Below are 63,506 nucleotides of genomic sequence, written 5' to 3'. Positions count from 1 at the left end.
GGTCTTGATTTTGAGACAGACCCATGGTTGCCATGGTAGCTGTCAAATTCTGGTTTGGGCTGATAACACCTAAAATGGCCCAGGACTGGATTGTGTGAAAGCCAGCTTCTACCCCTCTGAACTAGCCCAGTCTCTGAGATCCTCTTAAGACCCTCCTCTGGGACTTTTTTTGGAGGAGCGGTGTGACAGTACACCTCTTTGAGATGTGCACATACAATGCTATGCATGTGGCAACCCTACATACATGTGACTGTGTACAGGGCTCCTGTGATGAACTATCCCTCTTTCAAATCCACTTTTAACCTTTGATGAGCATAGAACTCCAAGTTCCATTGAGGAAATTTCTGGAGATCTGAGGAGCAGCCCGCAAGGAGAATGAAGTTTGGGGAGGGTAGGGACCTCAGCTAGCTATAATGCCATAGAGTCCATCCTCCAAAGCAGCCATTTTCTCCAGGGGGACTGTCATCTGGGGATCAGTTGTAATTCTGGAAGATCTCCAGGCTCCCCCTGGAAGTTGGCAACTCCAGTAGAGGGCTCACAGCTAAGGGCCTCAAGGTTCCATGGAGCCCAGCAAGCAGAACCTTCCTCAGTCAGGTGCCATGTCGGGTGTCCTGCTGACTCTCTGGCATTCAGAGTGGGGTTGGCAACAGTCAGTCCTCAGGGCTCCTTCTTGCCCTCCACAGGTGCAGCCAGCCCCCTCACAGTTGGGCAAGAAAAGCCCTGGGAAATGGCCTCAACCGCAACCTTTGGAATATGCTGCTGCCGCAAAAACAGTAAGGTCACTGGGAGGGGGGAACAATCCTGCATATCACGGGCAGTTGTCATGGCAACGCTTCACATTTGTTTCTGAAATCTGCTTCTCCCTCTTTTTAAAGATCATGACGGCAGATTTCTCACAAAAGAAGCTGCATCTTCCCTTAACCCTTTGGGGGTGGCGGTGGGGAGGGTTCAGCAGGGGAGGCCTCAATTGTTCCTGGTGCTGAACAGGTCCCTAGAGAAAGCTCCAGTCTCTGGGCTTGGTTTTCCTCCCAGACTTGGGGGTGGAGGGGTGGGAAGAGTTCGTGTCTGAGTCTGGCATGAATTCATGAGCGTGTTTTGTGCCATTTGGGTTTTAAAAGGGGGGGTGGAACCCCACGGAAAAACGCAGCACATACAGTGACGTGCATGAGTCGTGTCTTTGTGAGCAACATCCCGCCTGGGTATATTATTTGGTTTATTTTTACATTCATAGTAATGTGTGGCCATTCATATAAGCAAAGAAGAGAGGTCTTTGCTGTTGGAAAAGACAGTGTCTGGTGTACAAAGAAGAGAAGAAGACCCTGCAGGGGGCAGCAAAAAAAGTGTCATCTCTTGTCTGTCTCCAGATTGCTACTCTCAGGACAATATCTTGCTTCTTCTCCAAAGTTCCACACTTAAGTCTTGCTCTCTCTCTCTCAACGAGAAATGCAGTTAGGAACCTATCTCTTTTTCTCCTCTTTCCTATCAAGTATATTAGTTCCTAAATAAACCTTTATCTGCTCTTGAATCAGATTGTGCATCATTGCTGTATTAATCACACTGCTAACATTTGCCTCATCTGTAGTTCAAATTATGATAGTGACCCAAACCCTAAGGGAGAGGGCACAAAGAAAGGCCACCAGAGAGGGACATGGGGGTGGGGTTTGCGGTGGGATAGTTAGGGAACTTCAGCCACAAAAGCTCCATAAGCATCGACACCATATTCACCAGAAAGGTAGCTTTGGGGACTTGAGGAAGAGGGCATGCCCAGGCCTCAGAGCGTTTAAGGACACGAGCAGACATTCCTTCCTTCTCTTTGTAGCCCCTCTGGATCCCAGCACAGAGGAATTTTTGAGCTCTCCCTCCTGCCTTTGCAGCCTACTGGCTCTCACTTGGCCATCCTCTCTTGTGATGCTCTGTGAGGCTTAGAGTTGCCAGCCTCCAGGTGGGGCCTGGAGATCTCCCCCTTTTACAACTGATTTCCAGCTGGCAGAAAATGGCTGCTTTGGAAGGGTGGACTCTATGGCATTGTACCATGCTGAGGCTGCTCCCTCCCCAAACCTCACCCTCTCTCAGCTTTACCCCTGAAGTCTCCAGGTATTTTCTGACACAGACCTGGCAACCCTAGTGAGGTTTCTCCCTCCTTGTCTGCCTCCCTGAATCCTTTTTCCTCCACACATGTAACAGAATTCTTGGCTATGAATCCCCTGCTGCTGAAGAAGAGCACGTTTCCCACTTGTGTTCAGAAACGTGCAGGCCAACATCTACAGACTGCAGCAACACGCTGCACCCTGCAGACCAGAGCCGTACTTGCCCCCTCCCCCCCATTATGGTCTCCCGGCACTGTCTCATCCCCCAGTTCACCCCCACACTTGTACCTGAGCCAATGTACCAAACAGGGAGGATGGAAAACAGGAGATCTTTACATTGCGCCCACCCCAAGAAAGTCTAAATTGCAATCAAGGAAATAACCTCATCATATCTTTCCAATGCTGGATCATTGTCCTGGAATGAGTGCATTGATAATGATACAAGTCTCTGAGTATATGCAGGAAACACCCCTCTGCATTCCCACCCCCCACCCCCTGACTGTTAACTGCTGCCACGTCTGGGATTAAGGGTAAGAGCACAGTAAGAAAAAAAATCATGGCCAGAGAAAGCTAAGGATCTTGTTGGGGCTTTTTCCTACCCCTTGATAGCTTCTTGGACAAAAGGTGTGAGAGGGCTAGAAATTAGTCTTGTTTTTGAAGGGTACCTTCACATGCAGGATGTGACCTTGGGGATACATCTAGAAGGGCGGAGACTGCTGCATATGTTTCTCTCCAGTGCTGTGACTTATGAGCATCCCTTGTGCAGAGACAGAAGGTCCAGTGCGATCCCTGGAGGGTGCCAGGCTGGGACTTGCCCAGTGCCACGAGGCATTGTGCCTGAGCACTCTCCTTTCGGCCTTGGCTTGGGTTGACGGGCACAAGCAGGCAAGCAAAGATCTCCACCTGGAGCTGTCGGCAGTGACTGGCGTTCGTCTCAGCCAGTCAGCCCAAGAGCCAAGCCGGTGGCCCCTCCCTCCTCCAAGCTAGGAGGGGCACATAGTGATACAAGAGGAGGCGGAGAAGCAAATGCACAAGGCAGAGCAGGTGGAGGAACAAACCAAGCAGCAGCAACAGAAGCAGCCGCAACAGCAGCAGTAGCAGGAGGCCTCTCCTCTGGTGGATGGCTTAGGCATTCCTCCTCCTGCAGCTCAACCTTTGCACCTGGGGCTGGTACCCCCTGGGGTCAGGCAGACCCTCCAAGGTAAGCAACACCCCAATGACCCCAGCCCCCAGAGGTTTGGGAGGAGCACCAGGGTGACGGGATGCTATTTGGAGGGAAAGCAAAGCCTCAGACCCATCCTGTTTTATCTCCACCAGGGCTGCAATTAAATGGCATCTGGTTGGCACAATTCTGCCCTTGCTAAGGAGTGGTGGTGCTTTCTTCTAGGTGGCTGGAAGTCACACGGTGTTCTCCTCCCCAGAATTCAGTAGCAAAAGTTGTCCTTCCTAAAGGGACAGGAATTCTGGGCTTTATAAAAAGGTTCCACTCAGTCAGACCTCAAATGCCAGTGACTCATGTCCTGTTGAAAGCTCTGGGATTGGGACAGGATGGAGTTTTATAGCTAGGAGGGAAACAGCCATCAGCACATGCTCAGAGGTACACTTCCTTCACATGCTGTTGGGCTCAGCTATGTAATTCAAAACAGGTTCAAAGCCCTGGCTCAAAGGAAACCAACTCTGGTTCTAGCCCAGCTAGGGAGGCGTGAAATGCTTCCTTTCCACTCTCTCACACACATGCACGCACACACCAATACGCACTCTCTCTCTTTCTCATACCATGCCTGTTAGCCTCAGCTCACAATTTTTTGCTCTTCCCCTACAGCGTTTTCCTCCAGATCCTTTCTCATCTCAATCCCCTTCCGAAAAAGAAAACAGACTTTGAGAATTTGGTGTCTGATTTTATAAAATCTCCCAGTGGCTGGCAGGGGAGGCGGAAGAGAAGGTTTCTGCCTTTAGGAACTAGCAGATGGACAGAGGGAGGGAGCAAGAGAAGGAGGTGGGGTATGATGTGGCCTCCTCTTGGCATGGTGTGTGTATGGGGGTGGGGTGGGGTGGGGGGAGAACTGGCAGTCTCACTGCTCTCCAAAGACCTGAAAGAGTGGGGATATTTGTGTTTGTTTTATGTGGATTCCTAACATTTCACAGACAAAAAGGGGGATCCTCTGGTAACACCCTCCTTCCCACTTCCTGAACAGAAGCCCCTACACTGCCCCCCTCATCACCAAAGGCTCTTCTGGGACTTCGGTAGAGAGCCTGGCCATCAAGTCAAAGTTTATATCTCCCCCATGCAGAGATTTCATTTCTGAAGAGCCAAGATGCTGGTTTCAGTGCCCTTGTGTGCAACCACCCAGCATGACATTTCCAGTGAGACAAAACACGGGCAATTACTAAGGACAGGAAACAGATGAGAAAGCACCGTTAAATAGGAACTGCTGGATTGGTCAAGTCTTGGGTTAGGGTTGCCAGCTCTGGGTTGGGAAATACCTGGAGATTTTGGGGGTGGAGGCTGAGAAGGGTGGGGTTTGGTGAAGGGAGGGACTTCACTGGGGTATACTGCCATAGAGTTTACCTTCCAAACAGGCCATTTTCTCCAGAGGAACAAATCTCTGTTGCCTGGATATCTCCAGCCACCACCTGGAGTTTGGCATCCATGACAAAAGGCTTGGATTGGTGGATGTATCGAGTGTGTGAGAGAGAAACAGAGAGACAGAGAATGCTGCTTTGCTAGACAGACTGAATTTACAGAGATCTTTGTGCCGCAAAATGTATGTCCAAACATGCCTTTATGATTCCCTTCTTTTCCCCACTAAAAATATGTTGTCTGTCTGCCTTGCAAAGAATCCTTCAAAAGTTACCTCCCTCCTCTCTCTTTTTTTTAATTAACAAGCACACTGGCCAATCAGAGTTAAACAGCCATTTAGGTTGCCAGCTGCCTGGAGGGAAAAATGCAATCTGCTCAATAGAGGTTGAATGGGATATTATTTATCTCTATACCATGAATAGCTTCACTTGTCCATTTTCACACAATAGGTCTGTCTTCAAGGCACAGAACATATTATCTAGGCTTTGTGGCAACCCTATAAGCACTTAGTGGCACACTGATGGCTTTAAAAGGACCAAAGAACAGGTATTGTACAGGTATCATTTAAACAGGTGGCCAGGTGAGTTGCTCTTTGGGAAGCCCATTGTGTTTTCCTCATAGAGCTAAGAAAGGGTTCTCATTTATTGCTTCTTTTTAATTTTTTTTTTAAAAATTAACAGTTTAATCCCACACCTTCTTTTGGGGGGGGGGGGAAACCTTTCAAGATAAGAGCCCTGTGGTGCAGAGTGGTAAAGCTGCAGTATTGCAGTCGGAGCCCTCTGCACATGACCTGAGTTCGATCCCAGCGAAAGCTGGTTCAGGTAGCTGGCTCCAGGTTGACTCAGCCTTCCATCCTTCCAAGGTCGGTAAAATGAGTACCCAGCTTGCTGGGGGGGGGGGAAGTGTAGATGACTGGGGAAGGCAATGGCAAACCACCCCATTGTGAAAGCAACGTCACCTGAGTCGAAAATGACTGGTGCTTGCACAGGGGACTACCTTCACCTTTTTACCTTTCAAGATGGTTTACAAAAGTTCAGAATATGCAATAAGGATTTTTCTAGTAAGAGCCACAGCCTTCTCTAAATGTCTTAAAAACCGGGGCAGTAAAGTAGGGTTTCCAACCTCCAGGTGGGGCCTAGAGATCTGAAATGACAACTGATCTCCAGGCTACACAGATCAGTTTCCCTGGAGAAAATAGCTTTTTTTGAAGGGTGTAGTCTACAATATTATACCATACTGAAGTCCTTCCTCTCCTGGGGAGGATGGATGAAACCCCATCCTCCCCAGGCTCTATCACCAAATCTCCAGGAATTTCTTAACCTAGAGATGGCAACGTTACAATAAAGCTACTATCAACACTAGAATCCAAAACAGCATGCATACCTAGAAGGAATGAACAGAGCAGGTTCTACTCCCATTGCAGCTCAAGCCCCACAATAACAGTCCACAGATGCCTGGGGAAGCACCAAGATCTTTGGTGGGCACCTACAGGTCAATCAGCACAGTGTCAGGCTTCTATGGGACTGGCACCCCATGGTACCGATGTGCTCCCACCCCACCATGGCGAGCTAGGAAAACTATGACATGCATAGATGCGGGTATTGTAAAGAATATACCTCAGCAGAGAGAGGCCAGAGCTCAGTCCTGTGAGCACTTGAAGAAGTCCTGGTTCCTCTGATCGTGGGCCATCATTGGCAAGAAGTATGGGCAAGGGACATTCCTGGGGAACTGTGGCCCAAATTAACCCTATGTGGATTTTCCAGGTCCAACTTGGGCTGGGTCTGCTTTAGGGTCTGCTTCAGCCCTGCTGTTTTTTTCCTCCATCATTATTAGATCGTGGGCTGACAAACTTGCCCACTGATCCTCAGCATGTTTACTCAAAAGTAGCTGCCCTGACCTCAATGGGTCAGGTTAGCCCAATCTCATCAGAATCTAAGCAGCGTCAGCCCTTGTTAAGACTTGGATGCGAGACCATCAATACTCCCCCTAAGCTGTGGAGTCTTGTGAGCAAAAATTCTACTCCATGAGCTACTGGCATTAAAGTTGGGAGCTACTGCATTAGTTTGTTCTGGAGCCATTTTTCCTAAGCTAAGACAAAAATGTGCGAGCCAGAGGCTAAAAAACTTTGAGCAACCTCACACGACAGCCAGTTTGGTGTAGTGATTAAGTGTGTGGGCTCTTATCTGGGAGAACCGGGTTTGAAACCCCACTCCTCCACTTGCAGCTGCAGGAATGACCTTGGGTTAGCCATAGCCCTCGTAGGAGTTGTTCTTGAAAGGGCAGCTGCTGTGAGAGCCCTCTCAGCCCCACCCACCTCACAGAGTGTCTGTTGTGTGGGGAGAAGATACAGCAGATTGTAAGCCACTCTGAGTCTCTGATCCAGAGAGAAGGGCAGGGTATAAATCTGCAGTCTTCTTTTTCTTCTAATGCAGCTTAGAGGGAAAACTGGAGACCACTGAGGCATACTAGAATCCCCATGCAGAGGCAGGCAATGGCAAACCACTTCTGCTTAATCACTTGCCTTGGAAACTGTATGGAGTTGCCATAAGTCCATTGCAACTTGGTGACACTTTCCACCACCAACAACTGCCTTTGGTTTCAGTGGGAGTTCTGGATATGATTGCTTAAGTCTGCTGACTACTTTCATACCCCGCCCCCCCTCTGGAGTGTGAGAGCTTTTCTGCTAGCCAGGGAGCAAATGACAACTTGTGATTTCAACGCCAATTCCAGAATTTTTTGAAAATCGACTTACTTCCATCACCGTAAATCTGAAAAGAAAGCAGACAGGAACAAGAGGTTTTTGCTTTAGAAGCTCAGATGGGGAGGAGGAAGTCTGAAAATAGACCAATGAGGGGAGAAAGAGAATAATCAAAGTGAGGGAAGCACATGGTGGACAGAGTTCTTTGGAGGGTTCAAAGCACTTCATGCATCTTATCTTGCAGTCCTTGCAGCAGTCTCAAACAGATTACGGTCCAAACATTGCTGATGAGGGTTTAGAGCAGCTGTCAAAGGCTCTTGAGCGCCAAGCAGAGGCAAGTTTTGAGCCAGACAAGGGCCTCCTGATGATCCATGCAGATAGCGCAAGGCCGTGTCTCCAGCTCCTGCCCTGTCTTCTAGGGAGTTGGCTGCTGCCTCTGCATTTGAAGCAGCAAGCCTGGTTTGCGCAGGCAGATCTGAGCGAGTGAAGCAGGTTTGTAGTCCACAGTCCAGGGTTTTTTCCATCCCAGATAAGCAATATACAAATGACCATCTGCCGTTTCAAGGTGTGCTATCCTTCTGTGTGTGACTTTGGCTGTTATGAAGTTTATTAAGGGCACTGGTGTTAAAAAGAATTACTACTATTGCTTTAACATTTTCTCTTTTCCTATGCCTTCATTCTCTGGGTATCTGACTCCAGATATTTGTGAATACAGTTTTCTCTACTGGGGCACAGCACTCTGACTAGAGAGGGAATACAACCTAACTCACATTCTTGAGAAGTCACATACAAGGTCTGGTGACTTTTACCAAGTGTTTGTTTTGGTTTTGCAAACTACAGTCCCTCATGGTTGCAGAGAAAGCATTGAATAGGTGAAGGATTCGAATGCAGGGCAGGAGTGAGCCAAGACATGCAGTGCGTGAAACCTCAGAAATCTCTTGTCTTCCCCCAGGTGCTCCCTGGTCTATTGTCCTGTCCTGTCCCCTAACCATCCCATGCTTCTCCTCCACCATCATACCAATCCCAGAAATGCCCATGCCACAGATGGGATATGTACCTGTTTATACAAAAATTGTTATTGGAGGGGGGGGGGCGTTCAAATTCTTTTCCTTCTAGAAGGGGTACAATTAACCCTCAATGAACCAAGGGGTTAAAGGCATCACGAACAAGCATCTTCAGCTGCCAAATTTGTGCACCTCATGGGAGGGTCATGCAAATAGGGAGCCATTACATCAGGTTTACTGTTCCCTTATGCAAAACCATGTATGCTTTGCCCCAGGCTGTTGGTCTGGCCCAAAGGGAGAGGATGATTATTTGATTTCAAAGGGAGGCTGACTAAGGCAAAAATGTCTCCTTGAAACTGGGCAAACAGCATGTGGAAGTCCCATATATGAGTGCTTTTTGCCTCTTCACCATCACATTTCTGCAAGCCTCATTTCAGCTTGTCCTGGATGGCCCAGGATGACCCGATCTCAGAAACTAAGCAGGGTCAGTCCTGGTTAGTGCTTGGATGTAAGTCCAAAGACCAAGGAAATTCAGGGTTGCTCCACAGAAGCCAGCAATGGCAAACCACCTCTGTTCACCTCGCGCCTTGAAAACCCTATAGCCAAAATTCAGCTACAAGTTGACAGCACTTCCACCACCCATTCCTGCAACTTGCCCACTGGACAGAGACTCTGGATACTCTTAAAGCTAAGCACAAATCAGCATCCACAGCTCGGTAGTATTTCTGCCTCTGATGAAGAGCAGTGGACCCTGTTCATTCATTCCCAGGAAATAGACGCATTTGAGTGCCACAAAGCAAAGTAGGAGCTGGGGGAGGGCAGGAGTTGAAAGGAAGCAGCATAATGGGTACTGTACAGCAACAGGATCTAGTGAGGGAAAAAGCCAGGGGGCATTTAGTTGGCCCAAATGAGGGACAGCACAACAGCTGCTCCACAGCTTCCAGTCTCTCCAGCCTAATGGAGTGTGTCACAGCTGGCCACCATGGTCCATGTGGCTAGTTCTCTTTATGGTCACAAGTGTTATGAGCACAAATGGGAAGAAAGGAGCTGGGGTGATGAAGAACAGAGAAGCCCCCTGTCCTGGTGTGCAGTTTCCTCCTGCCTGTTTTGAGGAGAAAGCACCCCACCGCAAAATTAAGCCTTACAAACATGATATCTCCCCTTTATGCTTGTTCTCCCCGGTTTCTCCTTCATTCTGATTCTATTCAATGTTATCAGCATTTATTATAAGCTGTCCATGAGCTGAGTTTATTAAATCAATGCAAAACACTTTGTGAGACAGCATGGGACTTTTGCAAGGCAGATCCCACCTGGATCTGACCATCAGACTCAAACTGATTTCCCACTAGCCTTATCTTGCTCTCCTCTTCTCAGAGAGGCTTCCATTGAATTTCCCACAAGCTGCCCCGAGGCTGCAGCAAACTCTGTCCCTTTCACGCAGCAAACAAGATCCTCTAAAAATCAGTTTCTGTTTGCCGTGCAAAAAAGGCGATAGTGTGAAATCCAACGGGAGCCCCGGGGAGAAGAAGAGCGTGAGACCAGCATAAGACTAGTGGGAAATTAGTCTCAATCTAGCCCAGCATCATGATTCCAACGGAGACCAGCAGATGCCACTGGGAAGCTCCTGACCCCAAATACAGCAGCCTCCCTCTTCTCATCATGAAGTTTCAGATGTATACAGCTTCTGATTATAGAGGCTCTATTTAGCAATTAATGTTAATAACCAAGTCCCTCCCCTGTCCTGCGGCAGAGATTTCCATAAGGGGGAGTGTGAATAAATAATTTATTTCATCTCTCCTGACCTGGATGGCCCAGGATATCTCAGTCTCATCAGATCTTGGAAGCTAGCAGGGCTGGTTCTAATTAGTACTTGGGTATAGATTGCCAGAAGAGCCCCATGGCGCAGAGTGTTAAAGCTGCAGTACTGCAGTCCTAAGCTCTGCTCATGACCTGAGTTCGATCCCCGGTGGAAGCTGGGTTTTCAGGTAGTCTGCTCGAGCTTGACTCATCCTTCCGAGATCAGTAAAATGAGTACCCAGCTTGCTGGGGGGAAAGCGTAGATTACTGGGGAAGACAATGGCAAATCACCCCGTAAAAAAAAAAGTCTGCCGTGAAAACGTTGTGAGAGCAACGTCACCCCAGAGTCAGAAACGACTGACGCTTGCACAGGGGACCTTTCCTTTCCTTTCATAGATTGCCAGCATCCAGGTGGTGGCTGGAGATCTCTTGGGATTATAACTGGTCTCCAGGTGACAGAAATCAGTTCACCTGGAGAAAATGACTGCTTTGAAAGGTGAACTCTGTGGCTTTATACCCCACTGAAGTCCCTCCCCTGCCCTCCTCAGGCGCCACCCCCAAAATCTCCAGGTATTTCCCAACCCAGAGCTGGCAACTCTTCTTGGATGGGAGACCACAAAGGACTTCCAGAGTTGCTACACAGAGGCAGGCAACAGCAAATCATGCCTGTTTGTCTGTTGCCTTGAAAACCCTGCAAGGTCTCCATAAATAAGCGGTGCCTTCAGGATCACCATGTTGACTGTGACCTGCTGGCAATTTCCACAACCATTCTGATCCTACTGGCAGTCCATTTCATTTGAGAACCTTCAATTCTAGTCTTACAGCAGATGGAGAAAAAAAATTCTTTCACTGCAGCAGTCGTGATTTGATAACGCAGCCCTTTTGTCATTTGTTTTTGTACAGAAGCTTCCGTGCTCTAGCCTTTCACAATGGGGTAGGTGTACAAACCCCTTGAAAATTTGCATTGCCCTTTTTGTTTCTACTAATTACTTAATCTAAGGCTTTAAACATGACATTAGCTTATTTGCAAGTTAATGTGAACTTTACTAAACACAAGAAGCTGCCTTACATTGGGATTCTGTTTAGCCCACTCCTGGCAGCCCAACATCTCTAGCGGAGATCTTTTTCAGCTCCACTACCTGAGATTTGGGGTTGCCAGCCTCCAGGTGGCAGCTGGAGATCTCCTGCTATACAACTGAAATCAGTTCACCTGGAGAAAATAGTTGCTTCGGAAGGGAGACTGTATGACATTATACCCCCATTGAAATCCCTCCTCAAATCCTGCCCTATTCAATCTCCATCCCCGAAGTCTCCAGGTATTTCCCCAACTGGAGGAGGCAATCCTATTCTAACTGCAGGAATGGGGGAGGGGGCTTATGCTTGCAAAGTGTATATGCTACTTCTGAAGAGAAACCCTTTGTAAACCTGAGTTGACTCAAAGGACCAAACCGGATTTTGCAAGCCAACTATTCAAAATGTGAGCTGCTTTTTTCAACAAACATTGTTAAAAATACTAGAAAGCCAGCCAACGTTACTGTTTTGGAAGTAGTGCATAGCTCATGTGCAGCAAAAAGAGGAAACATCTATCAGAATGCTTAATAAGTAGAATCATGAAAATAAATATGAACAGCACTTTGTTTTCCATACATGTGTGAATATCTCTGGAATGGAAGAATATGCCTTAATTTGGGGGCACTTAAGGAAGGTGATAGAGTGCCTAAATCTCCCTATTCCGGATGCTCAAAAGTTGGTAGGTGTGGAGGAGGAGTAAATAAGGGCTTCTGATTGATTTAGTTTAGCTATTTATGCATTCCTTTCTCTCCCCAGTAAAACCCAAAGTGGCTTACATAATTTCCCCCCTTTTCTATTTGATCCTTAAAACAGCACTGTGAGGAAGGATAGGCTTAATTAATCAACCAATTATCATATGGAATTATGTGTAGAATAGCCAGGAGAGCCTAAGATTGTGTGGCAGACACAAATTCTAGCTTAGTGTTATACCACTAGGTAGTGAGCTAGACTTGTTTTTAGGGCTGAGAGAGCTCTGCAAAAACTGTGACTGACTTACCCAAGGACACCCAGCTGGCTTCATGTGGAGGAGTGGGAAATCAAACTTGGTTCTCCAGATTAGAGTTCTCTGCTCTTAACCACTACACTACATTGGCTCTCTAAGGTTAGGCTAAGAACATGTGACTGGCCCAAAGTCACCCAGCGAGTTTACATGACAGAGTGGGGATCTGAACCTGAATCTCTCAGATCCTAATCTGACACTCTAACTGCCATGCTGGTTCTTGTTTAATGCACTGGCTTCTTGTTGATCTTATACCAAGACCATCACAGTCTTTCGCAGTAGGCCTTTCCTCTCCCATTGATTCAGCATCACCACCACCAAAATTAGGGAAGGCAAGGAGGTTGGGAGAGGGGCAGAGCCTCCAGCCTGCCCATGTAAGCACCACAAACTATTTCCTCTCGAGGTCACTTGGTTCTGAAATTAGAGGGAACAAGTGTAGCTCAAAGTACTTAACAGAGAGACTAATATAACCCATTGCTTAAAGGGGAAGAAATCTGGATGCTTGTTGTTGGTTTCTGTTCTGAGTTCTTCCTCCCAGAAGGTAAAATGATTTACCCTTGTGTCAGGAATGATGTCTTTTTTTTAATGGCCGGAGCAATAAAAGATCCCTGAAAGTAGGAAACAAGGGGGATGCTAGAGATACACAAGGATGAAAGAGTTGGCGGGTAGCATAGGGATGCTGGCTGCTGCCGCGGAGAACAATTTTGCTACAGTGCAACTGTTGCCATAGCAACCTCAGTACCAGTTGCTATATGTAATAGGATAATGAGATGATTGCCCCTCCTTTCCCCGCTCCCAAATCTCATCCTGAAAATAAACACCCCAGTAAAAATCTGAAGGGGGCAGGGGGATAGACAACATGAAAGGTCCAAAAAACACTGTGTGGAAGGAGAGGAGATCCCCTGATATAATTTTTATGCTATCTTGAAAAATCAGTTACTACTTTGGTGTATCAGAACAAAAATTTATAGGAACAATAAAGTAATAACCTTGATTAGGATTGATCAAGATTCACAATGCTGGGTGTAATTTTCTGTTTTACTGTAATTTTAAACTTGTAAATTTTATGGGTGTATGGCTTATGAGCTTTTAAGCCTAATAAATGATTGATTGATTGACTGAATGCTGGGTGTAACCTTCAGACCTACACAGAGCTCTTCCTCCTGCTGTATGTTCTAAAAACGTAAAAGGGGAGAGGAAATATAAACATTAAAAAGTACAGGAAATTCTACAAATACCGTTTTCCTTCATTTAGATTTGTTTCAGTTGTACATCCAGGCTGAGAAAGATCTCTGTGTAACTTATAATCTTGCACATCACTTTACCTACAGATCCCATCATTCTTTTCAAAAGAGAAAGTCCTGAGCATACACATCCCATTTTATTTTCATAGTCACAATCCTGTGAGTGGTTCAAGACCCACACCACCTGTTGGGGTGGGGGGGATACGGGATTAAAACCTAGACTTTCTCCCTCCAAACCTGATATTCTCTCACTGCACCATTCAGGACTTAGTTTGAGCCTGTTTCACAAAGGTTTGAACTTATTATCTAAACAATAAAACAAGAACTCAGTGCCCTTGAGCATGCACAAACTGCATTTCATTTGCCACTGCCTAATGCAGAATCAAAAGACTGCTCCATCTAGTAGGCTGTTGCCTGCTCTGGGGGCAGAAGTCTTTGCCAGCCAAGGTGATGCTGGAAAAATCAAACCTGGGAACTTTTTTTATGCAAAGCAAGGGAATCATCCCCTTCTTTGTTTGTGCAGGGCTGCTTCACACACAAAGGTAGCAGAATATTCCAATAAAAACATAAAAACTGCCACCATAAAATTACCAGTTTTAAAAAACAAAGCATAAAAATAAGGCAAGGACATAAAATGGCATAAAACAACACCAAGCAGGTTAAAAGATATGCATAAACTAATTTTTCTGCTAGAAACAGGCTTTAGAAGATGAAATCACTCAGCTAAAAGCCTGGGTAAAAATAAAGGTCTTGTCCTGGTGCCTAAAGGTAGGTAATTAGGGGTGGGGTGTTCTGAAGGTGAGGTGCCACCACTGGAAAAAGCCTGATCTCTGGTTGCCACCTTCCTCACTTCTGCAAATGGGGCCCAAAGAGCAGGGCTTGTGAGGAGGATCTTGGCTGATAGGCTGGATATTAGGAAATGAAAGCAAAGGCCCCCTGTGCAAGCACCAGTCATTTCCGACTCTGGGGTGACATTGCTTTCACAGCATTTTCATGGCAGACTTTTTACGGGGTGGTTTGCCATTGCCTTCCCCAGTCATCTACACTTTCCCCCCAGCAAGCTGGGTACTCATTTTACCGACCTCGGAAGGATGGAAGGCTGAGTCAACCTCGAGCCGGCTACCTGAAAACCCAGCTTCCACCAGGGATCAAACTCAGGTCGTGAGCAGAGCTTAGGACTGCAGTACTGTAGCTTTAACACTCTGCGCCATGGGGATATTGGGGGGGGTGGTCTAAAGCAAGAAGGCAAAAGTCTCAGAAGCAAAAACTTTTTGCAGAACTGATTATATGCCACTCCACAGCACTGGATGTAGCCTGCATCCAGGTGGCGATGTTACATGCCGCCTATTTGCTACTTATGCATGAGTTGTCACTATTGGTTGGACATTTTGCCATTCTTCTCTAGCAGGGATGCCCTTAGCTCTTGCAGCACAAGCTACTAAGATACCCAGTTGAGAAGAAGGACAGCCAGACTCCTGGAGCAGGATGAGGGAATTTTGGCATGAGAAAAACTGCAACTGATGAAGTTCCCACTCCTGCACAGCTGTTAACATTATAGGGGCTCTGCTGTCCTCTTATGCATCTGATCACTAGCAAGCTTCACCACCCTATTGTGGTGTCACACACAGTGAACTGTGGATGAGGGCCAGGGCTGGATGGAACTGTGAGTGAGGACATTCCTTCCCCACCTGGACATCTGAGGCATATTACAGCAAAAGTATGCTTCTTTGAAGCTCACTTTATTGTTGGTGTTCCCTCTCAATGAACGACAGAAAGTTAGTTCCATAAGTGATCATTTAGTTTGTTACTTAGAGGTCTGTGCATGCAAATGTTCTAACTGGATGGCCAGTCCTTTTGTTAAAGCGCTAGTTCTGCTTTATTGAACATCACCTTTCAATAAAGCAGGGACAGCTACTGCAAATAATACTGGAGATTTTTTTTTAAAAAAAATGCCAGTCTAGTTGCCATGTGGTTAGCTCAGGTTAGCCCAAAGTTGTCTGATCTTGGAAGCTAAGTAGAATTGGCCCTGGTTAGAATTTGGATGGAGGACCACCAACTAACGCAGTCCAGGGCTGCTAGCAAGAGGCAGGCAAAGTACCTCTTTTCGTCTCTCATCTTGAAAACTCTGTGGGGTCACAGTAAGTCAGCTGCAACTTGATGACACTTTCTACCCCACTTCCCTCAGAAGCAAGTCCTGTGGTGCTCTAGTCCTAGTCATGTGCTCAAGAAGCTTCTTTGTTGCTGTGAGGACACAAACAGCTGTCCAAAGTCTCAGGTTTCTAGAAAGAGATTCGGCCTGTAAATAAAAGAATGTTGAAAGAGGGTCACCCTAATATCTTCTGGTATGCACTCTCTGGCTCAGTTTTCACCAGCAAGGAATTGCCAAGGCTGTTCTTGCAGACCATGCTGACTGACACCAGAGAGCTCCTCTCTTGCCCGGGCCAGTGTCCACCCCATTCACTGTATGGGACAGGGGATTCCTGCCTTGTTTGCTCATCCAGCAGTGACTCTCCATGTGTGTGGCCTGTGTTGTGCAGGAGGACAGCAAGGGGATGGCGAGGGGCAATCTGTGGTTTTCCCCAGCAAGTGTTTACCACAAATTTCCTGAAGAACATTAACGTCTGCAGGGAAGATGCGGATTACACCTGTAATCACAAGGGGACATGCAATGACTATTGCAGAGAGCATACATCCACCAGACATGCATCTCCCCTTCTAATGTGGTGGTATTCCACAGAGGATGAAGAAGAGCTGGTTTTCTCTACCCTAAGGAATCTCAAAGTGGCTTACAATCGCCTTCCTTCCTCTCCCCACAACAGGCAACTTGTGAGGTAGGTGGGGAAGACAGAGCTCTGAGAGAACTGTGGTTGTCCAAAGGTCACCCAACAGGCTTCATGGGGAGGAAGAGCAGGGCATCAAATGCAGCTCTCCAGATTACAGTCTGGTGCGCTTAACCACTACACCATGCTAGATGCATTGTGAGTCTTTGGCAAACTCAATGCATGTACAAAGGAAAGGAGAAATAAATGGGGTTAGAGGAGGAAACTCCTCTATGAGGCTGATACAGGGGAATGTGTGCTCTGGAAATGAAGAGGAGGGTGACACAAGAACTGTGTATAGACACAAGGAGCATGATGAAAGTGAGCAGAAAGTAAAGTAGATGTGAACACATCCCAGCATTGTTGGTGCAAAGTGCCATCAAGCTGCAACCAGCTTATGGTGACCCCCGTGTTTTTAAAACAAGAGATGTTCAGGAGTGGTTTGCCATTGCCTGGCATCAATAGTTCTCAAATAAACGGATTAATTTTTGAAACAAAGTGATGCGTTTCTTTTGAAGTTCCCAGTTCTGACAGCATCCCTGGTATTTCTTGGTCTCCTATCCGAATACTAGCCAGGACCAACCCTGCTTAGCTTCTAAGACCAAACTAGCCTGAGCCACCCAGGTCAGGGCTTATCCGACTGCTAAGCCTTTGCCAAAACAGTCCTGTGCTCTTGTGACAAGGCAGGCCTAATTCACAAAAAGCATGTGCTGAATATAATAAAACCTAGTCAGCCTTTAAGGTACCACAACGCTCCTGTTTGTTTTTTTAATTTTCTCTGGGGGCTGCCTGTGATTACTTGGGAGGGAAAAGGACTTTGCACATGCTTGGAGCCATTATCTTTGCAATCATCTCATGGTCCACCTTTTTGCGCCCCATTGGCAGGGCCTTGAACGGGATCTTATGCCCCAGTGGCCTGTTTTTTGATGTTGACTGCTGCTACTCTGAGCAGTCAGTTGCTCAGGGAACCGAAGTCATTTTGAGTTCAGCTTTTGTGAGGAAAGGAAAAGTTGTCATTTTGACCAAGACCAGCACCAGGAAGGAGGGAGACCAGGGCAAGTAGGCATATTTATTTTTTGCGAATTTATACCCCATCTTTCTCCTCAATAAAGACCCCAGCAGTGAGGTAGATTAGGCCGAGAATGTGTGACTGGCCTCAGATCACCCAGCAAACTTCCATGGCCCAGCCTGAGTTCAAACCTGGGTCTACCAGATCCTAGTCCAACACTTTAAGCACTACACCACACTGGCTCGCTAGGTCTCTGCAAGACCTCCTCCTCTCCTCCATTTTATCCTCACAACAGCTCTGCAAGGTAGGTTAAGCTGAATGGAAGAGAAGGTTGGGGAGAAGGAAAACTGAGGCAAAAGGGGCTGCTCGACTGATAAGACTAGCACAACGGGCAGCCCCCAAGTTCCTCAGCCTCGCCCTGGTGCGGACTGATATGAGGGGGGAAGATATCCCTTCTTCCTTTAAGGAGCGATGTGCATGCAGACGAATGCACCTGGCCAGAGCGCCTACCTGAGTAAGGCACTCTGCACATAGTCGGGTCTCCGCCGCTTTCCTGCTACTTCTTGGCCTGCCAAAACCGTTTCTAGCTTTGGTTGCGATTGGCTTCTTCAGTAACGGCACTGGCGTCTGCCTGCTGCCCTTCACAAGCTGGGGAAGAGGCAGCCAAAGGTCTGCCAAAGCGGCTGCGGGGTAAGAGGAGCGGCGCGCCCGCCCCGCCACTGCCGCCTTTCGATGCCTCGGGGGTTGCGAGGCAGACTTGGCGGGGAAGGGCCTAAAGCAAAACCCCTTTTCTGGAGGCGGCCTTGGCTCTGCGCATGTGGGCCGGACGCCGGCAAGGGCAGGACTCGGCCGCCCGACTTTGGCAGGAAGGCATGCGTCGCCGCTTTGCGCGGGTCTCAGCCCGGGGTGCGCGGAGAGGAGTGCTTTGACCCGGTCGACGCCTCCGGGGAATTTGGGGACTGCGGCGTCTCCGTTCCTGCCCTCGTTAGCCCCTTTTTGCGTGGCCGGTCAAGATGCCCCTTTAATGGAGTCCAGGAGAAACTGCGGGACTGCCTAAGGGCCGTCGTGCAGAGCGTCCAGCAGAGGCTGGCTGCTAGAGCAGTTAGCGTTCAGACGTTCATTGTACTGCAGGCTGTCGGCTTTTAGGCTGGCTGGGGGCAGCGCAGCTTCTCCTTTGCCCCGCCCCGTTCGTTTCTTCCTCCCTCGACCCTCTTTGCAGCACTTAGTCGACGCGGACGCGACTGGAATGAAAAGCTGGCGCGCAAAGAGGAAGAGCCTCCTTTACAGCCACAGCGCTGAATGGAGCCGGCAGCGCTTCACCTCCCGACTTCAGGTGGTTGAAGGCACGGGAGGAGGCCTGGCCTCTTTCTGGGCCCTTGGCAATGCCCATCTCCCTCTCCTCTTGCCACATGTGTCGAATGGAACAGCTGCTAGCAGTGAATATTCACATCAAACCCTGTAGCCCACCAACCCTTTCTCTCCTTCCCCCTCTCCCTACTGAGGCTGAATTCTCCCCTCCCATGGGGCCCACAGAGAGGCTTTCTGGAAGCTCTGCCTCTTCCCTTGTGGGGCTGTTGAAACCTGTAGTGTAGTTGGGGAGTGCTATAACCACTGCCCTGGCTTCCTTTTAGTGGGACTAGCTCTCTGATGGACTGGGGAGGCACAAGGATCCTGAGAGCTGCCAGAGGAAAGAAAGCCAGAATTCTGTATAGCTGTGCTGTGTCAACTAGCCACTGTCAACCATATACTGTTGTAACAACATTTTATCTCTGTCATGAAAAGCTTCACCTGCTGTGTTCTGTACATACTGCCAGGGGTCATTTTGTAGAAAAATAGGTGGTGGAGCTCACTAGCATAACTCATTAGTATATGCCGATGCCCCCCCAGCCAACCCCCCCCCCCCCGATGCAAGAAAGGAGAGCCCCGGGCAAGCAAGGCCTGCTTGGGCTGGCCAGAGATCTAGCCAACCCAAGCAGGCCTTGCTCACCTGGGGCTCCTCTGGGCCGCCCCCCTCCCACAGTCAAAAGGCCAGTAAGACTGTTTTTGCACACAGCTAACCTCACAGTCACAATCCTGTTCCCTCCGCAGCACCCGGTCGGATTTTGCACCATCTGCGCCAGAGTTACAGGAAGTGCCATGGCTTTTGCGTAGCAAACGTAAACCGCTAAAACCCAGTTCACGTTTGCTAGGCAAAAGCCGCGACACTTCCTGTAACTCCGGCACAGATGGTGGGAAATCTGACTGGACGCTGCGGAGGGAACAGGATTGTGACTGCGAGGTAAGCTGTGTGCGAAAACGGTACTTGTCACCTGCCGCCCAAAATCACATAAGACGTGAAGAAAGGGTGCTGCGGGCTTCTCCAGGGGTTAATTAGGGCTGCTGGGGGTATGGGAAAGCCCCTGGTGGCTGGCTGGCTGGCTGCCCGCTCTCCTAATCCAGGGATTGTTATGCAGCTGCACCTCCTCTTCAATGGACAAGGTAGGTGGGGAGGAAGAGGGGGAGCCCTCAGAAAGGTTCAGGAGCTGTGCTCCTGTGAGCTCCTGCTGACTTTGAGGCCTGCATACTGCGACTCTTGGAAGCACATGAGCAGCCAGGTCATATCTTCTGGTTAGTTAGCAATCCTGCTGCAGTGCCAGGCATAGCCATCCTTGTTTTTGTTCTTATTTATTTACCTACCTCACCTTTCTCCCCAATGTGGACCCAAAGTGGCTTTCATCCTCCTTCATTTTATCCTCACCACAAGCCTGTGAGGCAGGTTGGGCTGAGAGTGTGTGACTGGCCCAAGGTCACCCAGGAAATTTCAGGCAGAGTAGGGATTTGAACCTGGGTCTTCCAGATTCGAGTTTGACATTCCAACTGCTACACTCTGCTGGTCGTTTAGCAGCCAATGGGTACCCGGTGCAGTGCAGGGGGCCTTGAGGGAAGAGAATCTCAGTGCTTTGGCACTGCTGACACATTGCTTCTTTCAGAACTGACAATGGGCAAACACAACAGTAAGCTGGCCCCCGAGATGTTGGATGACCTGGTGAGGAACACAGAATTTAACGAGCAAGAGCTGAAGCAGTGGTACAAAGGCTTCCTGAAAGACTGTCCCACGGGCATCCTCAATCTGGAGGAATTCCAGCAACTCTATATCAAGGTATGGGGAGGGAAAGAAGGGGGCCAGTGGGCTGTGCTATAATGCAGGGCTGGGAGTGAGTGGCCCTGGAGATCCTGGGGGGCCCAGCTGTTGTGTGATTTCCTTAAGCCAGGCTCTCTAAAATGGAGTCCATAGGCTCTATGGCACATTCCATCACCTTTCCTGGCATCCACCAAGTGTCTTTGGAAAGCGGGAGCTGCCAGATAGGGCTTTTGCCCAGCAGGGCTTCTGATTGGCTATGCAGATTTAAAAAAAATATTGCTCCGACAGCAGCTGCCACTGCAGCAAAAGGATCTTCCCTGTGTGACAGAAGGTAAGCTGTTTGTATGTAAGAAAATACTGTAAAACAATAGGATCATTTTTAAAGGCATCCTGTTAAATGGAGCTTCTGTCTGAAATGTCCATTATTGGTTATTAGAGTCTGAAATGTCCATTAGTTATTAGAGCGATGCATAACCTCACTCCCTTAATTAAAAGAACTGAATTGCTGTAGACAGTTCCAGCACTAGGTGAATGCTCTGATTCCCCCTGATACAGCTTGCACAGCAAAATGCGGAGACTTTATAGTACAATAATTAATCAGTCAACTACCACCTGGCATTTGTTTCTTTTTTGGTCTGAAGCCCATTTTCTTCATCTTTAACTTCATTCCCTCATATTTTGTGGCTGGTTCTCCCTCCTGTGGCAAGCATTTTGTGAATCTCGCCACCACCCTGTATCAGAATTCCAAAGGTGCCCACAGATCTCAAAAGGCTGGAAACCCTGCTTTAAGCTATTTCTGTTGTCCTGGAGACCTGTTTATTTTATCCTGCCCTTCTCCATGTTGCTTACTGCAGTATACATAATTTGTCTTCTCTCCATTTTATACTCACAACAACCTTGCAAGGTAGGTTAGGTTGAGAAGGAATAACTGGTCCACTCACCCAGTGAATTTCATGGTGGGTGAGGATTTGAACCTGGGTCTCCTCAACTATTAGAATATTCTAAACTGGCCCCCTTTTTGCAGCTGGTGCAAACCTAGTTGAAAGACATAGCTTCTCTGTCTGAGCCAGTTTCCAGTGCGTGAACATGTTTACAGGAATGTCTCTTCAGACTCTTTCAGATGCTGCTAACAGCACCACCGCTCTCCTCCCTTTTCTGTCTGCAGTTTTTCCCTTATGGCGATGCATCCAAGTTCGCTCAGCACGCTTTCCGCACATTTGACAAGAATGGTGATGGAACAATTGACTTCCGGGAGTTCATCTGTGCACTTTCTGTTACTTCCCGGGGAAGCTTTGAGCAGAAGCTGAACTGGGCCTTTGAGATGTATGATCTGGATGGAGACGGCAAGATAACGCGCTTGGAGATGCTAGAAATCATTGAGGTAGCTAGAGGACAGTGGGGATGTTGTCTGTGGATACATTTTCTCAGGAACATTTCTATGCAATCTTTAGTATTTGTTCAGGGCCACGCATGAAGGATTCTGGGTCAAAATGGGTAGTTCTGTTCTCAGGGACTCCTGCATGCTGTCTACAGTCTCTGAAGGATCTACCTCCTGTGGCGGCATCTCTGGCTTCAAGTCTGGAAAGAGGGTTCAGTCCATGTGCTTGGCCTGGCTGCTTCTAATCCCCATGCATATATACGTAAGGGCCATCAACTTCCAACCAACTTATGGCAACTCTAACAAGGGGCTTTCAAAGCAAGTGAAAAGCCGAGGTAGTTTTACCTTATCATTCCTCTACATGGTCAGGGGTGTCAAACTCATTTGTTTATGAGGGCCGGAACTGATATAAATGAGACCTTGTCAGGTTGGGCCAGGCCATATGTGTATGTACCTATTTAAAATTAGGTAGCAGAGATATAAACTTTATAAAGGACACAGACAAACACAATTACAGGTTTTTAAAAAAAACTTAAAACATGCTTAAAACATTGGCACTCGGTCTTAAAAGGTGCTTTCTTTGTATTTCTCCTATGGGATCCAGGGAATTGGGCAAAGGAAGCTCTGGCTCTTTCCTTCCTTCCCCAGGGGACCAGGAGGGGGAGGATCTTCAGCCAACAGAAGGAAGAGAGGCTTGGCGTAGTAGCTCTGCTGTGTGATTGAGAGAGCCTGGCAAAGCAAGCTCTGCCTCCTCCCCTTCCTCCCCAGGGAGGAGCCTCAGCCAGTGGAGAAAATAGAGGTTTTGCTCTGTAGCTCCTGTGTGATTGAGCAAGCCTTGCAAAGCAAGCTGTTACACAGAAGGAAGCAAGATAGAGGGAGAAGGAAGCAGATGACAGCCAGTTGCTCAGGGCCTGATAGGAGCCCTCTGGGGGGCTGATTTGGCCCCCAGGCTGCATGTTTGACACCCCTGCTCTACAGAGTCTTCCTTGGTGGCTTCTCATCCTAGTACCAACCCTGCTTATTTTATGAGATTAGACTATATTATTCCATTCCACATTCCCACTAACCCTCATAAGGAAAATATTGAACTGTGGAATTCGCTGCCAGTGGAGGTTGTGATCACTGTGAGCACAGATGGCTTTAAGAGGTATTCATAGAGGATAAATACAAATCCATCAAGGCCCATGGTGTCTAAAGCCACAGTGACTAAAAGGAGCCTCTGTCGTCACAGGCAGTAAACCTCTGATACCCAGTGCTTGGAGGCCACATCAGAGAAGGGCCTTGGCCCCTGTGCCCTGTTTATTGGTCCTCTAGGACAACTGGCTGGTCACTGTCATTCATCTGATCCTTCAGGCTGTATTTATGTCTTTATATGCACAGAGGCAGCAAATCTCTGAATACCACTCCCAGAAGGCAACAGCAGGGGAAGGCCTGGCCCTTTAGGCCCTGTATGCTCTCCAGGGCAATTGGTTGGCCACTTTATGGTCAGTATGATGGACTAGATGGACTATGGATCTGATCCAGCAGGGTTCTTCTGACATTTTATGCCATTTGGAATACCCTACTGTATCTTGTGCTGTTGGGTCAGCCTGTGCCAAAGATCAGCTGCCTTTTCTTCCCCTCCCTCTTCAGGCTATCTACAAGATGGTGGGCACCGTCATCATGATGAGAATGAACCAAGATGGGCTGACCCCCCAGCAACGCGTTGATAAGATCTTCACCAAGATGGACAAGGACAAAGATGACCAGATCACCCTGGAGGAGTTCAAGGAAGCTGCCAAGAGTGACCCTTCCATTGTTCTCCTGCTCCAGTGTGACATGCAGAAATAGAGAGGTCGGGGGCCTGGCATGCAATCCTGCCCTCCCCTCCCTGGCCTTGCGTCTTCTTGTCCCCTCTTCTCAGAGCTGCAGACTCCACTCCCTGAGGCAGGTTGGGCTTTCTCTGCATGGCCTCTTCAGCCCAACCGAGCCCCCCCAAATGAACCACCTGCTATTGACAACACATACAAGTTCTTTCAGGCAATATTCTTGAGCCTTGCCCCAGATCTCTATTAGATTTCAGTCTTTCTCATATCTGCTGACCCCAACATGTCCAGTGCCGGCCATCTTTCCTTCCCTGACCATTCATTTCCCACTTCCCCCACCCGAACACCGGACATTCCCTCAAGATCGTGCCAGCAAAACCTACCTTTGGTGGCCTGCCTAAATCCATGACTCTTAATGCAAGATCTTGTAATCCCCAAATTCTGTCCAACCTCTCTAGCATTAGGGAGCCCTTTTCCCCTTCTCGTGACCTGCAACATAATTTTGAGACATGGCCCTTAATGGCAAGTCTAGTGTGTTCTTTCCCTTTACTGTCCTGGAAGCCTCCCCGCCCCCCACAATCCCCTGAAGCCCCAAATGGGAATGGTTCCCCCCTCCTCATTTGTTTACACCCCTTCCCACTTGATGCCATGAAGAGCTTTTGTAAGTTGAGGGAAAGAGATTCCCCACCCCCTCCAGACTCCCTTCACTTAAAAGAGTGATGCCTGCTATAAAAGTGGTACCATTGGTCGGAAGTGGCTCAGAGTAGTTTTAGTGGTGTGTCAGAACCGCTAATTCTCTTGTCCTGATTGACATTTGAATCTCAGTTGATCAGCTGAAAATCTTTATGCTAAGGGAGGGTGGAGGAATATACTTTTTAAAAGGGCTATAAGAGTCGGTGGTTGGCAAGGGGAAAATGCTGTCAAGTTCTGGTACTCCTTATCCAAGGGATTCCAGACCAGCAGATAAGGCAGTCTGGTTTTAGCACCACCTGCTTCTTAAAATGTAGCTTTGGTGCATTTTTGTTGGTGGTACAGGGAGTCCTGTGACACATAGAACTTGGGGATTGCTAGAAACTTATTTCTAGGGCTAAATCTTCAGTGCTGGGGAAAATATTCCTACATTCTGAAGGAGAAGAGTAGTTTTGCTTTTTCCTCTTCTGCCCCTGGGATGAATAGAGATGTCTGCGCTTGGAGCATTGAAACTGATGACCAGCATTTTTTATGGTAGCTTTTTTCTGGGGGCCAAACTGTTCTTGGCTGGTTGGCGCACTGTGTATTTTTTCCCTTCCTTGCCTGAATTGCATTTGACCCAGGGCAGGCTAGTTGTGTGAAGCTGTTGACAGCTGCTTGACCTGATTCTTGCCTGCAGCTGTGATGGAAGCCTCATTGCCCTGGGCACAATGTAGGTGAATGAGGCTAAAAGACAGCAGCTCCACTATGGGTGGAGCCAAGTAAGAAGTGGCCCTGGAGAAGGTGACCCTTGTAGGTCATGACTGTGTTGGAATGATCCAGAGCAGGCTGGAGGAGTGGGTTGGAACTTGTCCCTGTGGATGCTCTGCAGGGCTGCCAGCTGACCCACATTGCAGAGGGAAGGGCCTCCAGACCAGCATTCTGGGAGATCACAGTTAAGCTTCCCCTCCCCCTCAGCCCCCAACCTCTGCCCTTCAGCATCTCCCTCCAGGACTGAAGATTATTCTTGGGTATGTGTTCAGTCTGTTTGTTGTGGTTTTGAATATTGTAATAATTGTTTACAAACTGTGATGTTATATTTTTTTTAAACTGGGGAAAAAATAAAATGTGTCCAACTTGGTGGCTTTTTTTCTTCCCCCTTCTCTGCTGTAACAATAGAATTGGGGAGGTGGGGGTGGAAAATGCTTTCAAGTCACAGCCAACTTAGAGTTTTTTGGGCAAGTGACAAAGAGAGGTGGTTTGCCATCGCCTGCCTCTGTGTAGCTGTGTAACTCTGGACTTCCTTAACGGTGGACTGCCATCCAAATACTAAACAAGACCAGCCCTGCTTCGTTTCTGAGATCTGATGAGATCAGGCAAACCTGGGCTATCAAGATGAGGGCAGCAAAAACTGCATACCTTAATTTTTTTGAGAGGGTGTCTGTCGCACTATAAATTGGCTGATTTTTTTTTAATTACTGCACTTCAGTTTCTGTTTCCCCACAAACCACTCAAGGACAATCTCTGCAGCTCTAGCCTGTGAGGGAACAGAGGTTCTGAGCCTGAACTCAAACTTTATAGGCCAGTCAAGTAATTCTCCTGTTTCATTAATGCAGGATCTCTGTCACCCCGCTCCCTACTTGGCACCAGTGAGAATTAGCAGCTTCCAAGATACTCATTTCTATGACTTAAGGGTGAAGGTAGATATTCTAATAGTGCATTCCTAAATCCAGTTACTAGTGCAATATTTTTCAGAGTTACTTCAGCCTAAATGTGGTGGAAGGAGTGAGTATACATTTTCCTGTTCCTGAATGCGAGTGGTTTCTAATGAAGCCCAGAATACATCTGATATGTAAAATGTCTTGTGAATTTCATGCAAAGGCATAATGAGATATTGATTTTTACAAATACTTTCTTTACTGAAGAGCACTTAGGAGAATGTAGTGTGCCACCAAGGTTGCACTTCTGCTTTTGAACTGGAACTTGGGTCTATTTCCCAAAGACTAATGTAACATTTTAAGAAGGGATGTTTTGATAGCCCAGTTACTAGTCTTCAGGGCTCTTTTTTTTAATAGCAGGAAGGCACAGGAACATTTCTGGGTGGCTTGGTGTCAGGGGTGTGGCATATGCAAATGAGTTCCTGCTGGGCTTTTTCTACAAAGAAAGCCCTGCTAGGCTCCCAGCAAATTCCTATTTCCAGCCCATGGTAAGCTATGAAAATACACAGCATAATATATTTCAGTATAGTGTGTGAAACAAGGGAAATCTGGCTGTGGTGGGTAGCTAATGGTTTGTGCTTGTTGTATCAACAATAGTTCCCCAACACAGGTTTTGAAAGCAGGAGAAAATGGTGGCTAAAATGTAAGTTGGTAAGAACCCAAGAAGAGCCCTGCTGGATTAGACCAGTGGTCCACCTAGTCCAGCAGCCTGTACAGAGGCCAACTAGTTCCTCTGGAGGTCCAATAATAGGGCATAGCGACCAAAGCTTTCCCTTGATGTTGGTTTCTGGCTTCACCTGTGAATGTGGAGGCTCCTTTTAGTCACCATGAGTATTAGCTACTGAAAGACCTATCCGCCATGACTCTAATCCCTTGTTAAAGCAGACTGTGGCCATCACTACATCCTCTGGCAGTGAATTCCACATTTTAATCACTTCCTGTGGTTCGTCCTGGATCTACTGCCCGTCAGTGTCATTGCATGTCCTTGAGTTCTAGTATTTTGGGAGAGGGTGGAAAATTCCTCTTTGTCAACTCTCTCCACCTCATGCATATTTTTAAAAAACCTCTATCACGATCCCCTTGGGTTGTTTCTTTTCTAAACTTTTTTTTAAAAGCAAGCATCGCTGCTAATTGAGCAGAAGAATAACACCTGCAGAAAACTCTTCAGAGGGAGGATTTGGCTTCCAACAATGGTTTCAGGTAACAGCAGTTGCAATTCTAGGATTGTGCCATGGTGGGTGAAGCAGCAGCTGTGTCTGGCCTTAGAAAGCCTGGTTTGGCACTGCACTGTAGCCTTTTACAAAACAGGAATTTTACAAAGCCTTTTAAGAAAACCGTGGAATTATTGTTGCAGGCCTCTAGAGGGCACCAGAAGCCACAGGAAAGCTCAGCTGCGGCAGTTTTTTTGCATTTTCAAGGATGCTGTCGCTGCGATCCCTCCGGCTTGTTTTTTTTGTTTGTGTGTGAATTCATGTGCTCATGCTTTTGGAATTCTAAAGCAGTGTATTTTGTAATACAGTCAAGTGCCAGCCTCTAGGTTGCTGCTGCAATGGACGCAAAGAAAGGAAGAATAAACCACTGTAAGCCTGTCTGCTTGCTTTTCAGTCTGAGGAAGGAGACAGTGCTGAAGGTAGCCAAATGGTCATCTGAATTCAGCAGGTGTGCGAAGGAAATTGTTGCAGTGTTTCTTCTAGCGCCCACAGGAGCAAAGCTTGTGCTAATGATAGTGATGATAACTATTATTTATTAGATTTAATTATTTTCCCCATCCCAGCTCCCACCAGATTCTGGGCAATGTACAACATATATCATAAAGCAGTATAACAGTTAAAAGGTGCTATGGATCACCCTCTTAGCAGCATATGGTTGGGGAAAAGAAATTCAGCAGAGTGTAAGCAGAGTTGTGTGAATTGTATAACTGGCACCCTTCCTGCTCTAAAAATCTTCGCATGTGGACTAGCCCCTGGGATTGTGAAACACAGTCCTACCTCCAGCTGTTAGATAACATCTGGGTTGTTTTGTTGTCTATGAAGGGGTGGGGGACAAGGGTCAACACACAATCATGTTTCCAAGACACTGACTGGGCTCTAGCAGCTTTGGAAAAGCTCGTCATCTCCCACCCATACACACACACACACCCCAGTGCAGAGTTGCTCTTTGCAGAATATGAAACTAAAGTCCCAGCAGATTACAGAATCCATTGTACTCTCTGGATCTATGCCATTTACGTATTTAGGGTTGCCAGCTGTGGGTTTGGAAATTCCTGGAGATTTTGGGGGTGGAGTCTGAGAAAGGAAGGACTTCAGCAGGATATAATGCCATACAATCCACCTTCCAAAGCAGCCATTTTCTCCAGGGGGACTGATCTCTGACACCTGGAGATCAGTTGTAATTCCAGGAGGCTGTCAACCCTTCTGCCATTATCAGTGAGTGTTAGAAAGGTGGCTTGTGTGGAAGCACTGAGGGTCTCGCAGTGTTTGATTCTGTGCTATGGAACACATTCTCCATTCTGTACAGGAAACCAGGCAGTGCATTCAACTAGACAGCGGTGTTTAAGGTCTTTATTTATCTTTCCTTCTGCCATGTTTTTCCCCATGTACCTAGGGTTGCCAAGTCCAATTCAAGAAATATCTGGGGACTTTGGGGGTGGAGCCAGGAGACATTAGGGGTGGAGCCAAGATCAAGGCTGTGACAAGCATAATTGAACTCCAAAGGGAGTTCTGGCCATCACATTTAAAGGGACAGCACACTTTTTCAATGTCTTCCTTCCATAGGAAATAATGAAGGATAGGGGCACCTTCTTTTGGGGCTCATAGAATTGGACCCCCTGGTCCAATCATTTTGAAACTTGGGAGATATTTTGGGGAGAAGTATTAGATGCTGTGCTGAAAATCAGGTGCCTCTACCTCAAAAAACAGCCCCCCCCCAGATCCCCAGATACCCGCTGATCAATTCTCCATTATTTTCTATGGGAATAAATCTCCCTAGGGAATAAAAGAGTTCCCAGCAGACATTTCCCTCCCCTCCCCCTGCTTTCTGATGACGCTGAAGCGGGGGGAGGGCCTCCAAACCAGGGGATCCCCTGCCCCCACCTGGGGATTGGCAATCCTACATGTACCTCACATGACACATTCAGAGTGTTCATCAACTGCCAAGGAACTCAGCATAGCATCTCAAAAAGGTTCCAATTCCCAGCCATCCCCATCTTTTGTCCTTTAGAACACGGGTGGCCAAACTGTGGCTTGGGAGCCACAAGTGGCTCTTTCACACATATTGTGTGGTTCTCTAAGCTCCCACCACCGCCTTGGCTGGCTTGGAGAATGTATTTCTCTCTTTAAATCACTTCTCCAAATCAAGCCAACCAGTAGCTTGGAGAATGCATTAAAGTTGCTTTCTTTCTACTTCTCTCTCTCCCCCCTATTTGCCTTCCTTCCTTCCTTGCAGCTCTCAAACATCTGACATTTATTCTATGTGGCTCTTACTTTAAGCAGCTTATATAGCTACACCACCATACCATCCAGGGTTGCCAACTATGGCTTGAGAAAATCTTTGTAAGTTTGGGAGTGGAGCTTGGTGCAGACAGAGTTTGGGCTGCTCACTGGGGGTGTAACGCCATAGAGTTCAACTTCCAAAACTGCCATTTTTTCCAGGGGGCCTGATCTTTGTAGTCTGGAAAACTGTTCTAATTCCAGAAGATCTGCAGGTCTCATCTGGAGATTGGCAACCCTAACACCAATCTCATAACTTCAGTAAGTGAACGTCAGCATCCAAAATTCTAGAACTAAAAGCAAGGAGGCAGAAGCCTGGTTCACAGGTGGTGTGGGAGAAACTGACCCTCTAATTATAGAATCATAAAATCACAGAGCTGGAAGGAGCCATACAGGGCATCTAGTCCAACCTTCTGCTCAATGCAGGATCAGCCTAGAGAATCCCTGACAAGGTTTGTCCAGCTGCTGCTTAAAGACTGCTAGTGAGGGGGAGCTCACCTCCCTAGGCGGCTGTTTCCACAGTTGAACAACTCTTACTGTAAAGTAGTGTTTCCTAATATCCATAACAGAATTTATATGCAGTTCTCTGAAGGGACTGCTAAAGAACAGGAATGGGAACACAGGAATTAGCAGACAAGAGACACAACTGTAAGTACAGTGAATATGTATTTACCAGGACAGCATCCAATATTCAAAGTCATTGCCAAACTAGGGTCATACATAGTAAGCAGTCCAAACTACAGCAGATAACAGTAATATCAGCAAGTATACAGAGAATCATCCAAGCACAGTAGCAAAGATTAACACCAGCAGTAATCGCTGTCACCCGGAAAGTAAGTAATGCAGTACCCACAATCCTTACAGGCAGGAAGAGCAAATTCACTGGCCTTCCTTTTATCCACATACCAATCATGCAATCTATACAGAGCGTGAGTCAGCACAAAGCCTAATCACAGGTGATGTCATCCCACCTTACAATGGTAACAAGAAGCACCTGCTGCATGACTCAGCATGAATTGCAGAAACAACATTACTAGTACTAAGATGGAGTCAGTTCAGCCATTTTAGAACAGATTCCTAACAATCCAGCTGGTATCTTCCTGCCCTTAATTTAAACGCATTATTGTGAGTCCTCTCTTCTGCTGCCTACAGGAACAGCTCCCAGCCCTCCTTTAAGTGACAGCCCTTCAAATACTTAAAGACAGCAGTCATAAGAGGACTTGCCCTTTGGGAGTGGCAAGGGGAGGGGGACTGTATCAAGACCTTTTCTGGATGGCAGGAGGTTTGGGGAAGCAGCCTGTGCGTGTGTGCAATTGTATAGCAGTGAAGAATCCAAACAGGGTTCTTTGAGTTGGTGCAGGGACACACAGCCTTCTCCCTCACTGTGACTTTCCCCCAGGAAGCACAGCTGTCATCCCATCTGTTAGGGATGGGAGGAGAGTGATGGGTCTAGTGTCTAGTGGGAGAAGTGGAATTAGATAGCCAAGAGAAGTAAGTGTTGGCCCAGGACTGGATAATGTGTGTGTGTGTGGAAGGGTACTTTAGGAAGCCAAGAGCCATAAGTGCAGGCCTAGGACTGGAAGAAGTGGGAGGTGCTGGGATAGTTACACCCAAGGGTCAGTCCAGGAAACCTGGCATTCAAGCCAAGGGCTCGGTTGGGAAGTCCAACCAAAGGGGGCTGAAAGGAGGAAGTGGCAAAGCAGCAGGCAGAGAAGGGAGACAGGCAAGCTGAGAGGCAGAGTCTTGATTGGTGTCAAGCTGTCATTGACATCAGGAAATTTCCCAGAATTATAACTGAATCTCCAAACAACAAATATCAATTCCCTGGAGGAAATGGCTGCTTTGGAGCATGGACTCTATGTATTATATCCCACAGGTCCCTCCACTCCCCAAGTCCCACCCTCCCCAGGCTCCACCCCACATCTCCAGGGATTTCCCCGCTCAGAGCTGGCAACCCTACAACACAGGCAAGGCCTTCACTTGTTCTAGGTTTGAGTGTTGTCCCTGGGGGGGCAGGGTCACTTTCAGAATGGAATACCACCCCAAAGGGGCTTGGCTTCTTCTTCTTCTTCTACTTTTTATTTAATTATTTATTTATTTTATTATTATTATTATTATTTTGCCATAGATGGCACCAAGATGGCTCCCACTTCCTCCGATTGATTTGGTTTGGCTATGTGCCATGAAGGGGGGGGGCTGCACTAAAGTATGCAGTGGCATGTTATTCTTCAAGGGAAAGCAATTTCCAGACCTATTTTGGCCTTTGAGGGAGAACATAAGCAAATATGAGCAATTAGAAATATACAGCAGTTCAGATAGTTTTACAACAAGTTCTAATATCAAGGTATGGGGAAAGAAAACATTACAATATGAGTTAAAACAGAAATAACAGTTACAATTAACTAAAACTGTGATAAGGTTGACATCAATATACCATTTTAATAGTATCTAAAATTGACACATATTCATCTTTGTCTGAAAAGGTAAGTACAAATTTAGTCATAAGAGTGTCAGAACTTTTAAATAATATTGACTCAATAAGTTTGTCCAGTATGCAAAACTCACACATCCCGGCTGAGATTGATAGTGTCATATAAGACCTGGCTATCATGCATCTAGCTGCTGCACAGGGAATTTCTATCAGTGCTTTATGAAGATGATGCAGAGCGCTATCATGCTAGAGATTTAAAAGCAATATGTCAGCTTCTAAGGAAATTTGAAAGTCGTGATGGTTATAGATGTGTTGAGCCACTAAGTCCCAAAAGGAATGAACATGTGCAGGTCCACCAGCAGTGGCAGTAGGAACCAGGTTCCCCACAACCTCATCAACAAGCTGGGGGGGAGAGATATGTGCATGTGATGTAGTTTTTGCGGTGTGAAGTACCACCTGGATCATAGCTTGAAAAACTTATTCCTAATAACAAGTCTTTTGGAATTAAAAGGTGATGTGTGCTAGAAAGACTGCCTTTGGGGTTGAGTAAGACTCTTGTTACAATCCTTATGCCAATACTTCATATAAGAAGACAATGGGGAGCACCAAGATTTAAGTAAGATTCAGTATAAGATGGGTAATTGAGCATAAGATGAGCATATGTTTGTAAGACGTATGTGGTGTTTTCAGCACAACCTCAAAATCTGTTAATGGAGGTAATAAACTTGCTTTAATGTTAAGGCTTCTGTACCAGGTGAGCAAATTGTAAATCCTGGAACCACTGAATCTTAGTTTGCAATTTGGTATCAAGCACTGCTTTTTCTAGAATTGAACCATGTTTAGTAATGACCAATAGCCTGATCAGATTATTATTTTTAAGAGGGAGAACAGGTGGAAACCATGGCTGCCCCATGAAGACAGATAATGGGGAGACAGGTGGAGCTAGCTCCTCCCTTTGTTTATCCCAGACCTTCAAGGTGGTAATTATTGCTGCCAGCCATTCTGCAGATGTTTTCCAAATGAGTTCATTCAGAGATCTGTCAGCAGAATAATTTTGTTCAGTCAGAAGCCAGTCTGATGTGATATCTGCTGGAGCACCATGACTAAATTGCTAGTTGTGCTGCTTCATAATAAGCTAGGAGCAACAGAAATGCCATGCCCCCCCTCACCCGAAGGTCTGAATAAAGTTTGAAGACTAATATTGACCTTTTTGTAATCCTACAGACAAGTTAGTAGCCAGAAAATTGTTATCACAAAAGTAATGAGAGCACGAGAAGAGAGTGCAAGAAGCCAGTCCAGTGGATCAATCCACACTATCCTGAGTTTTGTGCTGCATGAGGAGTCAAATTTATCTGACCAAGCCCTCAGCTACGAAATGAACAGAGTAGCCTTGGTTTTTTATTCTAATTTTTAACTTTCTAATTTGATGGTTAAATGTGATATTGTTTAATCATCACAATTTATGTGACCTTGTAACCCTGCCCTGAGCCTGCTTGTGGGGAAGGTGGGATATAAAATGGCGCAGGAGGCCAACAGATGCTTCTGCCACCTCTTCCATGGCACAATTTGCATTGCATGTGGAGGGGCAGCAGGGAGAGTGGCTGCTTGAGGGCCACAGTCACTGCCTCCCTCCTTCTCCACAATTCAGTTCACTTGTGGAAGGGGCAGCAGAAGCATCTGCCAGCCTCCTGTGCCATTTAAAGGCTCCTCTGATCAGCAGGCTCTTCAAATAGCATGGGAGGCTGGCAGATGCTTCTGCTGCCCCTCCTGTGTGTGATTTGAGTGGCGGGGAAGGGAAGGAGGGAGTAGGTAACAGTGGGAGTGGTAGGGAGGGAAGGGAAGGTCTCCTGGGGTGCAGGCAGCATGATTGCAGGTAGGGGGCCTTGACTCAGGACCTGCTGGAAGTCCCCCCACAGGCCCCCTCATAGCTACGGGCCTGATGGCAAGCAGTTCTAGGAAGTTGATGTGGGAGTTCTGATGTTGGGGGTCCCATGCTGCACCCTAAAAGTCCCACAGAGGTGTGCACCCCAGACCCACAGAGATGCATCTATTGTGAGAGTCTCTGTGGGTGTTGGATGATGGAAGGGGGTCCCTTTGAAGATCCCAGCAGGTGCGGGATAGGAGGACAGAGTGTGGTGAGTCTAGGATCATCTGTTGAGGGCTGAAGTATGTCAAGAGCCAGTGCTGTAGTGGCCTCTGATAATTTGGCAAACTGGAACAATACTTAAAGCACCCCCACAGTCACCCTGAGCCTGCTTTGGTGGGGAGGGCGGTTTATAAATTGAACAAATAAATAAATAAACATAAGCTGAGGGCCCAGAGGTGGTGGTAGGGGAAAACGTGGAAGAACTATCTACAATAGTAGAAAAACTACCTAATCTAAGAAACTATTAAAACTATAAACAACTCTAAACTTTCTTTTAAGAGCTGGAAAAAAGAATTCACTGGCCCGAGCTGAAGAGAAGATGTCCTCTCATGTATGTGGTCAGAAGAGAACATGGTGCCACCCCCCACCCCCACATGTGCAGTGGAGTTCCTGAGCATGCTCAGTGATTGGACAAAAAATTCCTCCCTTGAAGGTTTTAGAATCACTGTTGGAGTTGGTGCAGGCGCTGACAATCCCAACACTGAAGCACAGAGACCATGAAGATCTCAACCTTTCCCCTCCTCTTCTCATTAAGCTTTTTTGGCTTAGCTCGGGGGTGTCAAACTCATTCGTTAAGAGGGCCAGATCTGACATAAATAAGACCTTGTTGGGCCAGGACAGGTTGTGTCAGGGCAGGATATGTGTGTACCTATTTAAGATTAGGTAGCAGAGATATAAACTTTTTAAAGGACACAGACAAACATGACTAAAAAATTTTTTTTAAAGGCTTGAAATAAAGCGTGCTTAAAACATTAGCACTTGTTGTTCTTAAAGGTGCTTTCTTTGTAATTCTCCCATGGGAACAAGGAAACTGGGCAAAGGAAGCTCTGGCTCTTTCCCTCCCTCCCCAGGGGACCAGGAGGGGAAGGAGCCTCAACCAATGAGAAAATTGAGGTTTTGCTCTGTAGTTCCTGTGCAGTTGAGCAAGCCTGGCAGAGCAAGCTGTGATGCAGAAGGAAGCAAGGGAGAGTGAGAAGGAAGCAGATGAAAGCCAGTTGCTCATGGGCCTGATTTGGCCTCCGGGTCGCATGTTTAACACCCTTGGCTTAAAGGATTGCTGATGTTCTACCCTTCCCAAGAATTTTAGTGATTTAGGAGACATCAACCAGTATTTTTGTTTGGTGAATAGGATATTTTTCTCTATTTGTGACATTTCTAATAATTCCATTTTGCATTGTTCCGCCAATATCTTTTTGTAACTGTCTTACTGTTTATTTGTTTGTGTTGGCGCTCTAGAATAGCAATAGATTTCACACCCAGGTATGTTTTCACCTGTTGTTTCTGTTTCTTTAAACAGGAAGCTGTGGATATCCTGGTCTCAAATCGCTGGTTTTAAAGCATCCCATATCAATTCAGGAGAGGTGACCCCAGGAGGATTTTCTGTAAAACTGTTTTTGATTTTAGTCTCAATATCAGCTGTTACAGTATGTTTTAATAACAAAAAATTGTTTATTATTAATGTCCTGTGGACCCATTCTTTTGGAGTTAATTAGTGAACCCAGGCAATAGGCTTTAACTACAGGAAGAGACACTCCAGCTGAGAACAGACAGGCATTTAAAGCCACCAGGTAGGCAGGTGGACCAAAAAAGCGCATCCACATGCGCACATCTGCCTCCTGTCCCTGTCCCACCCCCAGCTTGCCGGAAGCCGGCTCGAAAAGGCACCACTTTGAAAGTGGTGCCTTTTCACTGTGGCGCCTCCAAGGTGCCTCCCTGGCCATCTGGAAGGCCAGGAAGCGCCTGGAGAGTGCCTGGGGAGCTGTGGACAGGGCGCATGAGCGTTCCAGACACTTCCTGAGCACCCACAGCTGCCCCTTTTATTTATTTATTTAAATTTCTATCCCACCCTCTCTGCAAGTGGAATCAGGGCGGCTAACAGTCACCATCTGAGCACCGTCCAGAAGCTCCAGGGCGCTGTATTTCTGGTCAGCTCTCTTTGGGGCGTTTCAAGCCACCCCGAACTGGTCATCTGCGATTAGCCTCTGTGTCCTTTCAGCAGCAAGCCAATTAGAAATAAACACCTTTAAATCTGTCTTGTCTTCCACTTTTTCTGGTAAACTGCAAAGCTTCAAGTTCAGCTATTGGGCATCAAATTCCAACATTAATACATCAGTTCTTTAAGAACTTATTGCGGTTCTGCCCATGCAACATAAGAGGTCAGCTTCAGTTGCTGTTGCTGTTGTTCAGTCGCGCAGTCGAGTCCAACTCTTTGCGACCCCATGGACAAAGTCACGCCAGGCCCACCATCCTCCGAAGTCTGCCCAAATTCATGTTTGGTACATTAGTAACACTGTCCAGCCATCTCTTCTTTTGCCGTCCCCTTCTTCTTTTGCCTGCTGTCTTTACTAGCATCAGGATCTTCTCCAGGGAGTGCTCCCTTCTTATTTGGTGACCAAAGTATTTGAGCTTCAGCTTCCGCATCTGACCTTCAAGTGAACAGTCTGAGTTGATTTCCCTTAGGACTGACTGATTTGATCTTCTTGCAGTCCAAGGGACTCTCAAGAGTTTTCTCCAGCACCATATCTCAAAAGCATCTATTCTTCTGCGCTTGGCCTTCCTTATGGTCCAGCTCTCACAGCCCTATATTACTACTGGGAATACCATTGCTTTGACTACACAGACTTCTGTTGGCAGGGGTGTCTCTACTTTTTATTACACTGCCCAGGTTCGCCATAGCTGTCCTCCCAAGGAGCAAACATCTTTTAATTTCATGGCTACAGTCACCAACTGCAGTGATCTTGGATCCCAGAAATGTGAAGTCTGTCACTACTTCCATGTCTTCCCCTTCTATTTGCCAAGGTGTGATGGGGCCGGATGCCATGATCTTAGTTTTTTTGATGTTGAGTTTCAAGCCTACTTTTGTGCTCTCCTCTTTCACTCTCAGCAAGAGGTTCCTGCCATTAGAGTAGTGTCATCTGCATATCTGAGGTTGTTGATGTTTTCCCCAGCAATCTTAATTGAACAGCTTTAGTAAAGACATTGAGGGGGCAGACTTCAGGGGGCAGCTGCTAAAGACATTGAGGGGGCAGGCTTCAGTGTGGAAGCACCAAACAAGTCACAGTCTGAGCTGGTTCTTAAATGCCATAAAAATTAAATAATAAAGAGAAAAGCAGCTCATACTACCACTGCTAAGAGACCAAAATCAACTGACACTCTGATCCTTTCGGCTTTGAGAGAATGCCATCCCCTCATTTGCATATGGATCCAGAGGGTTCAATGGAACTTGAAAATTGATGGAACTGGTGCAGATTCCTGACCCACCATTCCAATTGGTTCCACAGTACCATGAGCCATTCCCAGAACCAATGTATTATAGGTCCCTTAGTTACAGGCAGCAATGGAAGGTGGTTCTATACTATCAGAGCTAATGCCACACTTTGAATCAGAGGATATTGATCCCTGTGGAGTGCTCACTCCACCCTATCCCCTGCCCAAGGATCTGGATATTATGTCAGTAGGTTTGCAGGAGAGTTTGGGGCTTGGTACTGCTCCTTCTCATGAGGACACAATGGCCAATCTGGGTAGTCTTTCTCCTAGCTGTTCAGTGAGCAAATAATAAGGATGACTTGTGCAGTTGAGTTGGATGTGGGTTGGAATTAAATCAAAGAGTTTTTGGCTAAGCATTAGGAAGAACTTCCTAACAGTTGGAGTGGTTCCTCAGTGGAACAGGCTTCCTCGGGAGGTGGTTGGCTCTCCTCTTTGAAGGTTTTAAGCAGAGGCTAGATGGCTATCTGATAGTCATGCTGACCCTGTGAACTTTGGCAGATCATGAGAAGGAAGGCTGGAAAGGTTGCATCAGTGCTAAGTTCTTGTGGCCCCTTTTTACACACACAAGGAAATGCTGATTGACACTTTGGGGGCAGCAATTTTTCTCCAGGCCAGATTGGCAAGGGATGCTGGAGGTTTTTGCCAACTTCTGGGCATGTCACTGGGGATGCATGTGTGTGTGAGGAGGTATTTGTAAATTTCCTGCATTGTGCAGGGTGTTGGACTAGATGTCTCTGGAGGTCCCTTCCAACTCTATGGTTCTATTATTTTAATCTCCTGTTAAAGCAGTCTGTGCCTGTGGCCATCACTACATCCTCTGGCAGTGAAGTCCACATTTTAATCACTTTAATTTTAATCACTGGGTTGTTGCTTTAGTTCGTCCTGGATCTACTGCCCATCAGTGTCATTGCATGCCCTTGAGTTCTAGTATTTTAGGAAAGGGTGAAAATTTTCTCTTTCTCTCTCCACCTCGTGTGTTTTTAAAAACCTCTATCATGTTCCCCTTTAGTTGTTTCTTTTCTAAACTTTTTAAAAAGCAAGCATCGCTGATAATGTGTGAGCAGAGGAATAACAACTGCAGAACACTCTTCAGAGGGAGGATTTGATTTCTACAATAGGTTTGGCAGTTGCAATCAATACTCCCTCTAAGCTGCAGAGTCTTGTGAGCAAAAATTCTACTTTGTGAACTACTGGCATTAAAGTTGTGAGTGACTACATACATGAGTTTGCTCTGGGGCCATTTTTCCTGAGCTATGACAAAAATGTGCAAGCCAGAGGCGAAAAAACTATGAGCTATGTAGTGTATTGTGCTATATGAAGTGGCACCGCATGGCCGCGCAGCAGAGGCGTCCAGGGGAAGTCCCTTGGTCCCTCTGCGCAGCGCGGGAAGATCTCTGCCAATCAAGACCAGTGGCGGGAAGTTTGACTGGCCAGGATTGGACTGGCCAGCTGGAGGGCTGTTCCGGAGAAAATGTATATAAAGCGGGTCCCGGCCTGCGTTGCCCTGTTCTGTGATGTACCAGCCAATAAAGCATGTTGCCTTCAGCACGTCTCGTCTCTGAGTACATTGCAAGCTAACTCACACTAACTCAGCGTAGAGGAAACACTGGTTGCAATGCTGGGATTGTGCCATGGTGGGTGAAGAAGCAGCAGTGGCTGGCCTTGGCACTGCACTGAAGCCTTTTACAAAGGAAACTGTGGAATTGTTCTTGCAGGCCTCTAGAGGGCACTAGAAGCCACAGGAAAGCTCAGCTGTGGCAGGGGTTTTTTGCATTCTCAAGGATGCTGCTGCTGTGACCCCTCTGGCTTGCTTTATGTTTGTGTGTGTGTACGCATTCATGTGCTTGTGCTTTTGGAATTCTAAAGCTGTGTATTTTGTAATGTAGTCAAGTGCCAGCCAGCCTCTGGGTTGCTGCTGCAGTGGGAACCAAGAAAGGAAGTATAAACCACTTTAAGCCTGTCTGCTTGCTTTTCATTCTGAGGAAGGAGTCTGTGCTGAGGGTAGCCCAACAATCACCTGATTCAACAGGCATGAAAAGGAAACTGTTGCAGTGTCCCCTTGAGCACCCCAGGGAGAAGAGCTTGTGCTACGTGATGGAGCCATAAGGCTCACTTTCCTCACGACTTGTGGTTGGGGAAAACAGATCCAGCAGATTGCAAGCAGGGTTGTGTGAATTGTTCAATCAACACCCTTCCTGCATCCTTGGGATTGTGAAACACAGTCCTGTCTCCAGACTGTTTTGTGCTCAAGGCAGGGGTGGGGGACAAGGGCAAACACAACCATGTTTCCAAGTTAATACTGACTGGGCTCTAGGGGTCTTGTAAAAGCTGGTCATTCCCCACCACCACCACCCCGTGCAGGGTAGTTCTATGAAGAACATGAAGCCAAGGTCCCAGCAGATTTACAGAATGCATTGGGCTCTCTGAATCCCTGCCATTTAGGGTTGCCAGCTCAGGGTTTATTTATTTATTTTATTTAGTCATTCGATTTATATCCCACCCTACCCCACCGAAGCGGGCTCAGGTTGGGAAATTCCTAGAGATTTTGGGGGTGGGGAAGGGCTTCCGCAGGTTGTAATGCCACAGAGCCCATCTTCCAAAACAGCTATTTCTTCCAGGGGGACTGATCTCTGACACCTGGGGATCAGTTGAAATCCCAGGAGATCTCCAGCCATCACCTGGAGGCTGTGCGACCACAATAGAAAATCATGGCAGAGAGTGACTGGAAACCTTGGGTTTATCTCCAGGCACCAGCTGGAGGCTGGCAACTCTTCTGCTGTTATCAATGAAGGTTAGAAAAGTATCTTGTGGGTGCGGGCACTGAGGGTCTCACAGTGCTTGATTCTGTGCTACAGAACGCATTCTCTCTTCTGTACCAGGCAGTGCGTTCAACTAGACAGCTGTGTTTAAGGCCTTTGTTTATCTTTCTTTCTGCCATGTTTTCCCACATCTTCCTCACATGACACAGTTAGAGTGCTCATCAATTGCCAAGGAACACAATCACTATTAGTAGCATAGCATGACATCTCAGAAGGGTTCCAATTTCCACCCACCCTCATCCCTTGTCCTTAAGATGGCCCTGGCAGGCCTGTGGCAGGATTTGCATCCAAACTCCCTCCTCACTCCTGCAAGTGTTAAGCCTCTTTCTAACCATCTTGTGTGAGGATTCTCACAGAATGCTCAGAAGGAACCTCAGGAATTGATAACATGGTAGATCTCAAAAAATGCAGTGATGGAGATTTCTAAAAATGCAATGAATAATTTTATTGACACACCTCAGAATGACCTTCCACTGCTATGTGTGACTGCCGAACATAAGAGAACCTATGTTGGATCAGGCCAATGGCCCAGCCAGTCCAACACTCTGTCACACAGTGGCCAAAAAACCCAGGTGCCATCAGGAGATCCACTAGTGGGACCAGGACACTAGAAGCCCTCCCACTGTTGCCCCTCCGAAGCACCCTTGGGACCCAGAGAAAAAATGGGTCCTCAGAGCATATCTGTTCATGACTACGACTTGATGTATGACTGCTATAATATAGAGGGTTGAATGCATGGAAGAGGCGAGGTGATAGTGATAATCAGCTCTTTATTAGATACAACATAGTATAGGGCTGCACTATAAGACTGGGCCGAAAGAGCCAACTATATATACATTCCAGGTTCCTGCACTAGCATCCTATTGGACCATTCAAACCAGCAGGGGGCCTGTGATTGGATCAGGGCAGCAGGGATTTGGATCCTATTGCCCATTGTTCCTGAGTCCCAAGTCCCCAAGCTCGGTCCTACAGGCTCTAATGAGCCAGGCAAGAACTCCATATAATAGACACATTACTGATATATAACATCTGCCAGTCTCTAGGAAGAGTCTGCTGTTCCCCTGCTATTATAACTGACCTCCACACTACAGAGATCCATTCCCCTGGAAGGAAGAGCAGTGTCAGAGGGTAGACTTTGGGATTAAAGCCGTTGGTGTTTGTGACCATCACTGTGCCCTCCCTGGGAAGGTTTGCTTGGTTTATTATCATTCAGATACCAGGTGAATTTCAATTGCCCTGGGCTCTTTGCTAGTTCTTAGCCTGGCCTGGGTTAAGGGACTCTTTATGAACACTTTGCCCTCACCTAGGTAGCCCAGGCTATTCTGATCTCATCAGAGCAGGGGAGCTAAGCAGGGTCAGCCCTGGCAGGATGTGGATTGAAGCCTACCAAGGAACACCAGGCTTGTGGCACAGAGGCAGGCAATGGCAAACCACCTCTGAAGTCTCTTGGCTTGAAAACTCTAGGGGTCACCATAGGTCCACTGTGACTTAAGGGCAACAACAATGTATCAACAATTTGCTTTTGGTATTTTATTTCTGACTGATTCTGACTCCGTGCACTTTTATTCTGCTCATCGTATTTTATTATCTGCAGGAGGGGAGACAATATGGAGAAGCAATATGGAAACTCCATCCATTCCCCCAGGATTACATAACTTCTCAGGGGCTTGAGCAGAATGATACCTCCTTCCTAGTCTTTTCATTTAGTGAATCTCTGCTCTCAAAATCACAGACCTTTGCAAGCATCTTCAGGCCATGGGGGGAGGGGTGGTCTGCACTCCTGGAGAGCCCTTTATAGGGTTCCCAGCCTCCAGATGGAAACTGGAGTTCTGTCAAAATGAAACCTGGTCTCCAGACTGCAGAGAGCAGTTCCCCATGAGAAAACAGCTTCAGAGACCTTATGGTATACTAGGTGAAATCCCTGTCCAAGTTCTGCCCTCCACTGGCACCATCCCCAGTTCTCTAGAAATTTCTCCAGTTGCAGTTGGGAGCCCTAGGCCGAAGTCAGACGCGCATAAACTGATGAGATGGGCATGGATGAAAGCCAGATGCATGTCGGATTTTATGCAGTTGTCCAAACATCAGCATCTGGCAATGGTCATTGGCTTGTTTGTGTCCCGAACTGCCACGACTGAGACGCAGACTTTTTTGATAGTACATTAAATCCGGAATAAGAATGCCTCCAACAACTCCCGTGCGTACTTTCTATGTTTGAATGCTCCATTGTAGCTGACTCGTCACAAGCGCACATCCGCTTCCCAGAGAGAGCCCACTCGAAATGATATCATTGCGCCAGCAATTGTTGACTCAGCCTTCCAACCTTCCGAGGTCGGTAAAATATGTACCCAGCTTGCGGGGGGGGGGGGGGAAGTGTAATGACCGGGGAAGGCAATGGCAAACCACCCCGTAAAAGGTCTGCCATGAAAACTTTGTGAAAGCAGCGTCACCCCAGAGTAAAAAACGACTGGTGCTTGCACAGGGGACCTTTCCTAAATGGGGGGGGGGTGGCAGATTGCCCACCTTTGCTGTCTCCCTGCCAGACAGGGAGATGGCAAAGGCAGTTCCCAGGCTTCCCACCCCCCCTCTAAACACCCAGGTGGGGTGTTTAAATGTGAGGAAAAGGCAGATTGGTCGCCTTTGCCTTCTCCCCACCAGGCAGAGAGACGGCAAAAAGAGTTCCTGTGCTCCCCCCCATTTAAACACCCTGGCGGGGTGTTCATTTTTTGTGACAGTCTACGTTGTTTGATGCCCATTCTGGCCTGTTCCGGCCCATTCCGGCTTTTACCTTGTTCAGTTTAAATGGAGGGGGGAGGAAGATGACCCACCATTGCTGTCTCCCCGCCAGGTGGAGAGACAGCAAAGAGAGTTGCCATGCTCCCCCCCCATTTGAACACCACGGCAGGGTGTTTAAATGGGGGGGAGGAAGATCACCCACCTTTGCTGTCTCCCCGCCAGGCAGAGAGACAGCAAAGAGAACTCCTGGGCTTTCCCTCCCTGGCTGGGTGTTTAAATTGATGGGGGGGGGGGGGGGCAGATCGCCTACCTTTTCTGGCACCTTTAAAAAAAAAAAAGCCAAGCATGATATCCCACGGTACTGGGCTTGCGCGAGTGGGGAATGCCATCTCAAAAAATGAGGTCCGGTTGAGACCTCAGATCAACCAATGATGGGACCAACGCTGCTTAGAACTGAAGGATGGAGGATGTCTGATCAGGAAATTCGTTGTAAAAAAAGCTGCGGGGTATAATAGCGATGGGTTAGGGATGGATTTAATGGTGAGTGTGACCGCGGCCCTAGAGTCCTCAGCATGTGGAAACCTCTGTCTTGTCCACAGGTAGCTGTCATTATTAGTTTCCTCAGTGGGGCTGTTAACCTCCAGTGATACCTGGAGACCTCTTGCTATTACTATTGATATCTAGTCCACAGAAATCAGTTCCCTTAGAGAAAATGGCTGCTTTGGAGAGTGGACTCTAGGCTAGGGCATTATACTCCACTGAGGTCCCTCCTCTTCCTAAACCCCACCCTCCCCAGGCTCCACCCCCAAATCGTCAGGTGCTTCCCAACCAAGAGCTAGCTGTCAGACACTGGAAAAATACTGTAATGAAGTGCTTAGCTTCAATGAATGTGATGAAATGCTTAGCTTAACTGACTTCCTTTTCTATTTTACTAACCATGGGAAGAGACCTTGCATATCAAAGTAGAAGCATAGTATTTACTAATACTGGTGTGAATTCCTGTCCCTGGAACTAACAAAGGCAATTCCCCTTTGAAGATAAAATGCCTCTGGGGATGACAGTTTAGCCATCCCTGTGAGATCAAGGACCGCAAAGAGATAAGAGAAAGTTACTGTGTGAAAAGTATCACTTCATACTAAGAATGCTTGGGAACGTAGTTTTGTTTAGAAACCTTTGATGTGCAATTCCTTAAAGTAACTCCTCACTGGTAAGAATGTATCAGTTCCAATCTTTCCACACTCTCAAATAAAGCCTTAAACTCTGTATCGAATGGAGTCTGGTTGATTTGAAGTTCCATTGTCTGACACTAGCAACCTTACCAGAAAGATTAGCTGCTAGCCAAGAGTGATAAATGCATTTCAAGGGAGGGCTATCATTTGCGTGGTGTTGGGATACTGTGTTGTGGCCTATGGTCTTATAGCTTTTACCATTTTGGTGTCATTTTCTTGCCATTGCTTTTTTTACTTCTTTTGTGAGCTGGCTACAGAGGCAATCAGTACTTATGTACATTAAAAGCTTGGGTAATTCCTGTAAGATTGTTCAGCCCTGCAGAGTGTGATCATGCCAATCAGGGTTGATGCAGACGTGAAGACCCGCAGATGTGCATGGAGCACCCTGACTGGTGCTCCCTTTTGCTTCTGTGCCAAGGAGGCAGTGGGGCTCAACACTCCAGCACCTCTCTTTTTAGAAACCAGGCCCGCTTGCAGTTCACCTATTTTAAAAGGGCTATAATTGAATCTCTTGGCTCATACAGCTGCATCTGCAACCAGTGTGAGCCAGGGAAGAGCCTCTCCCTGGGCTGGGTGGAAAACTCTCCACAGAGGGTAAATCCATGTCTGGCCTACACCACTTCAGTCTGCAAGGAGGGGCTCTCGGGATTTAACATACTATATACAAAACAACAACAAAAGATCCCCATACAAAGGAAGCTAGGCTAAAAATCTTTTGCCTTGCCTCTGAGTTTTCTATGTTTGGGGGGATGAGGATTCACCAATGTGCACCACCCCTCCCCTTTACTCTGAAAGTGGTATTAGGGTTGCCAATCCCCAGGTGGGGGCAGGGGATCCCCCAGTTTGGAGACCCTCCCCCCACTTCAGGGTCGTCAGAAAGCTGGGGGAGGGGAGGGAATTGTCTGCTGGGAACTCTATTATTCCCTGTGGAGATTTATTCCCATAGAAAATCATGGAGAATTGATCTTCAGGTATCTGGGGCTCTGGGGGGGGCTGTTTTTGGGGGTAGGGGCACCAAATTTTCAGTATAGCATTTAGTGCCTCTCCCCAAAATACCCCCCCAAGTTTCAAAAAGATTGCACCAGGGGGTCCAATTCTATGAGCCCCAAAAGAAGGTGCCCCTATCCTTCATTATTTCCTATGGAAGGAAGGAATTGAAAAGGTGTGCTGTCCCTTTAAATGTGATGGCCAGAACTCCCTTTGGCGTTCAATTATGCTTGTCACAGCCTTGATCTTGGCTCCACCCCTAGTGTCTCCTGGCTGCACCCCCAAAGTCTCCTGGCTCCACCCCCAAAGTCCCCAGATATTTCTTGAATTGGATTTGGCAACCCTAAGTGGTATAGTCAGGTATACCATCTCAGAACTAGGATTGGATTTCCTGCTGTTTGTAACAAAATGCAGCCATGGAGGCTTCGAAGTTGATCAGAAGATCTTCTCCCTTCCACCAAAATCTGATAGGGTTACCAACTCTTGATTGGGAGATTCCTGGAGATGTTGGGAGGTGGAGCCTGGGGCTGGTGAACTTTGGAGTCCAGCCTCCATAGACTCCACCCTCCAAAGTAATCTTTTCCTCTCAAAAAACTGATCTCTGTAGTCTGGAGATCCTTTGTAATTCCAGGAGAGTTCCATGCCCCCTTGGAGGTTGGCAGCCCTAGCTGCCTGCCAGCCTGCCAGCCTCCCAGCTCCCACCCCACACACTATTTGCCCTGTGTCAGGCTAGCTCAACAACAGAAGCATATCTGCAGCTTTGTGAGCAATTTTCTCCAAGGCCTGAATGCACCAGATGCCACCTAGAGTTGGCACCTTTGCTATGTTCCAGCTGCAGACTTCAGGGCTCCTCCACACCTGGTGCCAATGCAGTCCACTCATCTAGGCCATTGCTGGCTGTGGGCTGCTGACTCCAAAGAGGCCAAACTCACACATTGGCACTTGTCTGGCCCTCTTCTACAGCAGCATGGGTGACAAGAGAAGGGTAGCTTGAGTCAGGCATCTGAAAGACAGCTGCTAGTGCAGCTCTATCTTACACTTCATATGGGGTGCCTCGCTGTTAAGCCTTGTTTTCTGTTCCACACTTTCTAAGGAAAGTTGCAATATGAAGTACCACTTCGATAGATATGATTGTAATTTATTTCCCACATGGAAAGTTCAGCGTGACATCCAGGGCCAGAGCTCTGCCACAAGCTTCCTGCCATTCTTATGCTTTCTGGGGTTGCCACATTTTCTGTACTTTTAACAGCTACGTGATCAGGCAGGTTTCTGGAAATGCATCATAAGATCCTCAAAAGAATGCAAAAGGTGCAGCTTTCCCCATTGCTGCCCCTGTTGGATTTCCATCTGTCAGGCAGCTGTTGAAGGCAGAGAGTGCTGGGTGAAGAGAAGGGGGCAATACAAAAGGAACAGCTTTCTCCATTGCTGTATCTCCAAGATGGGGAGGAAGCTGCCCCTGTTGGGTTTCTACCTGTCAGGCAGCTGTCAAAGGCAGAGAGTGCTGAATGAAGAGAAAGGCTGGGGAAGCTGATGGTGGCAGCAGCGGGGGTGCTGGTAATCACGTAGCATCAGTTGCAGCAAATGGGACCTGAATCAATTAGAGTATCTTAGCCATGAAAATTAATCCCCTTTTATATTGTAAGCTTGGCAGAGTTGCATAACCAAATACCCTGCAGGGATTATTTATCCAGGAGGGAATCATCTGTTCCTCAGGCCACACACCAGACCTGTGCAGAGGAAGTGCAGGCAGGAATCTGCCTGTTCTTAACCCCTTCAAAACCTCCCCAACGGTAACAAAAGAGGGTCTCACTGAGTTCTCTGGTACAAATCATCCGTATTCCTATAAATTATTTTACTGAAATCCTTCCATAACAGATGGCATAAACATACTGGTGAAATCAGCCTTGGCTAAACCCAGTGCTGCTCTTGGACCACCAAGAAGCAGTCTGAGAAGTCCACCAAGCAAGAGACCCTTGGAGATAAACCCCAGATTGTGCCTCAGATTGGCTTCCCTGTTTCTTTCACTGTGATTCCCTGCAGAGAGTTTCGGCTGGTGCAGCTTTTCTTCAAGCCTGGTGGCAAACTTAGGTGGAGGCGAGCAGGGCTTCCTGCATCCAGAGGAGTGGAGTTTTAGTGGTGGTCTGCCTGATTTGTCCTTCTCCTGTGCCACTACTGCTGAAGCAAACGAAATAGCCCTAATGGAAGTAGCTGGATCATTAGAATCTGGGATATTCTTGATACAGTTTGGGTTGCTTTGGTCCTGGCTCCAAACTTGGCTGCCTGGTCCAAACAAAGAGCCAGTGCATATTTCCAAAACATGACAAAGCCCAAAGGGAAAAGGCTTGTAGTTGCATTGTTTTTGCAATTTTGTAATCCAGTTGCTGTGTTGCATTTTATGCTGCTGTCTTTATTGCACTGTTACCTTCACTCTGTCACTTTGTAAGCTCAGTGAGAAGGCGGACTTAAAGGCACAGTTAGAGTCACCAGCCTCCAGGTGGTACCTGGAGATCTCCCACTATTACAATTGATCTCCAGATGATGAGATCAGTTCCCCTGGAGAAAATGGCTGCTTTGGCGGATGGGCTCTATGGTACTATACCCTGCTGAAGACCCCTCTTTCCCCAGCCCCACCCAGAAATCTCCAGGAATTTTACAACCAGAGCTGGCAACCCTAGACCCTCAGCCTGTGTGAGGTAGGGTTGCCAGCCTCCAGGTGTTGGTTGGAGATCTCCCACTATTACAACCAATCTCCAGGTGAAAGAGCTCAGTTCACCTGGAAAAAATGGCTGCTTTGGAAGATGAAGTCTGTGGCATTATACTCCATTGAAATCCCTCCTGTCCCCAGACCTCACCTTCCTCAGGCTCCACCCCAATGTTCCAGGTACTTCCCAATACGGAGCTGGCAACCCTAGAAAGTTGAGAGGAGCCACCAAAAGCCAGCTGCCCCCATCCAAGACTGCTCTTTTCCTTCCCCCTTTTGAGAGGTGCAGCTGTGGATAGTCATCCCCCCCACAAAAAAAACATGGGTCCTAGGGCAGCTGCCCCTGTTGCCTATTGATTACAACCACTCTGGGGTTCTTGAGTACCAGTTGCTGGGTGGCAGGCTTGGTCTATAGTTTCTGTGCACTGCTTGTGGGATTCCCACAGCCTGTTGTAAACAAACTGTAACCACTGAATTGCCCACCTCTGTTGCTGAACTTCCAGCTTAAGAAAGCAGTCCTTCCCAGGAGGGTGGGCCCAGCTAGCTCCTCTGGTGCAGTGATTTGCCCCATTCCCTGTCATGTTGATCTGAACCAAATCACTCCCCTGGAGAACAGCAGCTTGCCTGAGGCAGCAGATCCAGCCCTGAGGAGGTTAAGCTAGCTTGGCTGGCTGGCAGCTTTGGCATTTGAGCCTGCCCTGGAGCTTCATGGGATCCCATATCAAGCATTTTGTTCTGGCTAGAGAAGTGAGTCACACACACACACACACAAACCTGCCGCTGCTACCCTCCCCTCCTCCGCTGCCTGCCTGATTTCATTCTCTCTAGAGCCGAGCTGCATCTCAAGGATACCGGCGTTTTAATCCTGGGCACCATCCCCACTCGCTCTGCCTGCTAAACTGGAAGGAGAAATATACTCTGTTTGCTAGTGCCATCTTGCTCCTCGGGAAGGGCAAGGAGCCAGGAAGATGGACCCAGCAGGACTTGGGCACCCGGAAGAGAAAGGGGACACTGTCAGCAAAGCAACCAGCACTGGAGGACAGCCAAAACCAGTGACTTGGGAAGATACCAAAGCCTTTTATGCCAACCTCTCCCCGCAAAAGAAACCCAAATCGGTAAGAGAGATTTTTCCCCCTCTTTCTTTTCTGGGAATAGGATAGGCACTGGTGGTAGGATGCATGTTGACCAAGGAAAGGGGGGTGGCTGTCTGGTTTGCATTGTGATGTGTTTGCATAAAAGAGAAGAGGAGGCCTGCAAAAAGGAAATTAAACTTTGGAGTAGAAATCCTGAGCTAAGTGACTTGTTGAGTTTCCCTGCCTAGTTACCTGTGCAGGTGTGATGGAGGGTGAGCAGAGTGGTAGAACCTGTGCTTTGCATGTAGACTCACTCTCTGATTTAAGGATCTTGGGTTTGGGGGGCTGGGAAAGATTTCTCTGCCTCATATTTTGGAAAGTGGCTGCCACTCAGTACTGGACTAGGTTGGCCGATGTTGGGGGGGGGGGAGTTGTATGTTTTTTGTATGGTTCACAGATCCATTTTGGGATGAATGATATCTGTCAGATAGCTGGCATTCAGCAGACAGTGGTATGCTTCCAGCAGCAGCTGCCCTTACCTGCAAGATAGAGTCATTCTGGATACACACTGAAATAAAGCGAGGTGGGGTGGAGAGGACACAGCATAAAAAATGAGACTTACTGGCTTAGCTGTGTGTTCCAGATGTTGTGCCCAATAGGAAGGTCCCTGTTGCTTGTAAGTAATGCAGTCGTCTGGGTACAGAGAAGATGGCCTGTGGCCCCAGGCTACAATTCAGCACTTACCAGCTCATGCTGAAGAACATGTTGCTGAGAGGCAACCAACTCATGTGGACTCATCGCCAGGGCATTTCAGGCAAGAGATGTCGTTTGCCATTGTCTACCTATTCATAGCAACCCTGATCTTCCTTGGTGATCTCCCATCCAAGAATGTGGCCAATCCTGGTTAGCTCCCAAGTTCTGATGAGCCTAAAATAAACTGGTCTATCCAGGTTGCTGGGACTCTTTAATTACTTTGTTAAGGTGAAGGCGCTTCATAATCCCATTGGCAAAGTCTAGCAGTAGGGCTAGGGTTAGCTATTGTTCCCAGGTAGAGTCTAGCAGTAGGGCTATGGTTACCTATTGTTCCCAGGTAGAGTCTAGCAGTAGGGCTAGGGTTACCTATTGTTCCCACGTGGTCTAGCAGTAGGGTTATGGTTAACTATTGTTCCCAGGTAGAGTCTAGCAGTAGGGCTAGGGTTACCTATTGTTCCCAGGTAGTCTAGCAGTAGGGCTATGGTTAACTATTGTTCCCAGGTAGAGTCTAGCAGTAGGGCTAGGGTTAACTATTTTTCCTAGGTAGAGTCTAGCAGTAGGGCTAGGGTTAACTATTGTTCCCAGGTAGTCTAGCAGTAGGGCTAGGGTTAACTATTGTTCCCAGGTAGAGTCTAGCAGTAGGGCTAGGGTTAACTATTGTTCCCAGGTAGTCTAGCAGTAGGGCTAGGGTTAACTATTTTTCCTAGGTAGAGTCTAGCAGTAGGGCTAGGGTTAACTATTGTTCCCAGGTTGTCTAGCAGTAGGGCTAGGGTTAACTATTGTTCCCAGGTAGTCTAGCAGTAGGGCTAGGGTTAACTATTGTTCCCAGGTAGAGTCTAGCAGTAGGGCTAGGGTTAACTATTTTTCCTAGGTAGAGTCTAGCAGTAGGGCTATGGTTACCTATTGTTCCCAGGTAGAGTCTAGCAGTAGGGCTATGGTTAACTATTGTTCCTAGGTAGAGTCTAGCAGTAGGGCTAGGGTTAACTATTGTTCCCAGGTAGTCTAGCAGTAGGGCTATGGTTACCTATTGTTCCCAGGTAGAGTCTAGCAGTAGGGCTATGGTTAACTATTGTTCCTAGGTAGAGTCTAGCAGTAGGGCTAGGGTTACCTATTGTTCCCAGGTAGTTTAGCAGTAGGGCTATGGTTAACTATTGTTCCCAGGTAGTCTAGCAGAAGGGCTAGGGTTAACTATTGTTCCTAGGTAGAGTCTAGCAGTAGGGCTAGGGTTACCTATTGTTCCCAGGTAGTTTAGCAGTAGGGCTATGGTTAACTATTGGTCCCAGGTAGTCTAGCAGAAGGGCTAGGGTTAACTATTGTTCCCAGGTAGTTTAGCAGTAGGGCTATGGTTAACTATTGGTCCCAGGTAGTTTAGCAGTAGGGCTATGGTTAACTATTGGTCCCAGGTAGTCTAGCAGAAGGGCTAGGGTTAACTATTGTTCCCAGGTAGAGTCTAGCAGTAGGGCTAGGGTTAACTATTTTTCCTAGGTAGAGTCTAGCAGTAGGGCTAGGGTTAACTATTGTTCCCAGGTAGTCTAGCAGTAGGGCTATGGTTAACTATTGTTCCCAGGTAGTTTAGCAGTAGGGCTATGGTTAACTATTGTTCCCAGGTAGTCTAGCAGAAGGGCTAGGGTTAACTATTGTTCCTAGGTAGAGTCTAGCAGTAGGGCTAGGGTTACCTATTGTTCCCAGGTAGTTTAGCAGTAGGGCTATGGTTAACTATTGGTCCCAGGTAGTCTAGCAGAAGGGCTAGGGTTAATTATTGTTCCCAGGTAGAGTCTAGCAGTAGGGCTAGGGTTAACTATTTTTCCTAGGTAGAGTCTAGCAGTAGGGCTAGGGTTAACTATTGTTCCCAGGTAGTCTAGCAGTAGGGCTATGGTTAACTATTGTTCCCAGGTAGTCTAGCAGAAGGGCTAGGGTTAACTATTGTTCCTAGGTAGAGTCTAGCAGTAGGGCTAGGGTTACCTATTGTTCCCAGGTAGTTTAGCAGTAGGGCTATGGTTAACTATTGGTCCCAGGTAGTCTAGCAGAAGGGCTAGGGTTAACTATTGTTCCCAGGTAGAGTCTAGCAGTAGGGCTAGGGTTAACTATTTTTCCTAGGTAGAGTCTAGCAGTAGGGCTAGGGTTAACTATTGTTCCCAGGTAGTCTAGCAGTAGGGCTATGGTTACCTATTGTTCCCAGGTAGAGTCTAGCAGTAGGGCTATGGTTAACTATTGTTCCTAGGTAGAGTCTAGCAGTAGGGCTATGGTTAACTATTGTTCCTAGGTAGAGTCTAGCAGTAGGGCTAGGGTTACCTATTGTTCCCAGGTAGTTTAGCAGTAGGGCTATGATTAACTATTTTTCCAGGTAGTCTAGCAGAAGGGCTAGGGTTAACTATTGTTCCCAGGTAGAGTCTAGCAGTAGGGCTAGGGTTAACTATTGTTCCCAGGTCGTCTAGCAGTAGGGCTAGGGTTAACTATTGTTCTCAGGAAGAGTCTAGCAGTAGGGCTAGGGTTAACTATTGTTCTCAGGTAAAGTCTAGTAGTAGGGCTAGGGTTAACTTGTTCCCAGGTAGTCTAGCAATAGGGCTAGGGTTAGCTACTGTTCCCAGGTAGACATCTGAGACAGGCCCTACTAGATGGCAAAATGAGGCAGCTGCTTTGGGCATAGGAATTTGGACACCAGTGAACTGGGCTGGTATCCCCAAATCACTCTGTGGCTTTTCCACCTTGAGGACTAAACATCTTGGAACAGCTACAGGTTTGGGTGTTAGAGCTAAGAGGTTCTGTCCCCTTGGCGTACCATCTCACAGTGGACAATCGACCAAGATCTGCCCCAGCCTCACTGAAACAAGCACCCCCCTCCTCCAAGGCAGAAGCACTTAAAGATAATCACTCTCTCTTTTCCCTCCTTATCCATCACTGGTCATCCTACCTTGCTCTGTGATGACTGAGTTCTCAATATACAAAGCAACTTGACTTTGCTGAAATTTTTGATTTCTGTATATGAATCTTCAACTTTCCATCCCAGTTTCAGGGACTGGCTGCAGGTCTCAAGCCTGAGTTCAACAGGCCTAAAAGAAGGGAACGTGTGCCAGAACCAATGGCAAGGAAGATCCACCATTAGCATCTCTCCTGAATGTGTTTTGGTTGGCGAATCGACATTGGGGAAGAAGTTGAACCTTTCTTTCCCAGTGCTGTGTCCTCAATCAACAGGACTGAGCAAGTTGGAAATACTTCTGGAGGGGAAATTGCACCTGTCTTTTCCCTCTTGTACAACAAAATGTGCCCTGGTGTGGATGACCTAAGCTAGCCTGATCTCAACACATCTTGGAAGCTAAAGAGGGTTGGCCCTGATTAGTACTTGGATGGGAGAGCAAGGAAGTCCAGGGTCACCACACAGAGGCAGGCAATGGCAAACCACCTCTGTTCCTCTCCTGCCCCCAAAACTCCACGAGAAGGCATCATAAGTCAACGGCGATACGACGACTCTTTCCACCACCACCACAACAAAATACAGCTTGAGCAATTTAGATTGGGGAAATTTAATGGAAAGAATGGGCAAGCCCCCCTTTCACCTTTCCTGATATTTAAAGCAGCCCAGGAGTTGCCAGGTACAGATCTTTGGCCTCCCAATTCAACCCTCAGTAGATTCATGTACTGTACACAACTAATGTGGGTGGGTTTCTTTCCCCTCCATCTTGTTGCTGCAACTGATAGGCATGCCTGCCTCAGCTGCCATCACCGACTGAGTTGCCCCACCTTTTTGACCCACCTTTCAAACTGACATGTTTTCCAAAGATTGTTTAAACACTGTATGCAAGTTTATGTAAGGGGAAAAGTCATAAGGGGGTCTTATTGCTCTTTTTAAGCTCAAGCAACTTTTTAAAAGTCTGATCTTGTCAGATCTCAGAAGCTAAGCAGGTTGGCTCTGGGAAAGTACTTAGATGGGTGACCTCCTTCAGATACCAGAGGTTGGGAGGCAGGGGCAGGCTTTGCACTGGCTTCCAATAATATACCGAGTCCGGTACAAGGTGCTGGTCATTACCTTTAAAGCCCTACATGGCCTGGGACCTGCCTACCTGAAGGACCGTCTCTCCCCACACGTTCCCCAGAGAGTACTGAGGTCTGGGATGCAAAACCTTCTCACCATCCCCGGGCCCAAAGAAGTCCGTCTCAAGACAACCAGAGACAGGGCCTTTTCTACAATGGCCCCCACATGGTGGAACCAGCTGCCGGAAGAGGTGAGGGCCCTGCGGGATCTTACTCAGTTCCGCAGGGCCTGTAAGACAAGCCTCTTCCGGTTAGCCTACGCCTGACTAGATAAATGTAGCTTATCAGACTTCAGTGAAATATACTGTATAGTTTTAATGTTAAGATTTTAAGGTTTTTAGGTTTTAAACGCTTCGACTTTTTTAAATGTAATAACTTTGCACTCTGTTTATTGTTTTATCATTTGTTGTGAGCCGCCCTGAGCCATTTTATGGGAAGGGCGGGATATAAGTCATAGAATAAATAAATAAAATAAATAAATTATTTAGCTACCTCCCTGAATATCCTCCAAGCCCCCAGTAGGGGTCACTCACCAGAGGTAGCCATGACATCCAGGTGTGTGTGCACAGATAGACCAAAAAATACCAAAAAAAAAAAAAATTAAAAAGGAAAGAAAGAAAACGTGTCCCACAGACCATTTGAGAGGGGGAGCCGCAATATCAAAGCCCCCTCTGAGTTCTGCTTCTAACCTATAGAAGAAATTATCTCTTGGCTCAGCCCTGAAAAAAAATTTGTGCATCTGGCAATGGTGTAATGGAAGTCCTTTGGGGAATGGGGGATTGTTAGGGCTGGAAGATCCAGGTTGGAAACTCCTAGAGATCTGGGGATGGAGCCTGGGGAGGACAGGGACCTCAAGGGAGTAGAGTGCCATAGAGTCCACCCTCCAAAGTCTCCATTTTCTCCAAGGAAACTGATGCCTGTAGTTTTGAGATGAGCTGTAATTCTGGGGGATCCCAAAGTGCCACCTAGAGGCTGGCATCCCAAGCCACAGCACTTGTTCTTGGGTAGGCCCAAATCACCCTTGGCCTGTCAAAAGCAGTGTAGGAGGGTGGTGGTCTTGCTCTTCAGGAGGAAACCCTGCTGTGGGTCCTCTCAAGGACACCTCTATGCCTGTCCTGCTCCTAGGGCTGCCAACTGCCTGGAGAAAAATGCCCTGTCCCTTTCATTGAGACTTATCAGGTGATATGATTGTTGACATCCATGCCATGGAAAGATTTCAGCTGCTCATTCCCACACACAAAGCCTATATCAAAGAAGCAGGACATGTTTCTCCAGGACAATTAGCAACCCTACATGCTCCACTGTCTTCCAGTCAAGATTGCTCATCTTGGGAAGACATATTGCTATAGACATCTGCTTTGTCATGGGAACCGGCTCCATAATGCATTGTGGAAAATGTCTTACAATGTTCTTGCAACATCGACCACTAATTTTGTATAGCAGATGTAAGTTCCATTCCAGTGATGGGGATGCAGGAAGCTTTGGGCAGGAGTCAGCTAACCACCCCCCCCCCCAAAACACACACAAAAAAATACAGCCATTTACCATGCACTAATAAGCCCCTGTCCAGCTCTCCTTAGGGGCCTAGCCCCCTCTGCCTCTCACCCCGTCCTGGGGTTGCTAACATCTAGGTGAGGCCTGCAGTTCTCCCAGAATTACAGCTTGAGATCTACTGAGATCAGCTCCCCTGCGGAAAATGGCAGCTTTGGAGGACAGACCTTTGAGCATCACACTCCTGCTGAACTCCCTCCTCTAACTCCACCCCCAAATCTCCAGGAATTTCTCAGGCTGGAAATGGCACCACCATGTGATGTTTCTCTCCTACACACCATGCCCCTCTGTTTCAGAGCAAGCTGATGCTGGCAACATCTTGAAGGGACTTTAGCTGGAAAAATTGCTTCACTTTGAATTTATTAAGCTGGAAATGGCAGAACTCCTTGACACCCCCTGGCAAAACTGTCTTGTGTTTATCTTTACTCAGGGTTGGACTGGAACGATTTCCCCAAAGCTTTTCCTTTTCTGAATTGCAGCTGTTGGGGGGGCTGTCCATAGCATCACAGCAGTTGGGGGGATGCTTATTTCTAATTAAAATGTTATTTTAACAAGTAACAACATTCATCCAAGCTAACATGTCCAGCTTGTTCCTTGTTACACTCTGCCTTAAGGTGACCCTGCTTCCCCTCCTATGGGTCCCACTTCCTCCTGCCCTATGCCACCCTTGGCACCATCTCTCACGGTGGGCATCACTGGACAATAGAGCCCTTCTTGCATGCAGTGCCCGCATTTGGTTGCTGAACACTAGTCCTGTGCTGTCTGTTGCTCTCTCTCTCCTGGCAAATTTCCATTTTTCAAGGGGTGCAACAGCTTTTGGCAATGCTATTTGCCTGCCGTAGTGTGAAAGGGACAGATTGTACTGAAATGCAATCTACTCTGCTCAGAAGCTGCCACTAAATTGCCCCCCCCCCCCCTGCTGCAGAAATATTTCTCCTGTAACCTCCATTCCCCTCCTGGACTGTAATAAACCATCCATTTATTCATTCCCCTCTACTGTCCCTTAGCAAGGAAAGCTTTCCAAAAAAGGAAGGAAATTGACCTCATTGTCCATCCCTCACTTATATCAAACCTGTGGTGGCAAATTTATTGGAGCACCCTGCCTCTGCTGTACTTCTTCCCCCATGGGCAAGCCTGGTACTCCACAGTCAGGCTGGGATACTGTGCCTTTAAGGGATGCCTGACATATGGTTGCTGTAGTGTATCACTAGGATGCCATTACGATATAACGCAAGGACGATAGACCAAGCAAATGCGGCCATGTGCAGAGGCGACTGGGCTGCCCCCAGGCGACTCCGCACAGGGCGCGAAACACCCCGCCCATCACAGGCTGTGGCGGGAAGTTTAACTGGCCAGGATTGGGCTGGCCAGCCAGGGAGGTTGTTCCAGGATATTGTATATAAGCGGGGCCCGGCCCGCGTGTTCTCTCTCTTGTAACGTGCCTCCAATAAAGCATGTTGCCCTACCAACATCTCCTGTTCCAGTACGTTACAGTGGCGACGAGGATGGGATGCTAGCCCTGCCAACAACCGGGCTACATAGGAGACCTACGGGCAACCGATCGCCACGACCGCCGCTACCGCCACAATGGCCAGCCAGAGCGGGAACACCGGTCACATCAAAGCATTCAACCCAGCGAATCCCGAAGGATGGGAGTCCTACTCGGAGCGGGTTGATTGCTACCTGAGGGCGAATCGCATAACCGAGGACAGCATGAAGAGGGACGTTCTCCTGAGCGTCTGCGGGGCCGCCACATTCGAGATCGCCAAGGGTCTCTCGGCCCCCGCCAGGCTCACGGAGAAGTCCTACGAGGAGGTCGTCAGGCTCCTCACGGGCCACTTCTTGCCCCAACCTTCCCGGGTGGCTCGCCGGTTCCTCTTCCACAGGAGGGACCAAGCCACCGGAGAATCGGCCGCCGATCGCAGCTTCCCGAACCTGGAAGAGACCCTCACCGACCGGTTCACGTGGGGCCTCCGCGACGAGAGGCTCCAACAGAGGCTCTTCGCAAAGGAAGAGCTCACCCTCCAGAGCGCCTTCAGCGAAGCTGTGGCGTTCGAGAGGACCTCGAGGACCTTCCCCAAGGCGGTCCACCACGAGGAGATGGATCCTGACCGGCAAGACGAGGAAGAAGCGTTCCAGCTGCGCCGCCCAGCAGGGGCAGGGGCAACCAACCGCACACCGCAACGATCCCGAGTGTCATGCCTGCCCCTGACTCAGCACCTGCTAGCTCAGAGCAGGCGCCTTTAACAGCCCTGGACGTAAGTCCTGAGGAGGCAAGCCGGCAGCAGGAGCCACCTGGAACTGATCAGGCCACGCCGGGCCCCAGCTCATCCCCTCCTGAATCTCCACCACCTGTTAGCCGGCTCCGTGAAAGGAGACGGCAGGAGATTAGAAACAGAAGGAGTGAAGCACGCATGCGGGGGAGAAGAGATCTAAGCCCGGCATACTAATGGGTTAACAAGCCAGCACAGTATATCTGCAATCCTGGCCCTTTGGCAAACTGTGCTGGCAACGAACGATCCTCCTGGGACGCTCTGCACCCTCTTGACTCCTGTGAGAACCCGCATATTTCTGACCCGGCTTGGACCTTGGACCATGGACCTCGGAACTCTGGACTGTGACTCTGCTCTGTGGACTTGCTTTGGTAATTTGACTTCATTCAGCTTTGCTCCCTCTGGGTACCCGACCCTCGGCATTCCTGTGTTTACGCTCTCTGTCTCATCCCTCGGCTCGGACTGATTTATGGTTTTGACTAATTGGACTGTTTAAGATAACGCCTGTGCTGCTCCCTGAAAACCTCAGCCGGCTGCAAGAGTTCTGGCTGACTGCCGGGACGCCAGCAGCCGTTGCCTACCCGAGGCTCGAGTTGTGACACCGAGCGACCGAATGTCGCCCAGCGACGGAGAGACCTCTGGCCACCAAATGCGCCAGCTGCGGCGACCCCCACGACAGGAGGGACTGCCAGTACCGGACCTGGGACTGCCGGAGCTGCGGAAAGACCGGCCACATTGCAAGGGCTTGCCGTGCCAAGCCCAACCGCAGGAGGCCGACCACGAATCACGAGTCGGCGGAGTTCCACTCCACAGCCTCCACAACCCTACAGGTACTGAACTTGCCCCTCGCAACCCCCGACAAGATTAAAATGGCGGTCCTCATCGAAGGGAACCCCTGCCAAATGGAGGTGGACTCAGGCTCCTCCATTTCTATCATAGCAGAGGAAACCCTGAGGAAACTGTGCCCCTGCCAACGGCTTCAACTAAGGCCGGCGGACTTCATACTCCGGGACTTTCAGAAGAACCCGGTGCAAATCGTGGGGTGGGCCTGGGTGCAAGTCGAGCGGGGGTCCTTCTACGGCCCGCTGGACATCCTGGTGGTAAAGCGCCAGCTTACCACCCTGCTTGGACTGGCGTGGTTCAAGCCCCTGGGGATCCGCTTGGAGGGGGTGGGACAAACCCTAACACCCAGGGGGTTCGGGGAGATTTGCCAAGAGTTCCCTGACGTATTTGACGGCTCCCTGGGCAGCTACAAGGGGCCAGCCATCTCCCTACCACTTGACCTGACAGTCAGGCCGATCAGGCTCAAGGCGAGGTGGGTCCCGTTCGCCTTGAAACCTAAAATAGAGGCCGAACTAGACCTCCTCACTGCCCAAGGGGTCCTGGAACCGGTGGACTACGCCACCTGGGAGACTCCCATAGTCACTCCGCTCAAACCAAACGGGGAGGTGCAGATCTGTGCCGACTACAAGTGCACAATAAATAAGGCACTGCAGGACAACCCCTACCCAGTGCCGGTGGTGAGCCACGTCCTGGCTGCCCTAGCGGGGTCTAAGATCTTTGGGAAGCTGGATCTGGCACAGGCCTACCAACAGCTCCCGGTAGACACTAAAACGGCGGAGGTCCAAACCATTGTAACCCACAGGAGGGCCTTCAGAGTGCGGAGACTACAGTTCGGGGTTAGCGTGGCTCCGGGGATTTTCCAAAGCATAATGGACGCTCTCCTTAAAGGGATCCCCGGAGTCCAACCGTTCTTCGACGACGTTTTAGTCGCTGCCCCGGACCCCGAAGAATTCGCCAACTGCCTGAGAGAGGTGCTCCGCCGATTCCAGGCAGTGGGGCTCAAAGTCAAAAGGGAAAAATGCTTGCTGGGGGTCCCACGGGTGGAATTCCTGGGTTTCGCCGTAGACGCAGCCAGCATCCACCCAACGGAAGAAAAGACCCGAGCCATCGTGCAAGCCCCGGCCCCCACCTGCAAAGTGGAGCTACAAAGCTTCTTGGGGGTGCTTAATTTTTACCACTCATTCCTACCCCACAAGGCAGCCCTAGCAGAACCCCTACACCGGCTGCTGGACAAAAAAACTCCTTGGGTTTGGGGCAAACAACAAGCTGCCGCGTTTCAGGCGATCAAGGACATCCTGGTGTCCAACGCGGTGCTCCACCATTTTGACGAGGGCCTCCCCGTCATCCTAGCTTGCGATGCGTCGCCTTATATGGTGGGGGCAGTCCTGGGGCACCAACTCCCGGACGGGAGGGAGGTACCGGTTGCATACTATTCCCACACTCTAACAACAGCCAAGTGCAATTGCGCGCAGATAGACAAGGAGGCTCTGGCGATCGTGGCGGGGGTCCGGAAGTTCCACGATTATCTGTATGGGCGGAGGTTCACAATAGCCACGGACCACAAGCCGCTCTTAGGTCTGCTGGCCCCGGACCGACAAACCCCCCAAATACTTTCACAGCGTGTGTTGAGGTGGAACCAATTCCTCAACTCATACACGTACACACTGGTCCACCGAGCCAGCAAAGCCATGGGCCTTGCGGAAGTGCTCAGCCGATTGCCTCTCCCAGTCATCGAACCTGACCCAGCCCCCGCACACCTGGTCATGTTGGTCGAATCCCTCCCGGAGCAGCCCCTCCACGCCGCGGAGGTCGCCAGGGCTACAGGGAAGAACAAAACACTAGCAAGGGTTCTCGACTGGGTGGTGAGGGGGTGGCCAGATGGGAACATGGGGGAAGAATTTAAGCCCTACAAAATGAGAAGAGAGGAGCTAGCAGCACACAAAGGGTGCATCCTATGGGGAAGCAGGGTGGTGGTTCCCCCCCCCCCACTGCAAAAGCGAGTCCTAGAGTCACTCCACGAGACCCACCCCGGTATAGTCAGGATGAAGGCTCTAGCCAGGAGCTACGTCTGGTGGCCGGGGATGGACGAGGAGATCGAGAACTGGGTGCGGAGGTGCAGCATATGTCAAGAGTCACGCCCCGAGCCACCAAGCGCCCCGGTCACACGGTGGGAAACCACCCGGAAAACTTGGTCCAGGCGTGTTCTCTCTCTTGTAACGTGCCTCCAATAAAGCATGTTGCCCTACCAACGTCTCCTGTTCCAGTACGTTACAGTTGCCAACCTCCAGGTGGTGGGTGGAGATCTCCCAGAATTACACACGATCTCCAGACAACAGAAATAAATTCCTTCAGATAAAACTGCAGCTTTGGAGGGTGGATTCTATGGCATTCCCTGAAAAGATCCCTCCCCTTCCCCAAACTCCACTCTCTCCCCAGGCTCCACCCCAAAATTTCTAGGAGCTTCTTAACCTGGAGTTGGCAACTTTACCCTGACAGCGTTTTATAGAATTAGAGAATCATAGAATAGGAAGGGACCTCCAGGGTCATCTAGTCCAATCCCCTGCACAATGCAGGAAACTCACAAACACCTCCTCCTAAATTCACAGGATCTTCATTGCTGTCAGATGGCCATCTAACCTCTGTTTAAAAACCTCCAAGGAAGGAGAGCCCACCACCTCCCGAGGAAGCCTGTTCCACTGAGGAATTGCTCTGTCAGGAAGTTCTTCCTAGTGTTAAGCCAGAAACTCTTTTGATTTAATTTCAACCCATTGGTTCTGGTCCTAGTTCTGGTTTTCTTAGCATGGGAATGAAATTAGGTGGGGGAAAGAAGCCCTTCCAGAAAGAAAACTGATGCAGTGGTTAGAGTGTTGGACTATAACCTGGAAGATCCCAGTTCAAATCCCTAATCTTCCATGGAAGATCACTGGATGACTGTCATAGCCCCCTTATCCCACAAGTGGACTCTGGGTAAAGGTCAAGAGCAAAACACACAATACTGGGGAGTAAAATTGGAGGAGAGGCGACAAAGTAAGCCCCTGTTGGTCTCCATTGTGCTGAAAGGCAGGGTACAAAGGATGTAAATAATAAGTACCACTGCCCTATTATTCCCAGGAAATTATATTGGGTGCCCCTGTGGGCCACCACCCCAGCCTCTCATCTCTGAGGTCAGCCAAGGAAGGGGCTTCATAGATCAAAAAAGCAGAGCCTGGGCCTAGTGTTGTCTCAGGAAGCCATATGCACATAAAGCAGGTCTGAGTTATTTGTCATTGCTGTCAGGGAGCTAAACTGGCCTGTGCCCTCTTAAGAGCTATTAAAATAATATTTTAGCTAATAATTTACTCCTGGCTCTGATGTAGTTAACTTGGGAAATTATGGCAAGCTGGGAGCCCCCTAACTGGTTTATAATTGACCATCTCCAATGATGGATAAGCTTTCTTTGCAGTGGAAAAGAAGACTGGAGGTGTGGCTGTGATAGGGTTGCCAGCTCTCGGTTGGGGAAGTTCTGGAGATTTAGAGGGGTTGAGCCTGAGGAGGGGAAGGACCTCCTCCTCAGTGGGGTATGATGCAAGAAAGTCCACCCTTCAAAGCAGCCCTTTATTCCAGGGGAGCTGATCTGTGTTGTCTAGGGTTACCAATCCCCAGGTGGGGGCAGGGGATCCCCCAGTTTAGAGGCCCTCCCCTCCGCTTCAGGGTCATCAGAAAGTGAGGGGAGGGGAGGGAAATGTTTGCTGGGAACTCTATTATTCCCTATGGAGATTTATTCCCATAGAAAATAATGGATAATTGATCCACAGGTATCTGGGGCTCTGGGGGGGTTGTGTTTGGGGGTAGAGGCACCAAATTTTCCATACAGCATCTAATGCCTCTCCCCAAAATATCCCCCAAGTTTCAAAACGATTGGACCAGGGGGTCCAGTTCTATGAGCCCCAAAAGAAGCTGCCCCATTCATTATTTCCTATGGAAGAAAGGAAGGCATTGAAAAGGTGTGCCGTCCCTTTAAATCTGATGGCCAGAACTTTCTTTGGAGTTCAATTATACTTGTCACAGCCTTGACTTGGCTCCACCCCTAATGTCTCCTGGCTCCACCCCCAAATTCTCCTGGCTCCACCCCCAAAGTCCCCAGATATTTCTTAAATTGGACTTGGCAACCCTAGTGTTGTCTGGAGACAAGTTGTCATTCTAGAAAATTCCAGGCCCCACCTAGAGGCTGGTAACATTGGGCTGTGGCTTTCCATCTGATGGCAGCTGGCACCTCGCTGGGTGTGTTTGTGTATGCTGGTGTATGCAGAGGAAACGAAGTTCACTGAAAGACAATACAAAACATACAATTTATATATACTACATAAGGCAATACGGTATCTTAACGTCAACAGTGTAAATTAATCTAATCACTTCTGTCACAATATTATAAAAATCACAAACCACAATAGCCAAGTTTCCAGGACTCTGTGTAGACAATGTATCTATCAATCCAGGTGCTGCAAGGCTCTTTTGGACAGATGCATCCGATTACAATATAAACAGCCCAAAGTGTGTAGGCAGAGGGGCTGGAATCCTGCAAGGAGTTCAGGTTTGGTCAAAGCAGTTCAGGTTTAGCCATGTGGATTTTCTTAAACTTGGAGAGGATCCTGTCAGCTCTACAACAGACATGGATTTTTCTAATGGAAACTAACTCAGCATTGAATAGAATGTTGTCAAGATGTACTTAAAGTATTTATGCTCTGTTTTTTCCACTCGTAGTAGTCAAAACAGCTTATACAGCTACACAGCCATAAAATCCAGGGTTGCCAACTCAGGCTTGAGAAAGTCTTTGAGATGTTGGCAGTGCAGCCTGGCGCAGAGGGGGTTGGGCTGTTCAGTGGGGGTGTAACACCATAGAGTCCACCCTCCAAAGCTGCTGTTTTATCCAGGGGGGACTGTTCTCTGTAGTCTGGAGAGCCATTGTAATTCCAGAAGATCTTCAGGTTTCATCTGGAGATTGGTAATCTTAACACCAATTCCATAACCTCAGTAAGTGACCATCAGTGACAAAAACTCTAGAACTAGAAGCGAGGAGGCAGAAGCCGGGCTCACAGCTGGTGTGGGAGAACTAAGCCTCTAACAGGAGCCTGCCCTTTGGGAGTTGGAGCAGCAAGGAAAGGGGGGGGCTGCATCAAGACCTTTTCCAGAGGGCAGGAGGTTT

At 48.1% G+C, this 63,506-nt stretch overlaps 2 protein-coding genes across 2 annotated transcripts in view; both read left to right on the top strand.

Annotated features, from left to right (window-relative positions):
* The first annotated feature begins 3,104 nt into the window (after positions 1 to 3,104).
* Positions 3,105 to 25,423, top strand: HPCAL4 (hippocalcin like 4). Its single transcript, XM_060258241.1, has 4 exons — positions 3,105 to 3,288; positions 20,280 to 20,449; positions 21,597 to 21,812; positions 23,442 to 25,423. Exons 2-4 carry the CDS (start codon positions 20,288 to 20,290, stop codon positions 23,637 to 23,639), a joined length of 576 nt encoding a protein of 191 aa, XP_060114224.1. The 5' UTR covers positions 3,105 to 3,288; positions 20,280 to 20,287; the 3' UTR covers positions 23,640 to 25,423.
* Positions 25,424 to 48,433: 23,010 nt separating this feature from the next.
* Positions 48,434 to 63,506, top strand: part of NT5C1A (5'-nucleotidase, cytosolic IA) — a 25,695-nt gene continuing 10,622 nt past the window's right edge. The window contains exon 1 of the mRNA XM_060258378.1: positions 48,434 to 48,917. Coding sequence (XP_060114361.1) covers positions 48,771 to 48,917 — 147 coding nt within the window. The 5' untranslated portion in view covers positions 48,434 to 48,770. The remainder of the gene's footprint in view (positions 48,918 to 63,506) is intronic.

The sequence above is a fragment of the Heteronotia binoei genome, chromosome 17 (genome assembly GCF_032191835.1).
Source record: "Heteronotia binoei isolate CCM8104 ecotype False Entrance Well chromosome 17, APGP_CSIRO_Hbin_v1, whole genome shotgun sequence".
In the NCBI taxonomy this organism is placed as follows: Eukaryota; Metazoa; Chordata; class Lepidosauria; order Squamata; family Gekkonidae; genus Heteronotia; species Heteronotia binoei.
Note: the sequence above shows the minus strand (reverse complement) of the source record. Positions and strands in the feature narration are given on the sequence as shown.

Bases quoted from the DNA above. Each gene is read 5' to 3' on its own strand.
- HPCAL4 (XM_060258241.1), top strand. From the start codon at position 20,288: ATGGGCAAACACAACAGTAAGCTGGCCCCCGAGATGTTGGATGACCTG. The intron at 20,450-21,596 runs GTATGGGGAGGG...TTCTGTCTGCAG, and splicing joins TCCAGCAACTCTATATCAAG to TTTTTCCCTTATGGCGATGC. The intron at 21,813-23,441 runs GTAGCTAGAGGA...CTCCCTCTTCAG, and splicing joins AGATGCTAGAAATCATTGAG to GCTATCTACAAGATGGTGGG.